A 72,089-nucleotide genomic window follows, 5' to 3' on the forward strand; every position below is an offset into this window, starting at 1 on the left:
GCATATACTTGTTTATTTGGGGGATGATAAAGCAGCTTAAATTTTACCTACCATTCACCCCCCCCACCCCCTCCCTACCCCCCATGCAGAGACTTTTTCTGTCTTCTGTTCACACACAATTTGCTCTATTTAAACCCATGATTCTGCCTCGATGCAGGGTCATGATCACTCCATTGTGTTCTCCAGTTGTTCAGAGACAGGTGCAACAATGAGACTAGTGCAGCTGGAAATTGACAAGGTTCTGTGTATATTAGCAAATAATACTTTATAAGGACCGTGGGTGCACACAGAGTGAGTGAATGGAAGAACACCGCATTCACTGTAAGGAGTAAGGCCACGTTCACACGTTGAGTATTTGGTGAGTTTTTTACATCAATATATGTAAGCCAAAACCAGGAGTGGAACAATCAGAGGAAAAGTTTAATAGAAACACGTCACCACTTCTGTATTTATCACCCACTCCTTGTTTTGGCTTACAAATACTGAGGTAAAACACCCACCAAATACTCAACGTGTGCACGTGGCCTAAGTCAGAGTTCCCCAGCTCCAGTCCTCAAGGCCCACTAACAGGCTTTGTTTTCAAGATTTCCTTAGTATTGCTCAGGTGATAACTGCATCACCTGCACAGGCTATAATTCCATCATCTGTGCAATAGTACGGAAATCCTGAAAACATGACCTGTTGGTGGGCCTTGAGGACTGGAGTTGGGAAACCCTGGCCTAAGGTACACAATTATTTTTTCTGGCTGTGGTCAATGCATGATTTGTACACTCTGGGACTACTAATTAGCAATGGAGGTAGAGAGCTAAATAAACTGAGTACTGAGGCAAAACTGTGTAATATGGTATATTATGAAGACACCAATCTGTAATTGTAGAGTTTTATTATGAAAAAACAATTACTGGTGCCCCTCTAAATACCAGATTATAAATAACTAGCTATTGAACCCGTTCTACGCCTGGGTGGTGAGCATTTTTATTGGTATATGGTCTCCCATCCTGTTATTTGAGCTGCCCCCATCCTGGTATTTGAGCTGCCCCTATCCTGGTATTTGTGTTGCCCCCATCCTATTCCCCTATCCTGTTATGTGCTGCCCCCATCCTATCCTGGTATGCATGGAGCCCCTCATCCTGGTATGCATGGCTCCCTCATACCCAATCCTGGTATGCATGGCTCCTCAACCCCATCCTAGTATGCATGGCACTCCTCATCCCTATCCTGGTATGCAAGGAACCCCATCCCTCATCCCTATCCTGGTATGCATGGTACCCCTCATCCCTATCCTGGTATACATGGTACCCCTCATCCCTATCCTTATATTCATGGCCCCTCATCTGAATCCTGGTATGCATGGCCCCTCCACATCCCTATCCTGGTATGCATGACACCCCTCATCCCCAATCCTGGTATGCATGGCACCCCTCATCCCAATCATGGCATGCATGGTGCCCCTCATCCCTCATCCTGGTATGCATGGCTCCCTCATACCCAATCCTGGTATGCATGGCCCCCTCAGCCTTATCCTGGTATGCATGGGCCGCTCACCCCCATGCTGGTATGCATGGCACCCCTCATCCCTATCCTGGTATGCATGGTACCCCATCCCTCATCCCTATCCTGGTATGCATGGTACCCCTCATCCCTATCCTGGTATACATGGTACCCCTCATCCCTATCCTTATATGCATGGCCCCTCATCTGAATCCTGGTATGCATGGCACCCCTCATCTCCAATCCTGGTATGCATGGCACCCCTCATCCCCATTCATGGTATGCATGGCACCCCTCATCCCCAATCGTGGTACGTATGGCACCCCTCATCCCCAATCCTGGTATGCATGGCACCCCTCATCTCCAATCCTTGTATGCATGCCACCCCTCATCCCCAATCCTGGTATGCATGGCACCCCTCATCCCCAATCGTGGTACGTATGGCACCCCTCATCCCCAATCCTGGTATGCATGGCAACCCTCATCCCCAATCCTGGTATGCATGGCACCCCTCATCCCCAATCCTGGTATGCATGGCACCCCTAATCTCCAATCCTGGTATGCATGGCACCCCTCATCCCCAATCCTGGTATGCATGGCTCCCCTCACCCCCAATTGTGGTATGCATGCCACCCCTCATTCCCAATCGTGGTACGCATGCCACCCCTCATCCCCAATCCTGGTACGTATGGCAACCCTTATCCCCAATCCTGGTATGCATGGCACCCCTCATCCCCAATCCTGGTACGCATGCCACCCCTCATTCCCTATCCTGGTACGCATGGCACCTCTCATCCCCAATCCTGGTACGCATGCCACCCCTTATCCCAATCCTGGTATGCATGGCACCCCATCCCTCATCCTGATATGCATGGCCCCCTCATCCTCATTCCTAGTATGCATGGCACCCCTCATCCTCATTCCTGGTATGCATGGCACCCCTCATCCCCAATTCTGGTATACATAGCACCCCCCATCCCCAATCCTGGTATGCATGACACCCCTCATTCCAAATCTGGTATGCATGGCACCCCCCATCCCAATCCTGGTATGCATGGCACCCCATCTCTCATCCTGGTATGCACGGCCCCCTCATCTCAAATTTGGTATACATGGCACCCCTCATCCTAATCCTGGTATGTATGGTACCCAGTCCCTCATCCTGGTATGCATGGCTTCCTCCTCCCCAATCCTGGTATGCATGGCACTCCATCCCTCATCCTGGTATGTATGGTACCCCTCATCCCTATCCTGGTATGTATGGTACCCCTCATCCTGGTATGCATGGCACCCCTTACCCCCAATCCTGGTATGCATGGCACCCCTCACCCCCAATCCTGGTATGCATGGCACAACTTACCCCCAATCCTGGTATGCATGGCTCCCTCATACCCAATCCTGGTATGCATGGCCCCCTCAGCCTTATCCTGGTATGCATGGGCCGCTCACCCCCATGCTGGTATGCATGGCACTCCTCATCCCTATCCTGGTATGCATGGTACCCCATCCCTCATCCTTATCCTGGTATGCATGGTACCCCTCATCCCTATCCTGGTAGACATGGCACCACATCCCTCATCCTGGTATGCATTGTACCCCTCATCCCTACCCTGGTATACATGGTACCCCTCATCCCTATCCTTATATGAATGGCCCCTCATCCGAATCCTGGTATGCATGGCACCCCTCATCCTCAATCGTGGTATGCATGGCACCCCTCATCCCCAATCCTGGTATGCCTGGCACCCCTCATCCCCAATCGTGGTACGCATGGCACCCCTCATCCCCAATCCTGGTATGCATGGCACCCCTCATCCCCAATGAAGACATGCATGGCACCCCTCATGGCCAATCCTGGTATGCATGGCACCCCTTACCCCCAATCCTGGTATGCATGGCACCCCTCACCCCCAATCCTGGTATGCATGGCACAACTTACCCCCAATCCTGGTATGCATGGCTCCCTCATACCCAATCCTGGTATGCATGGCCCCCTCAGCCTTATCCTGGTATGCATGGGCCGCTCACCCCCATGCTGGTATGCATGGCACTCCTCATCCCTATCCTGGTATGCATGGTACCCCATCCCTCATCCTTATCCTGGTATGCATGGTACCCCTCATCCCTATCCTGGTAGACATGGCACCACATCCCTCATCCTGGTATGCATTGTACCCCTCATCCCTACCCTGGTATACATGGTACCCCTCATCCCTATCCTTATATGAATGGCCCCTCATCCGAATCCTGGTATGCATGGCACCCCTCATCCTCAATCGTGGTATGCATGGCACCCCTCATCCCCAATCCTGGTATGCCTGGCACCCCTCATCCCCAATCGTGGTACGCATGGCACCCCTCATCCCCAATCCTGGTATGCATGGCACCCCTCATCCCCAATGAAGACATGCATGGCACCCCTCATGGCCAATCCTGGTATGCATGGCACCCTCATCCCCAATCCTGGTATGCATAGCACCCCTCATTCCAAATCTGGTATACATGCCACCCCTCATCCCAATCCTGGTATGCATGGCACCCCATCTCTCATCCTGGTATGCATGGCCCCCTCATCCCAAATTTGGTATACATGGCACCCCTCATCCCAATCCTGGTATGTATGGTACCCAATCCCTCATCCTGGTATGCAAGGCATCCTCATCCCCAATCCTGGTATGCATGGCACTCCATCCCTCATCCTGGTATGTATGGTACCCCTCATCCCTATCCTGGTATGTATGGTACCCCTCATCCTTGTATTTATGGCACCCCATCCCTCATCCTGGTATGCATGGTACCCCGCATCCCTATTCTGGTATGTATGGTACTCCTCATCCTGGTATACATGGCACCCCTCATCCCAATTCTGGTATGTATGGCATCCCTCATCCCCCAATCCTGGTATGTATGGCCTCCTTATCCCCCAATCCTGGTATGCATGGCACCCAATCCCTCATTCTGGTATGCATGGCTCCCTCATCACCAATCCTGGTATGTATGGCCCCCTCATCCCTATCCTGGTATGCATGGCACTCCTCATCCCCCAATCCTGGTATGCATGGCACCCCATCCCATATCCTGGTATGCATGGCACCCCATCCCTTATCCTGGTATGCATGGTCCCCTCACCCCCCCAATTCTGGTATGCATGGTCCCCCCCACACCCCCAATCCTGGTATGCATGGTACCCCTCATCCCTATCCTAGTATGCATGGTCCACTCACCCTCCAATCCTGGTATGTATGGCACCCCTCACCCCCCCCAATCCTGGTATGCATGGTCCACTCACCACCCAATCCTGGTATGCATGGTACCCCATCATCCCTATCCTGGTATTCATGGTCCCCTCACCCCCCAATCCTGGTATGCATGGCCCCCTCATCCCCCAATCCTGGTATGCATGGTACCCACTCATCCCTATCCTGGTATGTATGGCACCCCTCACCCCCCAATCCTGATATGCATGGGCCCCTCACCCCCCAATCCTGGTATGTATGGCATCCCTCACCCCCCAATCCTGGTATGCATGATCCCCTCACCCCCCAATCTTGGTATGTATGGCACCCCTCATCCCTATCACGCTGCACTCATACAAAAAAATAAACACTTATATTCACCTTTCTTCCCTGTGCTCCAGCGCTGTGTCCCGTTCTGCCAGAGGCCGGGGGAGAAGTGTGGCGCTGGCGTACGCGCGTGCCTATGCCGCACTGTCCAGCGCTATTTTGCTGAAGACACACTGCAAATGTGTCTTCAGCAAAGTGGAGCCGGATAGCGCTATGCGCATGCACTAATTCCGATGCCTCACTCCTGTCCCGGTCTCCGGCGAGAAGAGAGGCACCACGGCAAAGTTCCTCTGGGTCAGGTAAGTATGTATGTATGGTGCCGGAGATCGCGGTATGCATTCAGTGTCTACGCATACCGCGATCTCCGGTGCCATACACTCCTCTTACCTGTAACGGCTCCATGAGTTCTTCTGTCTGGAGCCAGAGGCGTGTGGCGCTTGCGCAGTCTATAAAGGTTTCAGACAGAGGGACGCATCTCCGGTTATATTGTAGATACGACCATCAAAGTTAATTATTGGCTTACATTGAATTTATTTATTGGATAAATCTGCCACAAGCGTCGTATGTAAGCCCCTACTCCCAATCCTTGTTCCAGAAACCTGTATTTCATAGTCTATGTTTCCCTGCAGAATGTCTCTTCTCTAAATAAAAGACACTTACGGGTATTTTTATTTTGGAAATCCCAACCTAAATTAAGAACAAGCACGCACACTAGAACACAAACTTCCTGTCCTAATTACTGTAAGACTTGAACATTCCTTATTTATGTTTATTCAGATATTTTCCTTACATCCTACTGAGCCAAAAGTACAACAATATGACATGAGAGATTAAAGTAGAAGCACCCCATGCATTTTGGAAATGTTTTCTTTGAAATCTCTGTTTAATCACTAGCTGGATGCCAAAAATGTGATTCAGAGAGACTTGGCAAGCAATGAGACTCATCAGCTTAAATACTGAAGGTCCTGCTCCTCTGCTCACTCTGGAAGGAAACTTTAAACTGCAAGCATCAAGAGCCACCGACATCTTAAAGGGAAACAACAGAGATGGCCATATTTTGGAAGATTTGTGTTGTGGTCACATTGGCTGTATGCTCACAAGGCTTTGCACAAAATAAGAAAATGGCCCTTGCAGGTGGTTGGAGAGATATTAATGAAAATGATGAACATGGACAAGAGGCATTGCAGTATGCCAAAGAAGAATACAACAAGGACAACAAAGACGGATACATCACCAGAATCAGCAAAATTATCCGACTAAGGAGACAGGTTAGTGAGAAGTGCCATATCGATGATAATGATCCTGATCTCTCATATAATGCGCAGAAAGGGTTTCCCAGCAAGAGTATTGATGGGTGATCTACACATTACCCAGACTGGGAGAAGGAGTCACTGGAGATCACACATGGTTCAATTTTTTTCATGGACACTAAAGAAGTGTTCTATTTTCATGGACAGTCCAGGAATGTCCAATTGGTTAACAACCCTGATAAGTTAGTTCTTCCCACACTAGTAGTATATAATGCTACTGTTGTAATAGCAGACCCAGCCCATGGACAACAGTGGCACTGTTTCTAGAAAAAAAGTTCATTCCTATTTTTTATTCTTCATGTATGTGACCCAGACAACATTTAAAAACAGAAACCACAGTGAAGATCAGATAAATATGACATCACTATATGTAACTGAAGACGCATCCAATCAATAAACTACCAACAAAAGAACAGAATGATGCATATAGGTCTCATAAAACTTAACTTTTATTGAAATAAATATTTATGCAATAAAATCAATATTTAAGGCTATGTGCCCACGTTGCATTTATGAAGCAGAAAATTTCTGCTGCATAAATGCAAGTCCTCTCCCGGAAAAACGCATGCGGAATTCCGCACGCGTTTATCGCGCTTTTTTCGCGCGTTTATCACGCGTTTTCCACATGCGGAATTGCCTTGCGTTTTTTATGCATTGAACAAAGGCAATTCTGCTTGCGGAAACGCAAAATTAAATGACATGCTGCGGATTTTTGAACGCAGCATAAACGCTGCGGAAAAATCCGCAGCATGTGCATAGAACTTGCGGAATCCCATTGGGGACCATGGGGTGCGTGTTACCAAGCGTTTTTCAAGCGTTTACGCTGCGGAAATTCCGCATCAAAAACGCTTGAAAAATGCTACGTGGGCACACAGCCTTAAACTATTAAAGTATTAGTGTATGTGGTCCTCCTTTTGGGTACTCTATAGCTTAAAATATTTATTTTGTTGCATAAATATTTATTTCAATAAAAGTTATGTATTATAAGACCTATATGCATCATTCTGTTCTTTTGTTGGTAGCACATGTATTATTATTAATAATAATAATAATAATAATAATAATGCGAGGTCACAATTCCCCACAAATTCTAAAATGAATATCAAATATCTGACTGTTTAATTGATAAATGTATTTGAGATAATTTTGCACTTGTTTCATAGTCATAGACAGTCCATTAATAAATGACCTGTCCCCCAACCATTGAGTAGGAAGGACACATTATGAGGCTGGATTCACACGTAGTTTATCATGCAGTTTATTTGAAACAAAACTACGAGTAGATCCACATGTATTGTAGGCTGTTTCTAATGCATGTTTTTGTTACAAAGTCATGTTTATCTAGATAGAGAAAAACTGAAAGAATTGACATGCTGCAGTTTTTAAAAAGTTCACCAGATATCAAAAAACGCAAAAGAAGAAAATAGATTGTGTGAATGAGATTTTAGAGATCTCATACATTTTGCAGTAATATGCTGGATTTTTTTCCATATAGAAAAAATATGCATCAAAAATACTACTTGTGAACAACCACCAAAGGAAATTATATAACTGGATATGCTGCAAAAAAATCCAAAAACCCAGCTCGTACTGCAGAATTTTTTAACATGGAAATTAAAATGCTGTGTAATTTTCTTTGCATAAGTAAGTAGGATGATTTTTTTCAGATTTTTCCTTCTGTGTGCAGTCTGTATGCAATCCGTTTTTTACAGCAGAAGCTATTAATCATTTTTAAGACCATTCCCAGTTTCCTATGCTACAGAATTGCAATTTATCCATAAACATTGGATGCTATACTGATGGCCCGTATGGCATCTGACGTTTTTGGTGCACCCATAGACTTGAATGGGTGAGTCTCATCTGATTTATAGAAGAAACTAATGCATGCTGCTATTTTTTCACACACAGATTCAGCCAGTGAAAAAAAAATTGTACTGCCCTATTGAATAACATTGGTCCAAGTGCAGTCTGTTTTTTTTCTTGAATAGCACTGTGACCCAAAATACGGTCATGTGAATAAACCTTTACTCTAATGAATCAAAAACCTGAATTTAGGATTTCATTATGCCATGTTAAAGCAAATATTAAATATGCCTGTAGTTGTAACTTTTTCTATGATGTTTTTTAAATTATAGAGAATTCTTCAAGGTATCATTGCAGATATATTGTATCATTGCAGATATATTTAAAAGTCTATAAAGAAAATGCCTACAACTTCAGCAAGCTGCGTTTTGTTAGAACATTGATTCCAAAACCACCAGTAAAATGGCACAAACCTAAACACTATGGGGGGAGAATTTATCAAACTGGCACTTTCTACTCCAAATAAATTAAGAGGTACATGCCTCTCTTTAAATTTGGAAGATTTTTGGGCTGTCTGCGCACTTGAATATGTAACATACATTGGTTAAATTTCTGCTGTAATGTATGACAGCTTTCTGGCATCCATTATAATAAATTTATTGCAGGGTGGTCGACCACGACCCTTTTGCTAAGCCACACACCTATTTTGAACAAGAGGAGGGCCAATGCAAATATTTAAAGAATTTTGCACAAAATACAATTTGCAACAAAATTAGCAATTTTTCTTGCCTTTCTTTGTTGTAGAGGGAATAATAACTTTCACCCTGTGTATATAGAAATGTACATATTTTAAATAGCCAGTTTACCAACATCTAGTCATACAAACACTGCACAAAATGTCACAAAACTCTGTGTTTCTCTGTTCTAAAGTCTCATTCAAACAAACTGTATATTTTTCTATGTTTTTAACCCCTTTCCAACTAATGACATACAGTCCTTTGATGCGGACTCGCAAACCGAGCCCACATCTTTCCCAGCAGATGATAGCTGAATTAATCAGCCATCATCTGCCTCTAACAGCCGCAGTTGCCGTAGCTGGCATTCAAAGGAAAACGTGATTATAGCTATACATAGCAGTGCAGACCATTGATTTACTGTAAAATCCATGTCATTCATACTTTCTTTGCATTAGGTGGTTGCTGGTATGAAATATTCCATAGAAGTTGAAGCACTTGTCAGTCGCTGCTCTGAAAATGAATTTACTGCAGAAGAATGCCAAAATCAGAAAACCACAAAACAGGTAAAATCTTTCTGAAAAACAAGACTTTATTTTTTTTACAAAAGCCAAAAAAACCCAGAAGCAGGACCGCTACCTCCACCTTTGTGCCAGAGGAGTAGTGCCAGAGCTCTGCAAAATGACCTCCAGCCGGCCACAAATGTGCATGTGTCTCCACAAATGGTTAGAAACCGACTCCATGAGGGTGGTATGAGGGCCCGACCCCCACAGATGGGGGTTGTGCTCACAGCCCAACACCGTGAAGGATGCTTGGCATTTGCCACAGAACACCAAGATTGGCAAAGTTGCCACTGGCGCCCTGTGCTCTTCACAGATGAAAGCAGGTTCACACTGAGCACATGTGACAGACGTGACAGAGTCTGGAGACGCCGTGGAGAGCGATCTACTGCCTGCAACATCCTTCAGCATGACCGGTTTGGCAGTGGGTCAGTAATGGTGTGGGGTGGCATTTCTTCGGAGGGAAGCACAGCCCTCAATGTGCTCGTCAGAGGTAGCCTGACTGCCATTAGGTACTGAGATGAGATCCTCAGACCCCTTGTGAGACCATATGCTGGTGTGGTTGGCTCTGGGTTCCTCCTAATGCAGGACAATGCCAGACCTCATGTGGCTGGAATGTGTCAGCAGTTCCTGTAAGATGAAGGCATTGAAGCTATGGACTGGCCCTCCCGTTCCCCATACCTGATTCCGATTGAGCACATCTGGGACATCATGTCTCGTTCCATCCACCAATGTCACATTGCACCACAGACTGTCCAGGAGTTGGCGGATGCTTTAGTCCGGGTCTGGGAGGAGATCAGACAGGATACCATCCTCATCCTCATTAGGAGCATGCCCAGTTGTTGTAGGGAGGTCATACAGGCACATGGAGGCCACACACAATACTGAGCCTCATTTTGACGTGTTTTAAGGACATTACATCAAAGTTGGATCAGCCTGTAGTGTGGTTTTCCACTTTAATTTTGGGGGTGACTCCAAATCCAGGCCTCCATTGGTTAATACATTTGATTTCCATTGATGATTTTTGTGTGATTTTGTTGTCAGCACATTCATCTTTGTACAGAACAAAGTATTCAATGAGAATATTTCATTCATTCAGATCTAGGATGTGTTATTTGAGTGTTCCCTTTATTTTTTTTGAGCAGTGTATATAAATATTTATCATTGGCTGCAACACAGCCCCAAAGCATGATTGATCTACCCCTATGCTTAATAGTTGGTGAGATGTTCTTTTCCTGAAATTCTGTGCCTTTTTTTCTCCACACATACCTTTGATCATTGTGGCCAAAGAGTTCTATTGTCCATAGAACTTGTTTCCAAAATGCATCAGGCTTGTTTAGACGTCATTTTGCATACTTCTGATGCTGAATTTTAAGGCTAGGACGCAGGAGAGGTTTTCTTCTCATGACCCTTCCATGAAGGCCATATTTGTGCAGCTGTCTCTGTACAATGTACCACAACTCCATAAACTGCTAAATCTTTCTGAAGGAAATGTGAGGAATGTGTAAGAAATAGACATTCCTCACATGTAATAAAACTGTCAAACAGTTACAAATCATGCACACGGGAGCGATTCAACCATATCACCGAGCAGCTGTAACTACTCGGAGCTCGGCCCGAGCATACTCGGCGAAAGGGTTAATAGAACATACTCGCTCAACACTACAGCTGAGGGCTGATGTTCTTAGTCTGGGAGGGGGCCAATATCCATGGCCCCTTCCTAGGCTATTAATATCGGCCCATAGCTGTCTGCCTGGCCTTTGCTGGTTATTAATTGTAGGAGGCCCAACGTCATTTTTTTTGGCAGGGTCACCGCTTGTTAATAGCCGAAAAGGCTAAGTAGACAGCTGTGAGCTGATGTTAATTGCCTGGGAAGCTCCATGGTTATTACCCCCTTCCCAGACTAAAAACATTAGCCCCAGCTGTCGGTTTTCCCTCAACTGGTTAAGAAATATTTCAGGGACCCCACGCCATTTTTTTTCTTTTAGTTATTTAATTATTAGCTGCATACATGTACAGTAAGCTACACACACACTGCACTGATATCTCAATGACATCTATGTATATCTGTATCTAAGATAGTTTTATTAGTTAGTAAACTAGCTTGAAATGCCAGAGAATTACTGTGTGTAAAAGCTGATGTTAAAAACACATTGGATATAGATTGCATATGCATCTCATATCGATGTCATAAAGATGCTAGGTAAGAAAAATTGCATAGTCTCGCATGACACTCGTCCTACTTTTCAGGAATAACATTGGACCAATTTTATTTACGCTGATGAGTGTGAGCCCTAATACAAATACTGAAAATTATACTCAGTATACAGAACTGAAGTGATACTGTGCAATGAATATACAGAATAATTGTAGATAGTGAGAGTTATAAGTAAGCAGCATACTCAGCTCCATAATACAGTATATGCTACAATTATTTACACACAACTTCTTGAATAAATACTCAAGACTTCTTTGTGTGTGTGTGTGTGTTTGTCATGTAAGATGACCTCTGAAGCATGAAAAACAAACAAGAGTATGTTCAGTGTCCAACCTTCAAGAGGCCATATATTATGATTGTTATTCAGAGTCAGGGCTCATTCAGACATCCGAATTTTACACAAATGAGAAATACCGACTGATCATTCTGATCCGAGTCTGATCAGAGTTTGATTAGAAAGTGGTCCCAGTGTCATCCAATTTTCTCGTATGTGGAAAAATGAAAAAAAAAATTCTCCACCTTCTCCTTTCTGACAGTCCATAAAAATCTGACTGTACTTTGGATGTCAATTGAGTGCAGTCCGATTTTTTTTCATGGATCCATTTACTTGCATTGTTAATTTTGATCCCACCCTTGTATCAAAATCAGACATGTCTCCATGATTTTCCCCAAACCTTTCATTCCTTGAAAAACTACGGACATGTGAATGGCTCCATAGACTATCACAAGTATGACTGCTCTCCGTGAAAATCACAGATCGCACTCGTGCGCAAAAATCAGACGTCTGAATGACCCCCTCAGGAGGAGCTAGAGTTCAAATATCTGTTGTGCGACAATTGAGATGATCCAGAGTGACTATCAACCAGTCACTCAGCCTCTGCGCCGACACTGCTGCTTCTTGTGAGTGACTTGGCTTGCAGACGGCAAGCGCAGGAAGAAGAGCGTGCTTATCAATCTTTGGCAGAAGATGAAGCTCCACCTCAGAGTGGTGCCTATCCTGCCTCTTCCTTCTTAGTCTGGTTTTGTTTGCACTGCGCATATCAGTCTTTATAACATGTGCAATACAAACTTCACGCCCCTCTCAAAAAAAAAAATAATCACAGACGGTTCTTTTATTGCTGGGACTGCTGGGCTAATAAGTGATATGGAATGAAGAGTAATTTTACCAAGTGTCCTCCTTTTGTGACTCTCTGACATGGATCTGTCAATTAGGGTTAGTCTGTGTTGTCACAAAATGGCTACAGTGCTTCCAAGGCAACCAGATACACACTGCTGTTGTGCAATCTCAGACACTCTTGTGCTTTTGGATGGCCATTCCAAGAACAGGAGGACTGTGTTTGACTACTGATGCATAGTGTAAATTTGGTGGTTTCTTACAAAATTACCTCAGAACTTCTCAAAGAGAGGACCCTGAAACAGTAGAGAGGCACAAACAGCATTAAAATATATATCGGTTCTATCGTGGCACCATAGTAAAGGCATTGGCACTCAGAAAGCAAAGCAGTATAGAAAAGGATATTAACCCCTTTACAACCCAAGGTGGTTTGCACGTTATTGACCAGGCCAATTTTTACAATTCTGACCACTGTCACTTTATGAGGTAATTACTCTGGAACGCTTCAACGGATCCCCCTGATTCTGAGATTGTTTTTTCGTGACATATTGTACTTCATGATTGTGGTAAAATTTCTTCGATATCACTTGCGTTTATTTGTGAAAAAAACAGAAATTTGGCGAAAATTTAGAAAATTTAGCAATTTTCAAAATTTGAATTTTTATGCCCTTAAATCAGAGCGATATGTCACACAAAAGAGTTAATAAATAACATTTCCCACATGTCTACTTTACATCAGCACAATTTTGAAACCAAATTTTTTTTTTATTAGGGAGCTATAAGGGTTAAAAGTTGACCAGCGATTTCTCATTTTTACAACAAAATTTACAAAACCATTTTTTTAGGGACCACATCACATTTGAAGTCACTTTGAGGGGTCTATAAGACATAAAATAGCAAAAAATTACACCATTCTAAAAACTGCACCCCTCAAGGTGCTCAAAACCACATTCAAGAACTTTACTAACCCTTCAGGTGCTTCACACCAATTAATTGAACGTGAAAGGAAAAAATGAACATTTAACTTTTTTTCACTAACATTTTATTTTAGACCCCAATTTTTTTATTTTCACAAGGGTACCAGGAGGAATTGGACCCCAAAAGTTGTTGTGCAATTTCTACTGAGTACGCCGATATCTCATATGTGGGGGTAAAGCATTGTTTGGTGCACAGCAGGGTTCGGAAGGGAAGGAGCGCCAATTGACGTTTTCAATGTAAAACTTGCTGGAATTGACAGCGGACCCCATGTCACGTTTGGAGAGCCCCTGATGCGCCTAAATAGTGGAAACCCCCCACAAGTGACCCCATTTTGGAAACTAGACCCCTTAAGGAACTTATTTAGATGTGTGGTGAGCACTTTGAACCCCCAAGTGTTTTGCAAAGGTTTATGACGTAGAGCCGTGAAAAAAAACAAACATTTTTTTTCCACAAAAACGATCTTTTAGCCGCAATATTTTCATTTTCACGAGGGTACTAGGAGAAATTGGACAACAAAAGTTGTTGTGAAATTTCTCCTGAGTACGCAGATACCCCATGTGTTGGAGAAAACTACTGTTTGGGCGCATGCCAGGGCTCGGAAGGGAAGGAGTGACGCTTTTGAACGCAGACTTTTATGGAATGGTCTGCAGGCGTCATGTCACGTTCTCAGAACCCCTGATGTGCCTAAACAGTGGAGATGCCCAACAAGTGCCCACTTTTTGGAAACTAGATCCCCAATGAGTTTATCTAGATGTCTGGTGAGCCCATTTAACCCCCAGGTGCTTCACAGAAAATTATAATGTTGACTTGTGAAAATAAAAAAAAAACATTTTTTCCACAAAAATGAAAAAAAAAAAAAATTTTCACAAGGGTACCAGGAGAAATTGCAGTGGAGATGCCCAACAAGTGCCCCCTTTTTGGTAGTGGTAGTTGATTTTTGAATGTTATAATGTAGTGTTATACGTCAGTTGTGTAGGACAACCTGACGAACACTACACAACTGACGTATGACAACCTGACAAACACTACGTCAGCTGTGTAGTGTTCGTCAGGTTGTCATACGTCAGAAATCTATTTAACAGTCCATCGAAGTATGGTACCTTTTGAAGCAGTCTTTCATACACAGGCCAGGTTTGTCAGGGCAGGTGTCACATTGATAAATGGTGTCCTTGTGTATTCCCCTTTTATAACACACTCGGCACCTCTTTTGTGACTTTCCTTTTTTTTCGCTGTGAGGAATCTGCCCTGGGAAATGCTGGTCTGGTACAATTCTCGGTCCTTCAATTCCGGAAGTACTGGGGCCTGCTCCGTCACCGCTGCCAAATATCAGGGCCTTGATAACTGTCTCCTGGAAGTGAAGATATGACTTAGAAGTCTGGCCTGCACATTGTGACAGAAGGAAAGCATTGTGCATTGCCATCTGTACAATGTGCACGGCCAGCTTCTTATACCATACCTTGGCCTTTCTCAAAGCACTGTACGGCTGGAGGACTTGATCAGAGAGATCCACTCCCCCCATGTACTTGTTGTACCCCACTACACAGTCTGGTTTGGCGACCTGTGTAGTGGAACCTCGTACAGTGCTGAAGGTGCTGCCATCACCATGTATGGTGGTCAAGAAAAGGACATCCCTTTTGTCCTTGTACTTGACCATCAGCAGGTGGTCGCTACATTGGGCTCTGCTCTCACCCCTTCTGAGCAGCTGCCCAATTAGCGTCTTTGGGAGGCCTTTCTGATTTTTGCGGACAGTACAGCAGGCTGCGGTACGTCGTGCAGAGAGGGACTTGAAGAGCGGGATACTTGTATAAAAGTTATCCATGTAGAGGTGATAACCTTTATCTAGCAGTGGGTGCACCATGTCCCACACAATTTTCCCACTCACTCCCAGAACAGGGGGGCATTCAGGGGGTTCAATCCGGGAGTCCTTCCCTTCATAAACTCTAAACTTGTGAGTGTACCCTGAGGTACTCTCACAAAGTTTATACAGCTTGATCCCGTACCTGGACCTCTTACTGGGCAGGTACTGCCGGAATCCAAGCCGCCCCTTAAAAGCGATTAAGGACTCATCCACGCAGATGTCCCTTTGGGGCACGTACACTTCAGCAAACTTGTTGTTGAAGTGTTCGATGACCGGCCAAACTTTGAAAAGATGATCAAAGTTCGGGTCATCGCGTGCAGGACACCTTGCATTATCTTGGTAATGCAAGAACTTGTGGATGGCCTGAAAGCGTCTCCGGATCATGACCATTTGGAACACTGGAGTGTTATACAAAATGTCAACACTCCAGTATTGCCGAAGCTCGGGCTTCTTCAGGAACCCATAAGAAGGACCAGACCCCAAAACTTCATCATTTCTACTGCGTCTACAGGAGACCAGTTAGAAAATGATGAAGAGGGGTTTTGTTCCAAAAATTGATGAGCGTATAAATTAGTTTGGCCCACCATGAGGTTTACAAAATCCTCAGAGAAAAAGACTTTGAAAAAGTCTATTTCTGTGAGGCCGGTGGTGTCAAACTTGATTCCTGATTCCGCCACGAAATCAGGAATCAGTGACTCATAATTTTCGGGGGGCGAGGTCCATATGGGATCAGTAGTGGGGAGCGCTGGATCATCGTCTTTCCTGCGACGACGGCGGGGCGGTCCAGCAGAACCTGAGGAAGAAGAGGAAGAGGAGGAAGAAGAGGAGGAGGAAGACGACGAGGAGTCGGAAAAACAAAGAAATGTGGGATCCTCGCCCTCTCTGTCAGTGTTGGAGGCAAGAATAGCGTATGACTCCTCCGCTGAATAGCGAGTTTGGGATGAGCGGGACATTGTTTGTTATGTATGTGGTGCGTGTGTGTCAATACTTTATTTAGAGTGTGTGTGTGTCAGTACTTTATTTAGAGTGTGTGGAAAAAGGAAATACTGTATGTGGTGCAAACAGCGAGCACGAGTGTGGATTGGTGAACTATGTCACCGATCAATACTCGGCGGCTGCTGGATGTGCGCACGGATGTGTGGGGAGTGAGAAGAGAGGAATTGGGGTGGATGAGGGGAGATCAGAGATGACTTACCAAAGTCCTCTCTGTTCTTCTTTCAGGACCGGGAGCCCGGCGCTGGTGACCGGGAGCCCGGTGCTGGTGACCGGGAGCCCGGAGCAGGAGCCCAGCGCTGGTGACCGGGAGCCCGGCGCTGGTGACCGGGAGCCCGGACCGGGAGCCCGGTGCTGGTGACCGGGAACCCGGCGCTGGTGACCGGGAGCCTGGAGCAGGAGACCGGGAGCCCGACGCTGGAGACCGGGAGCCCATAGCAGGAGACCGGTACTGGAGCTGGAGAACAGAACCGAGAGAATTAACAGGGACACTGAAGTGAGGGGGATTGGGGTGGGAAGGGGGGTAAAAAGATGGGGGAGTGGGGAGAGGGGGATTGGGGTGGATGAGGGGAGATCAGAGATGGACTTACCAAGGGGTCAGCAGGATCAGCAGCAGGACCGGAACAGGAGACGGAGCCCGGAGCGAGAGCCCGGCGCTTGTGATCCAGAGCCCGGAGCGAGAGCCCGGCACTGGTGACCGGGAGCCTGGAGCGAGAGCCCGGTGCTGGTGACCGGGAGCCCGGAGCGAGAGCCCGGCGCTGGTGACCGGGAGCCCGGAGCGAGAGCCCGGCGCTGGTGACTGGGAGCGGAGCTGGAGACTCGAACCGGAGCTGGAGACCGGGACCGGAGCTGGAGACCGCAGAAAAAAAAATGGTGGTAAGGGGGGGTAAAAAGAGGGGGGAGGGGGGATTGGGGTGGATGAGGGGAGAACAGACTTACCAAAGTCTTCTCTGCAGGATCAGCAGCAGGATCAGAAGCATGCTCTGGAGCAGGAACCACAGCAGGTCAGGAGCAGAAGATCCAGGACGCTGGAGCAGAAGATCCAGGACGCTGGAGCAGAAGATCCAGGAGCAGCAGCAGCAGCAGTGACTGGAACAGGTGAGAAGATGGTCTTGTGGTGTCACAGAATATTCTGTGGCACTACAAGGCCCAGCACAGACACATCAAATGTGACCGCTCTGTAGAAATCCTCACCAAGTGTGAGGGTCTGCAGGGCGGTCACAGGGTGATGATAGGGTGGTGACAGGTGGAGGTCACCTCCCAGTCAGGTAATCTGATTGGAGCAATTATTGATGACATTGATTGCTCCAATCAGAGTACCTGAATACAGGTGACCGGGCGGTCACAGGGAGGTGTCACCTCTCTGTGACCCCCTGTGGTGCATGCTGTGCCCCAGCCATCTGATTGGTGACATTGATTGCACCAATCAGACATGGCTGGAGCAGAGCATGCACCACAGGGGGTCACAGAGAGGTGACACCTCCCTGTGACCGCCCGGTCACCTGTATTCAGGAACTCTGATGTCATCATCGATCGCTCCAATCACAGCAGTCTGGGGGCTTCGATTACATTACAGGGGGTCATGGGGCGGTGACAGGCAGGTCACAAGCCATTCACCGTCCCATGACCGCCCTGTCACCCCGCGGTTGCGCTACGATCTGTGCGATCGATGTGATCAGCGATCGCACCGATCATAGCAGTCTGGGGCCAGGGCTGGGGTGTCCTAGCAACAGCCTAGGATCGGTGCTCTTAGGAGCACCGATCCTAGGCTGCAGATCAGATCACTGTTTACGGCAATCACATTGCCGGAAACAGTGAGAAATGCTGTGATTGGCTGTTCATATTTGAACAGCCAATCACAGCGATCGCTGGTGTGGGGGGGCGGCGACACCCCCCGGGATGACGGCGCCATCTACCCAGACTTAAGTCCCGGTGCCGCATTAAAGATATGACATACTAATACGGGTCAGGCTCTTAAGTCCCAGGGCACAGACGCGTATTAGTACGTCATGGGCTTTAAAGGGGTTAAAGGGAATTTGTCAGCAGTTTTTTTCTATGCAATCTGAAGACAGCACGAGGTAGGGATAAAACTCAGATTTCAGTGATGCCTCTCTTATCAAGCGCCAAGGTTTTGTTTGCTTACAACAATTTTTAGCACCAGGAATTTATCATTGTTCTGACCAGCTAGTCCTGTGAGCCTTGGTCCAACACACCCCCTCCATTACTAACCTGGGCTTGATGTCAGCTGGCATTATAATCTGACATCAACCCCAGCCCTATTAACCCACTGCCACCGCTACAGGGCAGTGGGAAGAGCGAGGCTAAGTGCCAGAATTGGCGCATTCTATGGATGCGCCATTTCTGGGATGGCTGACGGCTGGTGTTTCTAGCCTGGGAGGGGGCCAATATTCATGGCACCCTTTCTGGGCTATTAATATCAGCCCCCAGCTGTCTGCCTAGCCTTTGCTAGCTATTAAAATAGGGGGGACCCCACGTCATTTTTTGGGGGGGTTCCCCATTTTAATAGCTGGTAAAGGCTAGGTATTCAGCTGGGGGCTGATATTAGTAGCCTGGGAAGCTCCGTGGGTAGTACCCCCTTCCCTGGCTTTAAACATCTGCCCCAGCCGTCTGCTTAACCTCCGCTAAAGACTAAAATTACGGGGAACCCCACGCCAATTTTTTTTTAATAAATCCTTTATTTTAACACTAAATGACAAGTACAGTAATCAACACTATCACTGTACTTATTATATATGTGACTGACATGTTTCTATCTATCTAATCTATGTGTGATGCTCTATTCTTTCTGTTCTAAATTGTCGGGTACCGGTGTATGCTGCTGATGAATTGCCGGCCGGCTTTTTTAAAGAGACAAAAACACTATTATTTTTTTAATAAATCCTTTATTTTAACACTAAATAACAAGTACAGTAACCAACACTGTCACTGTACTTATTATATATGTGACTGACATGTTTCTATCTATCTAATCTATGTGTGATGCTCTATTCTTTCTGTTCTAAATTGTCGGGTACCGGTGTATGACGCTGATGAATTGCAGGCTGGCTTTTTTAAAGAGACGGGTGCATGAAAATTGGAGGGCACTAGTGTGTTCCAAGTGCCCTGCTATGTTTTTCATGCACCCTCCTATATACCCTGCCTGCCTGTCTGCCTATATATTCAGCCTGCCTGGCGTTTAATTGAGCACCGTTCCCATCGATTTGGGCAATTTTTGACCTTCTGCAGACCTCCGGGGGGGGGGGGGGACCACCAGAAAAATGCTCGAGTTTCCCATAGACTTACATTGGGCTCGTTGCTCGGGTCGAGCACCTGAGTATTCCAATGTGCTCGACCCGAGCTTCGAGCACCCGAGCATTTTAGTGCTCGCTCATCACTAATCGTAATGTCACAGGAGCCTCAGAGATCCAGTGCCAGTATCACTGGAACAATGCCAGCAGTGAGTATAGGCTGTTTTTATTTTACACAGGGGAATATAGCAATTGAAAAGGATTTGTCTGAGTAGTGGACAACCCCTTTAAGTTTCACTGAAACTGCAGACCTTTTGCCATGGTTTGGCACAACCACTGTGTATTTTTCTTACGTTTTAGTTTGAATCACAGCAAAAGTACCACAAATCCTGCACAAGTAAATACTGTATATCCTTACCTAAACTTCCCACTGTAAAAGTAAGACCAATAGAAGAGAGCAGCTATGGAAGACATACTGTATCTTCTGTTAGCTTATTGATGGTTTTCTCATCTCACATTGTTCTGCTGACAATCTTTTGAAAGCCTCCTTTACACAAACTTTTTTTCTTTTATATTTTATGTTTGAAGAATTGAGTATTTTCTGCATTTGATCTTGAGTTTTTTTTGTAGTGAAAACATTTTTGAGCTAAAGAAAAAAAAGTGCAAGTAAAGCTGCAATGATCACCATAGAAAATACAGTTAAACTGTTTTTCAAAGGGGTTATCCAGTCCAGATCGATAAGTCTGCAGTCACTCTGGGTGACGGCAAACTTACGAATCCCCCCAGTGCATGCACTGTGCGCCACGAGTATTCACTGGTTTCTGAGCTGCGACCGGAGGCTATGTATGCGTTATACATACTCCCAGCCAGAGGCCGTCAAGTGGGCGCTGCCTCGCTTCACACACTTGCATTAAGCGAGGCTGCACCACAACTAGTGACGCGCGCTGGAGGGATTCAAAAGTCTTAACGATTTTGGACCGGACAACCCCTTTAAGCTGGCCATGTGTAACGTAAAGTGGTTGTCTGGCAGTTCTAAAAATGGCAACTGTGGACAGGCTTAGCGAAAACCAATCCGTTTACCAAATCCCAGGGGTCCTGACATTCACCCTTTCACCCATGCATAGGGATCTAGACTTACACAGGGGCCTCTGAGCTAGGGCCACAGAGTCAGCTGCTGGCCAATAATGCAGGCTGGCATGAGTGATCAGGTGGCTAGGTCAATACCAGGAGGGCAGTAAAGGTTAGAGATGAGCGTTGTTCTACTCGAACTGTTCGCCAATCTCAAATTCGAGCTGTTTTGGGCGGTGTTCGAGCCGGTCGGCGAACACGAACAATTTGAGAAAAATTCGGCTGTTCGAGGTTATGTTCGATAACTGTTCGTGCACCAAAATCATAACTGGATTTTTTCTCAGTAATGATGAAAATTAATGTTAATACGCAGTTTGAGTGTACAGCGGGGCGGGGGGAGGGGCAGGGGATGGATCTCTGCAGGAACAATGAAGATCTCCATTTTTTTTTCTCTTTCCCGCATTTGCAGTGGGGAGGTGCAATCTGTCAGCCTATCAGCAGCGCACACACGGAGCGAAGTGCTTTTTTTCACACAAGCAAGGGCATGTGTGATTGGCAGTGTATGTCACATGTCCTTGCCCTATAAGACCAAGCCATTTTCCCCGTCGCCACCATTTTCTCACTGCTGCAGCTGCGTGTTAGACGGCACCGCTGTTGCTGTGTGCGCTATACCTTGTTAATTTCAAGCCAATTTTCGCACAAATATACAGATAGCTTGGGAGTAGGGAATAGTTGTGATTGCAGTCCTTTTAAGGACTAGGTTACAGCATTTCCTATGACTTTTATCAAGCAGGTCTGTGCTCTTAAATAGATAGATTGTGGGAGTAAAGACTAATTGTAATTGGAGTCCTTTTCAGGACTAAGTTACATCAGTTCCTATCAGTTTTTGCCAGGCAGGTCTGTGCCAGTGCTGTGCAAGTTTTTTTCACAGCATTTGGCTGAATCTAGCAAAGCTAATCCTTTTTGGCCTATTGCAGAGTGTGTTAGTCAGTGGAGTAGCCTATCTGTGTTGCAAGATATACCACCTGTGTATAGAATACCAATTTTTTTACTGCACCTAGTGAAGTAAAATCTTTTGGGCATAGCATCATTCTATTAGTCCATCTATACTGACCTCCATCAGGTTGCAAATTAAAAATAATTTTTTTCTGCATCTAGCTCTGAAAAAATATTTGGGCTTCTAGCAGTGTGTGGGACTTGGTCTATTAGTCCATCTATACTGACCTCCATCAGGTTGCAAATTAAAAATAATTTTTTTCTTCATTTATCTCTGAAAAAATATTTGGGCTTCTAGCAGCGTGTGGGACTTGTTCTATTAGTCCATCTATACTGACTTCCATCAGGTTGCAAATTAAAAATAATTTTTTTCTGCATCTAGCTCTGAAAAAATATTTGGGCTTCTAGCAGTGTGTGGGACTTGGTCTATTAGTCCATCTATACTGACCTCCATCAGGTTGCAAATTAAAAATAATTTTTTTCTGCATCTAGCTCTGAAAAAATATTTGGGCTTCTAGCAGTGTGTGGGACTTGGTCTATTAGTCCATCTATACTGACCTCCATCAGGTTGCAAATTGAATAAAAAAATTTTCTGCATCTAGCTCTGAAAAAATATTTGGGCTTCTAGCGGTGTGTGGGACTTGGTCTATTAGTCCATCTATACTGACCTCCATCAGGTTGCAAATTAAAAATAATTTTTTTCTGCATCTAGCTCTGAAAAAATATTTGGGCTTCTAGCAGTGTGTGGGACTTGGTCTATTAGTCCATCTATACTGACCTCCATCAGGTTGCAAATTAAAAATAATTTTTTTCTTCATTTATCTCTGAAAAAATATTTGGGCTTCTAGCAGCGTGTGGGACTTGTTCTATTAGTCCATCTATACTGACCTCCATCAGGTTGCAAATTAAAAATAATTTTTTTCTGCATCTAGCTCTGAAAAAATATTTGGGCTTCTAGCAGTGTGTGGGACTTGGTCTATTAGTCCATCTATACTGACCTCCATCAGGTTGCAAATTAAAAATAATTTTTTTCTTCATTTATCTCTGAAAAAATATTTGGGCTTCTAGCAGCGTGTGGGACTTGTTCTATTAGTCCATCTATACTGACCTCCATCAGGTTGCAAATTAAAAATATTTTTTTTCTGCATCTAGCTCTGAAAAAATATTTGGGCTTCTAGCAGTGTGTGGGACTTGGTCTATTAGTCCATCTATACTGACCTCCATCAGGTTGCAAATTAAAAATAATTTTTTTCTTCATTTAGCTCTGAAAAAATATTTGGGCTTCTAGCAGTGTGTGGGACTTGTTCTATTAGTCCTTCTATACTGACCTCCAGCAGGTTGCAAATTGAATATAATTTTTTTCTGCATCTAGCTCTGAAAAAATATTTGGGCTTCTAGCGGTGTGTGGGACTTGGTCTATTAGTCCATCTATACTGACCTCCATCAGGTTGCAAATTAAAAATAATTTTTTTCTGCATCTAGCTCTGAAAAAATATTTGGGCTTCTAGCAGTGTGTGGGACTTGTTCTATTAGTCCTTCTATACTGACCTCCAGCAGGTTGCAAATTGAATATAATTTTTTTCTGCATCTAGCTCTGAAAAAATATTTGGGCTTCTAGCGGTGTGTGGGACTTGGTCTATTAGTCCATCTATACTGACCTCCATCAGGTTGCAAATTAAAAATAATTTTTTTCTGCATCTAACCCAGCCAATAGTTTTGGCCTAATACCACAGTTTGGCCACTCAGCTCTGCTCGGTTACCATCCATTGTTTTTTTGTGCAAACAACTCCAGAGTTGTGAATTAGTTAACCACCAAAATGAGTGGAAAAAGGCCTGCTGCTGGTGGAAAGGGGAATAGGCGTGTTGGGAAGGGGAAAAAAGGTTGTGTCCGTGGGGTAGGTGCAGAAGAAAGACCATCTTCCAGCCAAACTAAAATGTCTACTTCTTTTAGCGGACAATGTGATAAGATCCCTTTCTTACGGCCACGCCAATCGCTACAAATTCCAGATGAGGCACAAAAACAGCAGGTGCTTCAACGGATATCAAGTGCTCCTTTAAGTGGGCTCTCCTCCACATCAACTTCAACATCACAAATACTCCAGTCCTCAAAGGTGTCACCCAAATCGCACTTGCTTCCTCACAGCTCCCAAATCTCCAGCTGCCCGTCTGAGTATGAGGTAGAACAGATGGTTGAGTCTGCAGAGCTGTTTACTCATACTATAGCCTGGGAATCAGAGGTCGACTCCAGCGCTTCTGTGAATCCAGACGAGGAAATGATCTGCACTGATGCCCAGAATCTTTATGAGTCGGATCCAGGACCAGACGCAGAAGGTTCTGACCATAATGTAGACCCTCATTCCCAAACTGTAACTCCTGTTGGTGGAGACAATGAGGAAGACGATGATAAGACTCAAATACCTGATTGGAGCGACAACTTTAGTTTTTTGTCAGGGCAGGAACAGGTTGGCTCTGAAGACGACGGGTGTGATAACGCACAGGGTGATGATGATGAGGTCGGAGATCCCACTTACTGTCAACCCACAGTCAGCCAAGAGATGAGGTCAGCAGAGGAGGTGGAGGAAGATGCTAGTGACGACGAGGTCAGGTTGGGCCTTCCTGGACAGAGACGTAGTACTGGAAGCACGTCAACAACTGCATCCTCAAACACAACTCTGCCTCTCACCACAAGTCGTGGTGGCTCTTCAGGTCGCATGGGTGCTAAGCCTTGCATAGCCTGGGCATTTTTTCAGATCGATAAAGATGACCCAACTCGTGTTATCTGTAACATTTGTCAGCAAAAGCTAAGTAGAGGCCAAAAAATACATAGTTTGAGTACTTCATGCATGAACCGGCACATGGACATGAAGCATAAGTTGCAGTGGGAAGCTCAGTGTGCTACAATGCGGCCTAGCCGGCCGGGCCAACCACCGTCTGCCATATCTTGTGCATCCGCGGCCTCTTCATCCTCTGTGACTGGGGGGACAGCAGTCACACCTGTTTTGGGGCGCAGACCTGCCACCTCTTTACCCGCAACAGCCAGCGTGATTGGCAGGTCATCATTTTCTTTGGAGGTGGTAACACCAGCTGGTCTTGAGCGCTGTCCGACATCGATAGCACCACCTTTGGATCAAGGCAACCTAACATGTCCGCCTGCATCTGACGCGCCCCTGGGCCTGTGTCGCGCTGCGTTGCGCACGCGGGAGCTTACCCGGAGCCGGATCTGTTGAGGGTTGTAGTCTCGTGGCGGTGACCCGGTCCGTGCCCAGGGAGTCAAACTGAGCGGCGATGTATCAGCGGTAGATGTTGGACGACTACGCCACCCGTTGAGTACAGCTAAGGAGCTGCTGCTGCAGGGCAGACCGCTGAGGCCGGTGGTAGGATTGTGCAGCGTGATAGTATAACCCCCAACGGGAGGGGTATGGCCTCAGGGCAGCCGACGTGGATGATGGGGGTAGCAGGAACCACTCGGAGACGGTACGGTGTAGTTCAGGGTCTTTACTGGTGACAAAGATAGACCCTCCCCGAGTACTGGCTAGCGATTGGGGCCTGGTCAGTCCTTGAGCAGATGGGATCTCCCCTGGCCAGGCGGAGTTGTAGGCCTCTCAAACTAACTGTACTCTTCTGGCTACCTTGCTAGAGGTGGGTATAAGTAGCCCACGTCCCTCAGTGTACTGTGTGGTGCTCACCCGTATGGCCGGTGACTCGGGGCCTTCTAGTAGCTTCCGCTCCACGACGGCGGTGCTGGTCCCATGCGTGTGACCGTGCCTCCGGGTTTCTTGGCCAGAGGACCTGGAATCCCCTGCCTGACGGATTCTGCTGCTGGGTAGGAGTTAGTCCCCACAGCCTCGGACTCCGGGTCCGGTAAGAAATCTTCTCAGTCAGGGCGAGCTCTGCAGCTGCCAGCCCCTGACTCCTTGTAACACTGCTCCCACAGAGCTCCTGATCTTCTGTTCCTATATTTGCTTCTTTTCTCTGTCTCTACTTCTTCTCTACTCACTAACCCTGCCTCAGCCCTAGGTTTATATAGGGGAAGTTCTTCCCCTCCCAGGACTGGGCAGGAGGTGTGGCATGCATAGGATCCCTGACCAAGAGACCTCCCACCTGCTCTCAGACGTAATATCTCTATCACTGTGGCAACCAGACCCCTGGGGTGTCACATTCCCCCCTAGTGAACTTTAGTACTCCGGGACTAAACATATTTTTAGAAAAAACATAACAAGGTATAAACAATAATAATACAATAAGAAAAACACATAAAGATGGTTACGGCGTGTCCGCAACCGGGTGCAGTTTTGAAGAAAACAAAGGTGTCCATTTCACCAAAACAGGGAGACGTAACCAGGTAGGGGTCTGTCCTGCCCCGAGTCCTTATCAGTCTTTTAGTCCATCCTGGGTTACGCTCCAACTAATTGTACAAGGATTCCCGGTAAATCCACCAAGGACTCCTAAAAATAACTAGAAACACATAATTATTTACAAGCAACAAGAAAAACAGGTAACCATAAATAAAACAACTTATACACTTCAAATCCTCCATCGTGCGGGTAACTGGCCTCTAGTGGCCCTAGTGGACCTACGGAGCTGACTGTCTAGCCCCGAACTACAGGGTGTAGGAACTGTCAAGGGTAAACTGGGCAGCTGTCCACGGGCCCTTTGGCTCACTAGAGGCATGGCAGGTTCACTATAAGCAGAGGGTTGATCCTCCTGGTCTGCTGGTGTGGGGTCTTCTGCCTCCTGGACCGGCTGTTCTTCCAGCTTTAGCTGTTGCTCCGTAGGTGCTTGGGATGCTGGTTGGAGGAAGGTGAGTACGGGTACCACAACTGCGCCATTGACTTGAGTCCAAGACCGAGGGAAGTCTCCGAGCACAGTACTAACCATATCTTCCCTTTCCTCTACGGGTCGAGGGTCTTCTTGTTCCTCTTCAGGGTTCCATAGCTGTTCGGGACACTTCTTCAGGTGATCCCGGGATACAATGGTTGTGGTTTCCCCTCCGTCTTTACTGATGGTACAGACCTTTGGGTTGTCATGGCTTGAGGGCAGTACGATGTACGGGTCCTTCTCCCACTGGTCGTCCAACTTGTGGAGCCGCCTTTTCCTCTTCAAGACCTGCTCTCCGGGTACCAGGGGAACAGCGGGAGCACACTGGTTGTAAGTTTTCTCTTGTCTTTCCCTAGCTTGACAGAGACTTCGCTCCACGCTCTCCTGTACTTTCCGGTACTGCTGCTGCCTCTCTGTGTCCCAGTCTGCTTCTGGTGAAGTGTCCTCGGGTGTCAGGACTCCCATCTCCAGGTCAACAGGTAGCTTCCCAGGTCTTGCCCTCATCAGGTAAGCCGGGGTACAGTTGGTGGAACCTACCGGGATGTGGTTGTATAGGTCCACTAGGTCGGGCAGCCTCTCAGGCCACAGACTGCGTTCTTCCAGGGGCAATGTTTTCAGAAGATCTATCACCACCTGGTTTATTTTCTCACAAAGTCCATTAGTTTGCGGATGATAGGGTGTCGTCCTTATCTTCCGGCAGCCATACAGAGTGCAGAATTCTTGGAAGACCTCCGCTTCAAAGGCAGGTCCCTGGTCTGTCAACACTTGGTCCGGGTACCCGTGTGGATGGCAGAAATGCTGCTGGAAGGCTCTAGCTGCTGTTCGAGCTGTTAAGTCCTTGACGGGGACGACAACCAAGAACCGGGAGTAGTGATCCACGATGGTTAGTGCGTAGACGAAGCCACTTCTGCTTGGGGTCAGTTTTACATGATCCAAGGCTACCAGTTCCAACGGCTGCCGGGTGACGATGGACTGCAGGGGAGTCTTCTGGCTGGCACGGTCCTTCCTCCTCAGGTTGCACGGGCCACAGTCTCTGCACCACCTCTCGATGGTTCCCCTCATGCCTACCCAATGGAACCGCCCGCGCAGCAGGAACTCCAGCTTCTTCCATCCGAAATGCCCAGCTCCATCGTGGTATGCCTCCATCACCATGGCTGCATCTCGTCGTGGCACCACTACTTGCCAGATTAGTTCATGCGTCCGGGAGTTAACCATCCTGCGGCACAACTTCCCCTTGTAAAGGAACAGTCTACTCTTTTCTGCCCACAGTTGCTTGGCTTCCTCCGGAGCGTCTGGGTCAAGGCGAGCCTCTGGCCGAGTCAGCATCTCCTTCACCAGCCGGACGGCAGGGTCACTGTCTTGCATTTCCGCCCAGTTGTAGTGAGGTAAGGGGTTAAGCGTAGCGCCTTGCTTACTCCTTACCCGATGGGAATACTGGATAGTCCCATGACGGTGAAACGCGGGGAGTTCGACTTCTTCCAGTCCCTCTGGATCTTCTCCTACGTCCGGTAGGTTTGGCATCCTGGACAGGGCGTCCGCGTTGGTATTGGAGCGTCCTGCCCGGTATTTGATGGTGAACTCGTAGTTGGACAGGCGGGCCATCCATCTCTGCTCTAGGGCACCGAGTCTTGCCGTGTCCAGGTGTGTCAACGGGTTGTTATCCGTGTACACGACGAACCGGGAAGAAGCGAGGTAGTGCTTAAAGCGTTCGGTGACTGCCCACACCACTGCCAGGAACTCTAGCTTAAATGAGCTGTAATTCTCAGGGTTTCTTTCGGTGGGTCGCAGTTTTCGGCTGGCGTAAGCGATTACTCGCTCTTTCCCCTGCTGGATCTGGGACAGCACGGCTCCTAGCCCGATGTTACTTGCGTCGGTGTAGAGGATAAAGGGCTGGCTGTAATCCGGGTACGCCAGGATTTCATCCCCCGTGAGGGCCATCTTCAGCTGGCGGAAGGACTCTTCTTCCAACTTCTCCCATCTGAAGGGCGGCTTCTAGTTCTTGGCCTTCCGGGACTGGCCTATCAGGAGGTCCTGCATAGGAGCTGCCTTTTTGGTGAAACCGGGGATGAACCTGCGGTAGTAGCCTACCAACCCGAGGAACTGCCGCACTTCCTTTACACTGGAGGGACTTGGCCATTCCTTAATTGCGGTGATCTTATCAGGGTCGGGAGCCACTCCGTCAGCGCTCACCACGTGTCCCAGGTACTGCACCTTTGGTTTCAGGAGGTGACACTTGGAGGGTTTCACCTTTAGGCCGTAGCTTGCCAGAGCTTCGAACACTTCCGCCAGGTGTTTCAGGTGGTCCTCATAAGTCTTAGAATATACGATGACATCGTCCAGGTACAACAGGACCGTCTCGAAGTTTCTGTGGCCCAGACAGCACTCCATTAATCGTTGGAAGGTTCCTGGTGCGTTGCAGAGTCCGAACGGCATACAGGTAAACTCGCTAAGTCCCATCGGGGTGGTGAATGCGGTCTTCTCCCGGTCCGCCTCTGCTACAGGAACCTGCCAGTACCCACTAGTGAGATCCAAGGTAGAGAAGAAGTTAGCAGATCTTAAAGCAGCCAAAGACTCCTCTATCCTTGGTAAGGGGTACGCATCCTTGTGTGTGATACGGTTGATTTTCCGGTAATCTACACACATCCTCATGGTGTTGTCTTTCTTTTTGACTAAGACTAGTGGAGCTGCCCAGGGGCTACAGCTATCCCTGATCACCCCAGCCTCCTTCATGTCTCTAAGCATCCCCTTGGCGTGTTGGTAGTGTGCAGGGGGTACGGGTCGATACCTCTCTTTTATGGGAGGATGGTCTCCCGTGGGGATGTGGTGTTCTACCCCCTTGACTCGCCCGAAGTCTAATGGGTGTTTACTAAACACTCTCTCGTACTCTTGAACCACCCGATAGACTCCCTGTTTCTGGTGTGAGGGAGTGGAGTCAGTACCCAAATGTAGTTGCTGACACCAGTCCTCCATTGTTTTCTTAGAGCCGTTACCTTCCTCCGGGTGAGATGGAGGCAAGGGTTCCACAGATTGTATAGCATTTTGGTTAATGGTATATAATTTGGCTAGCGTGGCATACCGGGGCAGGTACACTTCCCTCTTCCCGATATTGATTATGCGAACGGGCACCCTCCCATGGCGTACATTAACCACCCCCCGTGCTGTCAAGATGGTGGGCCTACTGTCTGAGTAAACTGGTTCTACCATTGCCTGGTAATCTCTACCTCTCAGACCAATAGCTGCCCGGCACCAAATCATCATTTCACTTTTTGGGGGCATGGCAATAGGGAAAGGGTCACACATTCTCACGCTACCAATCTCACCGCCGGAGAGTTCCACCTGTTGCCGTCGCATCAGTGCCCGGATCTCTTTTTGGAGCACTCGCTGCTCGCCGGAGCTGGCGTTCTTGGCAACCTGCTGTAAAAGGAAAATCACCTATGCAAGACAATTTTCAATTACATTAGTTCCTAGAGTTATCTTTGGGTGACTCTCGTGTTTGTCAATGTCTACAATGATCAGTCCCTGTGCTGCCAGTTCGACTCTACCGATTTTAATGGTCACCTCTTTAAATCCAATCTGTGGCACGGGCTGACCATTGCTGGCGATGATACTCAAGTCGTCGTCAGGGTAGCGGGTGATATCCGAGTCATTCCAGTACTGCTTGAAGAGCACGTACGGGATGGTGGTGACCTGTGACCCGGTGTCCAGTAGGGCACTCATAGGAATGCCATCCAGCACCACGGGTAAGACTGGACGTCCTCCCACATATTTGTAGCGCCAGTTCAATGGGCCTGGTGATCTTTTTCCTGGGGGTTGGCCCTCTACCCCAGGTTGTGCCAGTTTAAAGGACAGTACCTTGCCATATGTCCGGGTTGATTGCAGCGGCGGCAGATGGGTCGTCCGTCCTCGTTGTATCGGTCGCTGGGTCTCCCTCTGGCCGGTGGGGTCCTCCTTGGTCGACGCCACGGGATGTCCTCCGGTCCGGATGCCAGCTGGATCTTCCCTGGAGTGGAAACCTGTAAAGACTGCACAGTTCGGGTTAGCGCAGCAACGCTTTTAGCTAGCTCTTGGACCTGATGGTGCAGGTCTGGAGCCGGGTCATTGTTCAAAGCCTGCGCATCAGCTCCCACAGGCCCTGCCGACAAGGGTGCCGCCTCCTGGTGGTAAGTGGTAGTGGGGCGTCTGTGGGTCACAACGCCACCTGGTGCCGGTTCTCGGAGCACCCGGATGGCTCTGTCCTTGAACTGTGCAAATCCCAGATGAGGGTCCTGTAAGGCCATTGCCCGCAACTGGGTTCGGTGGGCATTGCAATATAAACCCTCTATAAATTGTTCAGTCAACAGCCTGTCCTCGTCTCCCACGCCGTCAGGGTCGGTCTGCTTAATGGCTCTCAGGGCCTCTTGTAGGTTCAGGGCATAGTCCCTTATACTCTCGTATGCTCGCTGCTTGCACCCGTAGAATCTAAGCTTGATCTCGGCTGAGGTGCGGGTATCAAAGGTGTCCCTCAGCCGGGTTAGTATCCCTGCGACAGTCCTCCCCCCAGGTGGCCAGGACTTTACCTCCCTTCGGGCTGCCCCAGTTAATTGGGCCACCAGGATGCTCACTTTTTGCTCTTCTGTGAGGGGGTACACCTGGAAGAGGCTATCCAGCTTTTCTCTAAAGTCATGCAGGGTATGTGACTCCCCTGAGTACTGGGGTAGCCAGGCCGCTTCCGGGATATAGGGCATGGTGAAAGGCATGACTGCAGCAGCGGTGGCGCTGGCGGGGGTTGAGGCAGTGAAGCTCTCCTCCGTATCCGACATCCTCCTCCCCCCTAGTGGACCGTGGCCTACCTTGCGATGATCCTCTTCCATAGGCCGCGGCTCCGCAGTAGATCGTCAGGGTTGAGGACCTTCCGTCGCGCTCCTGTGACGTCGGCGTCTGCTGGGCTCCTTCCAGGACCTTACGCGACGTCCGGACGTGAAGCGGGGCTTCAGTTCTCGCGCGCTTTCGGAGTCCACGCCCCTCTTCTTCCCGCGCGACGTCTTCAAGATGGCGTCCAACGGCGGGAAAACTCCACGGAAGGCGGGAAGAAGGCTGAAAATGGCGCCGGATGGCGGGAATCTTCACCGATGGCGGGAAGAAGGCTGAAGATGGCGCCGGATGGCGGGAATCTTCACCACAGGTAAGTTTGAACAGTCTTTTTCAGGCACGCAGTACCCGGTGGTTGCGGGCACAAAATCCTGCCGACTACGCCAAAAGTTGACGCGCCCCTGGGCCTGTGTCGCGCTGCGTTGCGCACGCGGGAGCTTACCCGGAGCCGGATCTGTTGAGGGTTGTAGTCTCGTGGCGGTGACCCGGTCCGTGCCCAGGGAGTCAAACTGAGCGGCGATGTATCAGCGGTAGATGTTGGACGACTACGCCACCCGTTGAGTACAGCTAAGGAGCTGCTGCTGCAGGGCAGACCGCTGAGGCCGGTGGTAGGATTGTGCAGCGTGATAGTATAAACCCCAACGGGAGGGGTATGGCCTCAGGGCAGCCGACGTGGATGATGGGGGTAGCAGGAACCACTCGGAGACGGTACGGTGTAGTTCAGGGTCTTTACTGGTGACAAAGATAGACCCTCCCCGAGTACTGGCTAGCGATTGGGGCCTGGTCAGTCCTTGAGCAGATGGGATCTCCCCTGGCCAGGCGGAGTTGTAGGCCTCTCAAACTAACTGTACTCTTCTGGCTACCTTGCTAGAGGCGGGTATAAGTAGCCCACGTCCCTCAGTGTACCGTGTGGTGCTCACCCGTATGGCCGGTGACTCGGGGCCTTCTAGTAGCTTCCGCTCCACGACGGCGGTGCTGGTCCCATGCGTGTGACCGTGCCTTCGGGTTTCTTGGCCAGAGGACCTGGAATCCCCTGCCTGACGGATTCTGCTGCTGGGTAGGAGTTAGTCCCCACAGCCTCGGACTCCGGGTCCGGTAAGAAATCTTCTCAGTCAGGGCGAGCTCTGCAGCTGCCAGCCCCTGACTCCTTGTAACACTGCTCCCACAGAGCTCCTGATGTTCTGTTCCTATATTTGCTTCTTTTCTCTGTCTCTACTTCTTCTCTACTCACTAACCCTGCCTCAGCCCTAGGTTTATATAGGGGAAGTTCTTCCCCTCCCAGGACTGGGCAGGAGGTGTGGCATGCATAGGATCCCTGACCAAGAGACCTCCCACCTGCTCTCAGACGTAATATCTCTATCACTGTGGCAACCAGACCCCTGGGGTGTCACACATCTTCCTCACAGACCGGCAGTTTGCCGGGGACACCCTTATCAACCCCGTCTAAGCACAATAGCCAGCCCTCGGTCCCTCAGATGTGGACAAGTAAAAGACCATTTCCTCCTAGCCATGAGAAAGCTAAGAGGTTGAATTTCACCATCTGCAAGCTCTTGGCTACAGAAATGCTGCCTTTCCGCCTGGTGGACACAGAGGATTTTCAAGACCTTATGTCCGTCGCAGTGCCCCAGTACCAGATGCCCAGTCGGCACTACTTCTCAAAGAAAGGTGTGCCTGCGCTCCACCAGCATGTCGCACACAACATCACCGCTTCTTTGAGAAACTCTGTGTGTGACAGGGTGCATTTCACCACAGACACTTGGACGAGTAGGCATGGACAGGGGCGTTACATGTCGCTGACTGGGCACTGGGTAACTATGGTGACAGCAGGACAAGGGGCTGCTGTCCAAGTCTTGCCGTCCCCACGAGTTGTGCGTCAATCCTCTTTATGTCAAAGTTCCTCCACTGCTTCTGCCTCCTCAACCTCCTCTCGGTCTTCCACCTGCACCCAAAGCCTGTCTGGTCATGCCACAAGCTTTCTAACTGCGCAGAAGGGATCCTGCACACCTCCTTACTATGCTGGCAGTAGGGCTCAACGTCATCAGGCGGTTTTTACATTGAAATGTCTGGGAAATGTGAGTCACACAGCTGAGGAGTTGTGGTCAGCTCTGGAGAACCAATTTCATGAATGGTTGTCTCCACTGGACCTGAAACCAGGGAAGGCCGTGTGCGACAATGCTGCAAACCTGGGTGCGGCCCTTCGCCGGGGCAATGTCACACACGTGCCTTGTATGGCTCACGTGTTGAACCTGGTTGTCCAGCAATTTTTAGCCCACTATCCCAGACTAGATGGCCTTCTGCAGAGGGCACGGTCGCTGTGTGCTCACTTCCGCTGTTCGCATCCCGCAGCTCAGCGACTTACATCTCTACAGAAGTCGTTGGGCCTGCCACTTCACCGGCTAAAATGCGATGTGCCTACCCGGTGGAATTCAACTCTGCACATGTTGCAGCGACTGTGGCAGCACCGACAAGCCCTGGTGCAATACGTTCTGACGTATAGCCTGGGCCAACGAGATTCAGAGGTGGGGCAAATCACGCTGGAGGAGTGGTCTCAGATCAGGGACCTATGCACCCTTCTGCACAGTTTTGAAATGGCGACGAAGATGTTTAGTGCTGACGATGCCATTATCAGCATGACTATTCCGGTGATTTACATGCTGGAGCACATGTTAAACAGAATTCGGAGTCAGGTGGTGGCACAAGAGGAGGTGGAGGAAGTAGAGGAGGAGGAGTTGTATGCGGAAGGGCTAACATCTGCAAGGTCCAGACGGTCGGCAGCACCAAGGCGGCAGGCATGTGAGGGTGGGGGAGATGATTTTACCAGGGCGCATGGTAGCAGCCAAACTAGTGAGGAAGGTGCAGGAGCCCAGGAAGAAGTGGAGGACGAACTGATGGAAGACTCATCAGATGAGGGAGACCTTGATCACATTTCTGTTGTGCGAGGTTGGGGGGAGAGGACAGAGGAAGGAAGCATGATTGCTACCTCGCCACCAACACAACAGGGACTTGGTGCTCCTGGATGCGCAACACACATGAGTGCCTTCTTGCTGCACTGCCTGCAACATGACCCTCGAATTGTGAGAATTAGAAATAATCCTGACTACTGGGTTGCCACACTGTTAGATCCCCGGTACAAAAGTAAATTTGCAGAAATTATTCCTGCCATAGAAAGGGATGCACGCATGCAGGAGTATCAGCAGAGACTGTTGCAGAATCTTACATGTGCTTTTCCACAAAATACCAGTGGTGCACGTAGTGAATCTCACAGTTCCAACTTGCCAACCGTGGGACCGTCAAGTGTTCAGCACTCAAACCGTAACAGAACCACAGTATCTGCTGGTAACATCAATTTTGCGGAATCATTTCACCACTTTTTTAGCCCATCCTTTGCAAGGCCACAGGAGACAAGAAGTCTGACACATAGTCAACGCCTAGAGACGATGGTACAGGAGTATCTCCAAGTAAACATTGAAGCCACGACTGTGTCACTGGACCCTTGCTCTTTTTGGGCTTCCAATCTGGATAAATGGCCGGAGCTAGCCACTTACGCCTTGGAGATCTTGTCATGCCCCGCAGCCAGCGTTCTGTCTGAACGTGTGTTCAGCGCTGCTGGTGGTGTGCTGACAGATAAGCGCACGCGGCTCTCCACTGATAATGTAGACAGACTCACGTTCATAAAGATGAACAAATCATGGATCCGAAACGACTTTTCTACCCCTGTGTCATCCTGGGGAGAGTAAAAGCTTGATGATTGGTTAAAATCACCCTACCAACCGTTTTAAGCTTTCAAATTACTAATCATGTTTATCTGTATCTTGACTGGAAAATAATTTGGGCTTTGTAGCAGTGTGCAGCACTGATCCTATTAGGCCATCTATAATAAGCTTCACCAGATTTAAAATTAAAAATAATTTTTAGCTGCATCTAGCCCGGAAAATAATTTTGGGGCTCCGAGATGCGCAAGACACATAAGTGCCTTCTTGCTGCACTACCTGCAGCATGACCCTCATATTGTCAGAATTCGAAGTAATCATGACTACTGGGTTGCCACACTCTTAGATCCCCCAAACTTTTCGATCAACCTTTTCATTTTAATAAAGACCAAAAAAATGGTCATTTTTGAAATTATAAGCATTAGCAGGTTGTTAGAAACTGAAATCAAACAGTTTTCAACTCAAAACTTTATTCTAGGTGATGTTACATTTTCACATAGGACCCCTTGTTCGAAAGGAGCTTCTGAACTCTCTCGTCCATTGAATTTGTCAGGTTTTGGATGGTTTCTGCTTCAATTGTTTTGCATGAGGACAGAATACCCTCCCAGAGCTGTTGCTTAGATGTGAACTGCCTCCCGCCATCATAGACACTCCTTTTAATGATGCTCCAAAGGTTCTGAATGGGGTAGAGGTCAGGGGAGCATGGGGGTCACACCATAAGTTTGTCCCCTTTTATGCCCATATCAGCCAGAGATGCAGATGTTTTATGTGCAGCATGAGATGGTGCATTATCATGCAGAAAAATGATCTTGCTGTGAAATACACGGTTCTTCTTCTTGAACCATGGCAGGAAGTGCTGTTTGAGAAAATCCACATACATTATGGAGTTCATCTTTAGCGCCTTCAGGGATCCTAAAGGGGCCGACAATCTCTCTCCCCATGATTCCAGCCCAAAACATTACTCCACCTCCTCCTTGTTGGCGCTGTAGCTGTGTTTGCGTGGGGTGTCCATCAACCAGCCATCCTCCACTCCATTCATCTGGACCATCGAGCGCTGCACGGCACTCATCCGTGAACAAAACAGTTTTGAAATCAGTCTTCATGTAATGTTTGGCCCACTGGAGCCGTTTCTGCTTGTGTGAAGTGGATAGAGGAGGTCGACAGGATGGCGTATGCACAGCTGCAAACCTCTGAAGGACCCTGCATCTTGTTGTTCGGGGGACGTTGGAGGCACAAGCAGCTTCAAAAACTTGTCTGCTGCTATGACAAGGCTTTTTTGCCGCTGCTCTTTCAACCTGACGTAATTGCCTGTAGGAAAGAGTCCTCAATTTGCCCTTATCAGCACGCACACGTGTGTACTGTGAATCAGCTACATACTTCTTGATTGCCCAGACACTTCATCCTGATCATCGCACAATGTTGATTGTAGTCATGCCTTGACCTAAACACTCCACAATTTGTTGCTTCTCAGCAGCCGACACATCCTTTTTCTTTCCCATTTTGGCAGAAAATGTAGGCTGCTTAATAATGTGAGAGAGCCTTCTTAAGTAGTCTTGCCTTTCATTGGACACACCTGCCAAACTAATTAGCACAGGTGTCTGCAATTGCTTACAGTGATATAAAGAGCCCTGACACACATCACCATCAATGAGTTTAACTGACAAACAAACAAATTCTTCCCTTATCACTCCTAAACACTTTTTGCATAATAATTTGGAACGCGGTGTACATGTGCTTTTCCACAAAACACCAGTGGTTCACGTAGTGAATCTTACAGTTCTAACTTGCCAACCGTGGTCTGTATGGAATTGTTCAATAAAGGGCCCAAAATTAAGATAACATAGATGGGAGAGGTCTCTATGAATAGGAATTCCTAAGTATTTGATACCCTGTGAGGGCCAGGCAAAGGGAAAGTTGGACTGGATGGAATCCTATATGGATTTAGGGAGGGAGACATCGAGGGCCTCAGACTTCGCTGCATTGATTTTAAAATTTTACCATGTAACAAAGTGATCTATTTCAGCCATAACAGCAGGGATGGATATATGTGATTGAGTGATATATACTAGGACATCATCAGCAAATAGAGAGCACTTGTACTCGGTGCCTCCCACCTCAATCCACCTAATATTGGGGTTATGGCGAATTGATGAGAGCAGGTGCTCCGTCACTAGGATGTATAAGAGAGGGGACAGAGGACATCCCTGCCTTGTCCCATTGGTGATTGTGAAAGGTGATGAAAATGTTCTGACGCACCCCCTGGGCCTTGGGACACCCGGAGCCGGACCCTTTTTGGTGGATGCTGGTGGTTGTAGTCTTCGTGGCGGCGATCCGGTTCCGTGGCTCAGGGCGGTCAAACCAGTGGCGGAACTATTTATGTGGTTTTGATGTTTAAATGTCCGACTACGCCACCCGTGGATTGCGGTCAGAGTGAACCGCCGCTACAGGGCAGACCGCTAAGGCTGGTGTTGTGGGTGCAGCAGAGCGTAGCATAACTCCCCACGGGAGGAGTATAGCCTCAGGGCAGTGTATGCGGAGGATGGGGGTGATGGTGCAGGGCAGCAGCAGTAACAACACGGAGTCAGTGATGCAGTTCAGGGCCTTTACTCACAGTTCTTATTATCCAGACCACGTCTGCAGGTAACGGCTGCCCACGTCGTACTGTGCTCACCAGGTGAGGGGCTCAGACAACTCCCAGATAACTTTGGAGCGCTTCACAGGACCCACTTTGTGTGTCCTTTGTCTGGCCTTTCTTACCAACACTTCTGTCCGGCTGCCTCGGGCCTCCTCTTGGTAAACTTGGCGCCAGTTTCCCTGACCCTATGTGGTGCCTTCCTAGCGGGTGGAGCAAGGGGCTGCGCCACATAAAATGTCAGAGCCTCCGGTTTCTAGCTGAGGGTCGTTTCCTGCCTCCACTAGTTCGGGGACCGGTCTCCCCCTTTGGCCTGACCCCTCCACGCAGGTGGATTCGGGCGTGCGGTGGCGACTCGCCCGTCCGCACCCCTGGGATCCCTTCATTCCTCGTTCCTGGAGCCTTCTCCGCTCCTCTTCCTTCCTTCTCCCTCTTGCAGGCCTGGGCCTCTGTTACTAGGCCCGCCTCCGGAGCAGAGCTCATGCAGAGCCCCTGCTCCCTGCCACTTCTGCTCAGACTTCTCTGCACTGAACTAAGATGGTGCCCACCTTTTATACTCCCTTCTCAATGCACCCAGGAACTGCTTCCTCCCTGCTCCTGCACTGCAGGGTTCCCCTTCCTCAGTGTTCCCTCCCCCCACTCCAGCCAGGGACAGGGACTGTCGTGCCCATCTCAGGGGCATATTGGTCGCCCTGCCCCACGGCAATGTGGTGTAATGCATGCAGGTGTCGGGTCCTGATCCACACTCCATCCTTATCTGAGAGTGAGATATCACACCTCTGGGTGAGGTGCAATACGTCTGTAGCAACCGAGCCCTCGGTGCTACAGTTCCATTTATCTTCAGCCTAGGTGACGTATTGTGATACAGGGCCGTGATTTTGGCTATAAAAGGGTCCCCTAGACCCCTACCCCAAGCTTTTTAAGAGAATCATATATGGCGTGCCAGGAGACTCTATGGAATGATTTCTCAGCATCCAACGAGAGTATCTACTTACAAATTTTTAACTGCATCTAGCCCAGGAAATACTTTGTGCCTAGTAGCAGTGTCTGCTAGTCAGCGGATTATCCCGGCTGTTAAGCAAGCTACACCACCTGTAGTTTGGACACTTAATTTTTTCAAAGGAAATGCTTCGGGACCACGGGATACTCAGTGAAGAGCATCAGGAGGCACCCCAAGGCATAGGGGCTGGGACTGGCAGTAGGATGCCTTGCGGTGGACAGCCGAGCTCGATCCTTATAAAAGCTTTTTAACTGCAGCAGCTTTAGTGGACGCTACTGGAGCTGGAATTACGCGGCTGCTGGCATGAGACTTGCCCTCCAATAGATCCTTGTAAATGGATTTAAAGTGTATTCATTCAAATTAGAGGGACAATTTAAATTAAAAAGCTTAGAGCTGTCTCCACCACAGGGGGGCTCTCTCGACCCACCAGCGGACAGGCACCAGTATTGGGAGAGGGGGGCTGGCCGTCAGGGTTCACCGCGGCTCTGGCACAAACCCGGCGACACGGAGGTGGCACGGGCAGGAGCGGACTGGCCGTCTCGGCTTCTCACTTTTTGGATTTTAGAAGGGCATGACATGCCTATATCTGTGTCTCCCCCTCCTTTTACTCCTCCACCTCTTTTCTTTTCGCATGACTATATGTACTTGTCACTTTTCCATGTGTTAGTTGTGTCTTCTGAGCAGTTTGTCAGCTTTTGGACACCTTTGAAGGTGTTTTCTATGTGTTTCTATGTGTTTTTGTTTGCCTGCCATTGGTTTTAACGGTGTTCGAAGGTGTTCGACGAACAGTTCGACGAACAGTTCGGCGAACACACGGGTGTTCGACGAACCGAACCGAACTCGAACACTACGGGGGTGGCTCAACACTAGTAAAGGTACAAAATCAGAAGACACAAGAGTAGTCAGAAAACGAGGCATGGTCAAACCAGAAAACAAATATACAGGACATCTGTTGGCCCAGGTCAAAATAGGTTATTGGGTATGTTACAGATTGTATTGCCTTGCACCAATTTTCAAATGGTATATTAAGATGCTAAAAATGTTAATTTTAATTGGTGCAATGTTTTTAACTTTTCCTTTTATTTTATTTTTTTAACAGAGATGCTTTTTTGAAGTTGTTGTTGTTCCATGGATGAATCAAAGGGAGCTGAGAAAAGGTTATTGCAGCAAGAACTAATAGCAAGATCTTTCCTGCTAATTCCATCTTATAATTTTTTTGGAAAAATTACAAATAATTTCAATAATATTGCATGCCGAAGCCCTTGTAGAGTGTTCTCTCTATTAAAAATGTAATATGTTCTTTTGTGTTGTAATCTACCTGAATTGATTCCAAGAAATTATGTTAGTAATGTGTGGGTCTCCAGATATTGTGGTAAAAAAACAAGTCCCATCATTTCTTGTTCTTGAAAGTCCTGACCGCCCTCATATAGCCAAAACCAGAAGTGAATTCTAAAATGATGATAAATATATTTAAGCTTTCCCCAGTTTCAAACTATGGCTCAATGATGACATGCCTTTGTCCATAAGTCACAGGGAAAAGTGGTATAGTTCCTGTAACTATTAGCCTGCATTCACACATCAGTTTTTTATTGTCCATACTCATACAGCAATATTCTACCTAAAGCCAATGTCACACGTTCAGTATTTGGTCAGTATTTCGCATTAGTATTTGTAAGCCAAAATCAGAAGTGTAACAATCAGAGGAAAAGTATAATAAAACACGTCACCACTTCTGTATTTATCACCCACTCTTGGTTTTGGCTTACAAATACTGATGTCAAATACTGACCAAATACTGGCCATGGCCTTACTGAGGGTCTCCCTTTATCTCTAGATATGGACCGTGAAATATTGATGTGTGAATACAGGCTTAGATACAGCAGTAGAAGAAAAGAGTGCTCTAGCAAGCTCCAAAACAGGGATTTTATTCACCCATATGTTCCAGGATCCATTAAGTCCCTGTTTTTAGAGCCTACTAGAGCTCAGCTTTCTCCTTCTGCTCTCTCTACTGGTTGCTGAAGTTTGGAGTCAGTCTACCTCTTGGAAGCCTTGCATTCCCCTTCATAGAACTATTCTTTTTACTGGACCGTTCCTTTTTTCTAAGCTTCTGCAACTATGTTCACCTTAAAAAAAACAAGTAAGAAAACCTACAATTTTACAGCAAGCTTCCACTCTGGCACTGAAAAATGACTACCCATTGGTTATATATAGTCACCGTATGAGCCCTTTTTTGACTCCCACTGCTTCCTCCTCCAAGACCGAAGCCTGGTCTTTCTGCTTCCAAGATTTCTACCACAGTGGCATAAAGAGCAGTGGTAAATCTGTCATAGCAACGCATCGGTGCCACGCATAGGATGGTCACATAGAATGACATGCCTCAATGCCACCGCACTGTTAATGCAACTGTTAGAGGCAGGTCCTGGCTGTTACACACAGCCATTATCTGCCGGTAACATGTTGAGTTCACCTTGTGAGCCTGCTCCATACTCTGGCTACCAACTTGCGCAGTACATAAATGGCGGATGCCGGTAAGGGGTTAAAGGTGTTCAAAACTAAGTGAATTTCATACCATATGTCTATCTAATCTAATTTAATAATCCAAACACTTTTCTAACATACATAAATTCAAAATTCCCTACCCTCTATTTTAACTTACTGTCTGCATCATTTTTTCTTACTTCGGATGACCTGCAGTGTGTAAGCTTTTATGGTCAGTGGGGTCTACTCTCTCCTGTAGAGTGTAAAGTCTACTTTTGTTCCTGGCTTAGTACAGTAAATAATTATCCAATTTAACAGTTTTACACAACTGTTACATTGTGTTAATTGTGTGTTTTACACACAATTATACCATTTTACACAACAGTTCATTGTAGGAAGGAAATCCACTCTAGATGTTGTGACTGAATGCATGCACATTGTGCCAAAACTACTAGCACCATTAGCAATTCACACAATTGTTGTAGCTCTGTTATCAGGACTGGCATCAGGTCGTTCTGACAAATAATGTAGTTGAAGAGCATTGATAAATTTACAGAAGTGAATCTCTTGCTCCACACTTCATGAATGCTGGAATGAAACAGATACTATAGTAATAAAGGTGGATTAGCTGCAACAAATGCAAAGTCATAAAGCAATAAGAAGCAAAGTTCACCATCATGGCCTAACTTTCATTCTGGAAGGATAGGAAAAGGGGTTGCAGTAGCGATGGGCACAAAGGCCAGAGGAACCCAGTTTGGGGTATGGATTGGATTTTTATTAATTTTGGGTTATGATCTGGTATATAAATTTGTTTTAGAATCTTGCTTGAGATAGTATTTTAGCTTAATTTGAAGGGCTGGGCTAGGGTCTTGATTTGTTAGGGGTCTGGAATGGGGTCTGATTAAAGATGAGTGAATCAATTCAAAGCAATTAAATTTTCTTCAAATTTCACAAACAAATTGGATTAAATTTTTTTTTTGTGATTCAATTCACTGGGATCAAGCAAAATGGCGCATTGCTGAGCAACATTTTGCTTAATTTTTTTAAACAAAAAAATAAACAAAAAAAATCGTTATGCTCAATCAGTCCTCATCCGTGCCACAGCTCATCATTTAGTCCACTGCTGGCCCACTACTTCCCTCTTGCTCCATTTTTTTTATTCGTCTTCACACTTAGCCACTGCTGGGGCTGAATAGACTGAGGAAATATCATGAGATTGAGAGAAGCCTAGTGAGTGCCGTAGGTGCTGAAAGTGAAGAAGACTAAAGGCTAATGAGAAGTCTGGAGGCGATTGGAGGAATTCGAGACAGAAGACTATCAGGTGGGAAGGGGGGAAAGTAGCGGTGTCAGGGCAGATTAGGGGCAACATCAGTATCCTTTCCAAGCATTAACTAATAGCTATGAAAAATAAAATTTTTAGACTTTTAGATTTTTTTTACCTCATAAATAAGTAAAAATTGATTGCATTAAAAATATAATTATAAATATATAATTTTATAATAACATATAAAAATGTGATAATAAAACACTGAACAAAATAAAACCAATAATTACTTTGCAAAAATGTATGCAAAATTCAGAATAGGACATTTATAATACCACATCGCCATCTTGTGTTCAAAAGAAATATCTCTCTGTCTGTTTAGGAATTTTTAGGGCTGGGAATTTATTGGCCTTGACTAAAAAGTCATGTAACAGTCTAGTGGAAATCGGGACAATGGCTGCAAGCTTCCTTGTGATTTACAAAACTTTCCTGTAACCCCAGCCTTAGGACTCGTGTGCTCTGATGTATCTAATACTAATCTTTGTGTAGCTAAAAGTTTTACAATTTACCAATCTACTCTTCTACATAAATTTCTCAGTTTTCCAAATCTCTGGTTGCAGTCATCTATAGCAGCATCAATGTGGGAAACATTTACAGATCAGCACGTCATTGAAAGTAGTGGCTTCTAGAGTGGTGTGTGCCCCAAGATTTATTATTACCTGCGACACCTCTCTCCTGAGTGATTGAGGGCTGCCATACATTCAGATTCAAGGGTGCAATCATTTACTGCTTACAGGGCCAGTGGATGACGGAGAGATTGCCCGACTCATAAAAAGAGTGGACCCCTATATCGAGTCCATTGTATTCTTTCAGAACTGCCTAACCAATTGTACCATACTTTTGGTGCATGTTGGACTTACAGTATAAACTCGTTAATATGTTTCCACCATATTTCCTAGGGCATCATATTATGGAGACAGATCCACATTAATATTCTCAGAAATTCCTCCCTTAAATCCCTTCATGCATATGGACAGAACTGTACGTTCTGTGCTGGGATATCTGCAAATGGAGGGGAATGGCAGATGTCGGCTATATTAAGTACCTGGCATCTTTCTCTAACAGTCGCAGCCGGAGTTGTGCTAACAACAGCATTGATAGGGAACCTGTCACCATGAAAATTCAGTCTAATCATTAAATTCTCTGCTATTTCTGGGACTTTAGGTCCAGTGGGCATTCCTATCAGTAATTGACACCTATCTCTGTATGCACACTTATAAAAAAATGCTGTAAGTCACTGATAGGATCGTAAAAACAAATTAGGGGGCACCTCCAAAATACAAGGGGATCAACTTAAAGCATACCAGTAGGAGCAAGTAACAATGGGAGAAAAGAAGTGTGCAAAAACAGAGATCACCCATAAAATGACAATGTTTTTAACTGTAAGGCAGCGTAGTTTCCACCAGTGTATTTAGCGAGACAGTGACCCAGGCAAGTTGAATAACACATCTTTTATTGTCAAAATATTGCACACATGAAAACTGCTCACCTCCGGATCGCAGCCGGGAACAAGTAAATAAAGTCCAGTGCCGCTAGCACTTGCATCCCCGTAAGGTTCTCGGGTGCTAACGTATTTGCCCATGTCTCTGGCTCTGGTATGTGTTAGTTTCACACAGCCAAGCCTACATCCACAGCACCTTCATCTCTGCTACAGATGAAAATCCAAACACAAACTGACACACCCAAACCTTAATTGCAGGTTTAAATGAAAACCGTGGCCATGAGCCACTTGTAAGACCCGGACTGAAGGGAGAGATCCGTTCCACTACCATCCTATAGATCTCTCCAAAAATAAAAGCCCAAGAGAGGTTTTCCTAAACTGACTTGATCAAATAACGTGACACACTTACTTTAATTTTGCATGGTGATCACCTCCTTGGCTGTGATTACAATGCACTCCAGCGGTTCAGTATGCTTCTAAGCACATTCTGGGGGATACATAATGACCCACGCATATGATTCCCCTAACTGTCTCACATAACATAAAAGCCAAAGCAAACATTAAAAACAGTTAAAAAGCCAAAAGGCTGTAAATGATGAATCAAACAAACTGTTAATAGAGCTTGAACCTGTCCTATTTAAAAATAGAATCAACAGAAACCCATAGCAGACAATGCAACTTCTGAAATATAATTTATGCCGGGCACTGGTCCCAAAAAAAAAATTATCAGTCTCAAAGCAATATCACACAGAATAGATAAATAAGTATGAATAGTCAGATAATGAATCATATACTGTATATATAAAAATATATAAATTGCACTGAATATATTGCACACCACAGTTGTAACAAATGTGTCTATGACTCAAGAGAGTACACACGTGGTCAAAATTGTTGGTACCCCTCGTTTAATGAAAGAAAAACCCACAATGGTCACAGAAATAACTTGAATCTGACAAAAGTAAAAATAAATTAAAAATCTATGAAAATGAACAAATGAAAGTCAGACATTGCTTTTCAACCCTGCTTCCACAGAAATTAAAAAAAAATTAAACTCACGAAATAGGCCTGGACAGAAATGATGGTACCCCTGAAAATAATGTGACAAAGGGGACATGTTAAATCAAGTTGTGTCCACTAATTAGCATCACAGGTGTCTACAATCTTGTAATCAGTCAGTGGGCCTGTATATAGGGCTACAGATACTCACTGTGCTGTTTGGTGACATGGTGTGTACCACACCCAACATGGTCCTGAGGAAGCAAAGGAAAGAGTTGTCTCAGGAGATTAGAAAGAAAATTATAGACAAGCATGTTAAAGGTAAAGGTTATAAGACCATCTCCAAGCAGCTTGATGTTCCTGTGGTTACAGTTGCACATATTATTCAGAAATTTAAGATCCATGGAACTGAAGCCAACCTCCCTGGACGTGGCCGCAGGAGGAAAATTGATGACAAATCAAAGAGATGGATAATATGAATGGTAACAAAAGAGTCCAGGATAACTTCTAAAGCCAATTTATGCGCTAAGATTTCTCATTTATTTCTATATTCTACAGCAGTAATGCTATTCATATTTCATACTTCATATTTACATGCGCTAAAATTTCTCATTTATTTCTATTTTCTACAGCAGTACTGCAATTCATATTTCATACTTCATATTTACATACTCAGCGTTACAGAGTGCTACTTTGTTTGTTCATTGTACATGGAGGTAGCTCCTCTTAGTAAGCACCTGTTGACACCTATTTCTTGTAGTGGAAGTGCCGTCATTTTCTTTGTTACTAGATTTAAGCTTTGACTGAGCACTCCACCCCCATGCCGCAGGTAGTTTTAATTGCATCAGGATCTTACTTTCCCACACATAAGTAGACGGATGTCCCTTAGAGAGGTATTCACATTGTTAGGTCCTGACATTGAGAAACGTCTTGTCGCGGCTGTCAGGTACACATGAATTGGCCAATTTATGCGCTAAGATTTCTCATTTATTTCTATATTCTACAGCAGTAATGCTATTGATATTTCATACTTCATATTTACATGCGCTAAAATTTCTCATTTATTTCTATTTTCTACAGCAGTACTGCTATTCATATTTCATACTTCATATTTACATACTCAGCGTTACAGAGTGCTACTTTGTTTGTTCATTGTACATGGAGGTAGCTCCTCTTAGTAAGTACCTGCTCACACCAATTTCTTGTAGCGGAAGTGCCGTCATTTTCTTTGTTACTATATCAAGGGATTCTAGACTGAAATGTGCTGCCCAGTGTCAGAAAGGTTGGTCTCAGTCACAGGTCATGGGTCTTACAACAGGATAATGACCCAAAACACAGATAAAAACACCCAAGAATGGCTAAGAGGAAAACATTGGACTATTCTGAAGTAGCCTTCTATGAGCCCTGACCTAAATCCTATTGAGCATCTTTGGAAAGAGCTGAAACATGCCATCTGGAAAAGGCAACCTTCAAACACGAGACAACTGGAGCAGTTTGCTCATGAGGAGTGGGTCAAAATACCTGTCGAGAGGTGCAGAAGTCTCATTGACAGTTACAGGAATCATTTGATTGCAGTGATTGCCTCAAAAGGTTGTTCAACAAAATATTAAGTTAAGAATACCATCATTTCTGTCCAGGCCTATTTAATGAGTTTCATTTTTTAAAACATTCTGTGGAAGCAGGGTTGAAAAGCAATGTCTGACTTTCATTTGTTCATTTTCATAGATTTTTAATTTATTATTACTTTTGTCAGATTGAAGTTATTTCTGTGACCATTGTGGGTTTTTCTTTCATTAAACGAGGGGTACCAACAATTTTAACCACATGCGTACATAATCCAAATCCAATAATATCCAAGGAAGTGGGATAACAGCATACATGAATGTACAAACAATATTAGACACTTATTCACTTAAAGGACCGCCCACTGGACACAAAATCCCCAATAGAGTTGAGCCACCCCCGTAGTGTTCGAGTTCGGTTCGGTTCGTCGAACACCCATATGTTCGCCGAACTGTTCGTCAAACTGTTCGTTGAACACCGTCGAACGCCGTTAAAACCAATGGCAGGCAAACAAAAACACATAGAAACACATAGAACACACCTTCAAAGGTGTCCAAAACCTGACAAACTGCTCAGAAGACACAACTAACACATGGAAAAGTGACAAGTACATATAGTCATGCGAAAAGAAAAGAGGTGGAGGAGTAAAAGGAGGGGGAGACACAGATATAGGCATGTCATGCCCTTCTAAAACCCAAAAAAGTGCGAAGCTGACATGGCCAGTCCGTTCCTGCCCGTGCGACCTCCGTGTCGCCGGGTTTGTGCCAGAGCTGCGGTGGACCCTGACGGCCAGCCCCCCTCTCCCAATACTGGTGCGTGTCCGCTGGTGGGTCGAGCGAGCCCCCCTGTGGTGGAGGCAGGTCTAAGCTTTTTAGTTTAAATTGTCTCTGTAATTTGAATGAGTACACTTTAAATCCTTTTACAAGGATCTATTGGAGGGCAAGTCTGATGCCATCAGCCGCGGGAATTCCATCTCCAGTAGCGTCCACTAAAGCTGCTGCAGTTAAAAAGCTTTTATAAGGATCGAGCTTGGTGGTCCACCGCAAGGCGTCCTACCGCCAGTCCCAGCCCCTGTGCCTTGGGGTGCCTCCCCGATGCTCTTCACTGAGTGTCCTGGGGGCCCGAAGCATTTCCTTTGAAAAAAATAAGTGTCCAAACTACAGGTGGTGTAGCTTGCTTAACAGGTGGGATAATCCGCTGACTAGCAGACACTGCTACTAGGTCCAAAGTATTTCCTGGGCTAGATGCAGTTAAAAATTTGTAATTAGATCTACAGGCGGTGGCTATTCCGCTGACTAGCAGACACTGCTACTAGGCCCAAAGTATTACCTGGGCTAGATGCAGCTAAAAATTTGTAATTAGATACTCTCGTTGGATGCTGAGAAAGCATTCCATAGAGTCTCCTGGCACGCCATATATTATTCTCTTAAAAAGCTTGGGGTAGGGGTCTAGGGGACCCTTTTATAGCCAAAATCATGGCCTGTATCGCAATCCGTCAGCTAGGCTGAAGATAAATGGAACATTTTCATCACCTTTCATAATCAACAATGGGACAAGGCAGGGATGTCTTACTTCTTGGACGGTGAAGGATTTTTCCTGGTTCAGCAGAATAAGCATACTAAAAATGAACGTCCTACCTAAACTCTTATACCTCTTCCAAACCATTCCCGTGGTAATTCCCTCAAATTTTTGGAAAAGACTACGCAGTAGCTTTTAGTCTCCCCAGGATGCCACAGGTGGGGCAGATGGTGGTTGTCCTGGCCCGCTAGGCCGCATTGTAGCACAGTGAGCTTCGCACTGCAACTTATGCTTCATATCCATGTGACGGTTCATGCATGAAGTACTCACACTATGGATTTTTTGGCCTCTAATTAGCTTTTGGTGACAAATGTTATAGATAACACGAGTTGGGTCATCCTTAGCGATCTGAAAAAATGCACAGGCTATGCAAGGTTTAGAGCTTATGCGACACTGCTACTAGCAATACTATCAAATGATTGGCTGGGTTAGATGCAGAGCGTCTGGGTTTGGTTGGGGGTCTCCACAGTCTGCCTAGGCTAGATGCAGTTAAAAATTCTCATTAGATACACAGGCGGTGCAGCTTGCTTCGCAGCTGGGCAAATACGCCCAAAGTATTGGTAGACTCTATACTAAATAAGGAAGGATTCACTGACTGTGGTGGCCCCTCTGTGGGCCGTGGCGATTGGTGGAGATTTGGTGGATGATTATAGGAGAAAGCTCCTTAATAGAGAAAGTTGGTGGATTTATACTTTAAATACACGTGTACCAGAGGGTTTAAACATCAGACATGATTTGATGTATCATTATGAGTGATCATTTATAGATTATTATTATATATATGTTCCTTTTCTCTTCTTTTCTTTTTCTTTTGGATTATTTACATTTATATGCATTGTTTCTATGCTATACGATTTTAACATGGTATGTGCGTTTAAATTTCTGATTAACTCAGCCTTGAACAGGTGCATAGCAGGACATGACATATAAATACCACTTCCTTGCTGTTTTTTTGTTATGCAATGATTAAGAACTCGTATATATATTGTGCAGAAAGAAGGGTGAAAGTCCGCCCAGGCGGGAGGAAATTAGATTTTCATAACACATATTTGAACTGGAGAGGTATTAGAGGCCTGCAATGGCCACAGGTACTTATGGAGGTAATCAAGGTAGGGAGAGAGGCAAGAGGTCCGGTCATCTTAGTTATACAGGCCGGGGGAAACGACATAGCTTATCACAAGAGCGCATAACTAATGGCAATAATGAAACTAGACACTGAGCGCTTCAGAGAATTTTTCACAAAACTAACTATAGTATGGTCAGAGATTGTGCCGAGAACGGTATGGCAAGGTGCGTGAGACATCACGGCCACCGAACGGACAAGGCAGGTAATAAATATTCTGATGGCAAAATTTATAAGTGACAGAGGCTGTGTAGTGATACGACACCGACAGCTGGAAGGAGATAAAGCAGGCCTCATACGGCCCGACGGTGTTCACTTAATGGATATTGGACTGGACATATTCCTGTCAGGACTCCAGGACGGAGTGGAACAAGCGTTAAGAGTGATGGATGGGGGTCGGAGTCCTGCATACGAGTAAGCAGGATCCTCCTTGGCCTGGAAATAGAAAGGACATGTTGGAGAGTTACACTTGTTGGCCAACTTGCCATTGTGGAGAATGGAGACACAGGGCATGCTGCAACAAGCTGAATTATTTTAGAAATAAAATGCATTTCTAATGGAATGAGTATAAACAGTTAATAAAGCTGTGACCGATCCTCACCCATCCAGTTGTAAGAGTTACATGATTGTATTGTCAATGAAAGGGGGGCGTTAGGGGGCTGAGCGTCTGGGTTTGGTTAGGGGTCCCCACAGTCTGCCTAGGCTAGATGCATTTAAAAATCATTATTAGATACACAGGCGGTGCAGCATGCTTCGCAGCTGGGTTACTACGCTGACTAGCAGACACTGAAGCTTTGGAGCAGACCTCTGAGTAAACAGCTCGTCAGACTCAACCATCTGTGTTACCCCAAGCCATAGTGTATGTATTTTCTTACGGTTAAAAGGGGGGGGGAGACCCAACCCACCTCTAATTGACGATGGCAACGTCACGTAAAACAAAGCAAGGGGACTCCAAAAAGAGTCTCCATTTTTTCCCAAAATTTGTGGCACAGACACCACTTAAGTGGCATCAATTGCCCCAGAGTTGCTTAAAATTGTTGGTTAGAATAAGTATCACACACTGCTACTATGCCCAAAATTATTTTCCAGACAAGATCTAGCTAAAAATTATTAGTAATTTGCAAGCTGGTGGAGCTTAGTATAGATGGCATAATAGAATGAGTACCGCACACTGCTACAGGCCCAAAATTATTTTCCAGACAAGATGCAGCTAAAAATTATTAGTAATTTGAAAGCTGGTGGAGATTAGTATAGATGGCCTAATAGAATGATGCTATGCCCAAAAGGTTTTACTTGGCTAGGTGCAGTAAAAAAATTGTATTCTATACACAGGTGGTGTAGCTTGCAACACAGATACGCTACTCCACTGACTAACACACACTGCAAGAGGCCAAAAAGGATTTGCTTAGCTAGATTTAGCCAAATGCTGTGAAAAACACTTGCACAGCACTGGCACAGACCTGCCTGGCAAAAAGTCCTAGGAAATGCTGTAACCTAGTCCTCAAAAGGACTGCAATTACAACTAGTCCCTACTCCCAAGCTGTCTATTTAAGAGCACAGACCTGCCTGCTAAAAGTCATAGGAAATGCTGTAACCTAGCCCTCAAAAGGACTGCAATTACAAGTAGACCCTACTCCCAACCTATCTATTTAAGAGCACAGACCTGCCTGCTAAAAGTCGTAGGAAATGCTGTAACCTAGTCCTCAAAAGGACTGCAATCACAACTATTCCCTACTCCCAAGCTATCTGTATATTTCTGAGAAAATTGGCTTGAAATTAACACTGAAAGTATAGCGCACAGAGCAACAGGGGTGCCGTCTAACACGCAGCTGCAGCAGTGAGAAAATGGTGGCGACAGGGAAAATGGCTGGGTCTTATAGGGCAAGGACATGTGACATACACAGCCAATGACACATGCCCTTGCTTGTGTGAAAAAAAGCAGTTCGCTCCGTGTGTGCGCTGCTGATAGGCTGACAGATTGCTCCTCCCCACTGTAAATGCGGGAAAGAGAAAAAAAAATGGAGATCTTCATTATTTATGCAGAGATCCATCCCCTGCCCCTCCCCCCGCCCCGCTGTACACTCAAACTGCGTATTAACATTGATTATCAGCATTACTGTGAAAAAATCCAGTTATGATTTTGGTGCACGAACAGTTATCGAACATATCCTCGAACAGCTGGATTTTTTTCAAATCGTTCGTGTTCGCCGAACGGCTCGAACACCGCTCAAAACAGCTCGAATTTGAGATTGGCGAACAGTTCGAGTCGAACACCGCTCATCTCTAATCCCCAATAGAGCAGAGGATTAAATCAAGGATTATACTGAATCTTTTATCACAAAACTATATATCAATCTACTCAGCTCCCACTGCTCCAAAACATGCTGCTTGCAGATTGGACAGCATTTTCATGGTGACAAGTTCCCTTTAAATTATGTAATGTACCAACTGCCATCAACACCCCTGTGATGAGATCATGAGCTGCCAATGGAATATATTACATATTACATAATTCAAAGGAGACGGGGATTTAGGCCACGTTCACATGAGCAAATATTCTCTCGTGCCAGAGAGTCGGGCCGATTATACTAATGACACTCGGATAAAACTCTCACAGTTTGATCCGAGTGTCACCTTTGTGTGATCCAATTCTCTTGCATGAGAGAATTACAGCACAGGTGCGGAGAAGATGGAGAACAAAATTTCTCCATCTTCTCCATTGACTCTGTGCGAGTACATCGGACTACACTCGGATGACCGAGTGCAGCCCAATTTTTCACTCGCATCCATAGACTTGAATGGGCGAGTACAATATGATCCTCAGATGCACTCGCAGCATTCTGTGATTGTTTTCTCATGCTGAATCGGCATAAGAAAAAAAATCACAGATCCGCAGTGCCCCATAGTATATATATATACAGTTGTGCTCAAAAGTTTACATACCCCAGCAGAATTTTTCCTTTCTTGGCCTTGTTTCAGAGAATATGAATGATAACAAAAAAACTTAAGTGATATAGAAACCTTACAAATACAAATTTAATCAATGTGCAAGGAAAGACAATATATACATGAAAATAACCCATTTTGTAAGAATAAAGTACAACGCAACAACATAAATAATTAATCTAACTTGCGAATAATATAAATATAATATTTTTTGATAAATGTACAAAAGGTACATTTTCACCTTTCAGGTGACAGAGACCTAAACAACTAATGTACAAGAAAAAAAATCGTATATACAACAAAAAATAAATATATATATATTTAGTAAGAATGAAGCACATTGCAACAAAATTATAAAAAAACTAAAAAAAAAAAGTAAATTACAAAAATTGCAAATATGAGAATTTCTTAATAAATGTGTAAAAAGTAATTTCAATAATTTAGACCTAAAGGTATTCTTGTTGCTAATCACAAAATATGTATAGCCACACGAAAGGAATTGTGTTTTTTTTTCTATATTATTATTATGCTTGGCCATACATACTTTTAGTTTACGGGTGGAGCCCAGTACTTGACATGGCATAGGCTATGTTCATTCACATGCAGCTTTTTTTTCTGCATTTTTTTTCTGGAGAAAAGAATCTGCATTTTACAGTACAAGCAAAAGCTATTAGATTTCAGAAATCTCATGCACATGCTGGTTTTTCTTTTCCTGAGCGAATTTGAGCACTTTTGCCATTTTTTAAATCTGTAGCATGTCAATTATTTCAGTGTTTTTGCAGCATTTTTTTCACATATTGAAAGCAATGAGAAAGCACAAAACTGCTGCAGAAAAGGCAGCAGACAAATTTTGCTGCATTTTTTGTTGGGTTTTTTTATGAATAAAACTAACTTTATTAAACATGTGCTGTACACAAATCACACATGAAATTCAAACAAAAAATGCAGTAAAAATGCACAAAAAAAGGAGCAAAATACACAAAAACCTGGGTTTTGAATGCATTGTTTTTAATGTCCAGAAATCAGGTTTTGGCTGCAGAAAAAAGCGCTGCACAAACACTACGTGTGAACATAGCCATATTATACAACAGATCCCGAATACAAAGTAGTGACTGTCGCAATTTATAAAGCTCTGAATTAGAAAGAGTTCTTTTTTGCTACTGGTATAGAAATCAGTCTTATATGCACTCATCTTACATCGGGCACCTCCACATCTAAAAACTCCATATTTTCCCGCTGCTTCATATTCTGTCGAATATTTTATATGAAGTTGTGCATCTGGTACTCCCCAAAGGTCATAGCTTAGATGTTAGACTTTCTCTGAGTCTTTTTCTTAAAAAAAAAAAAAAAAAGCCCAGGGAAAACATCACAAAAATATTTCTTTTTCTGATTTGGATATGCCTGGTGTAACATGTACGCTTGTGCATGTAAGACTGCCAGCTCTTGTGTAGAGAATTCTGCAGATTGAGAATGTGGTGAAATGTATTCCCTGTTTACTTGTATCTTTTTATTTCTAGGTTTAGTGTTCCTTCAAAATCTTCAAAAGTATTTCTACTGTTTCTTGTTTGTCTTTTTCTCATTATTAGTGCTGATAAATAACAGATAAATCAGGATAGGTCCTGGATGTGTATGCGTACCCTATGACTTTGCCTGTTTATATTGCTGTGTTTAAAATAGAACAGAATGAGCGCCCAAATGGAACGTTCAGCTGAAGATGGCAGTATTACTCTATACTCCACGCAAGTTTAAATGACACAAACAATATAACCATGGTACAGAATTACTATCTTAAGCATGTAATATACCTCTTTACGTCATTTTTATGTCAAAATTATTTTTTCCAATACCTAGTGTAGCCTGGAAAATTCGGTATTTCTTACTTTCTTTGTTTAATACCAATGTGCCCTTCCTATTGCATTGTCTCATTGTTCGTATTTCCTTTCTGTTTGTACATTGTTTTATCATGTCATAGTAAGGCTACATTCACACATCAGTTTTTTTTTTTTGGATAATATAACCCACAGAGTTTCTTTTGTCGCAGAGTGCATCTTCTTATAGTCACCACTGTACTTACGAGAGCTTCAATCAGCAAGATACCTTGAGTAAACAGTATTTACTTCATACTGGTTAAACATGAGATACAATTCAGTGTCACACAGTCCGTGTGCTGCTGACATAACACATTCAAGAAAAAAACCCCACAGGAAGTAAGAAACAACAAACAATTGAGAGCTTCCCTCCCCACATTACAGCAAGCATATAACTTTACACACTATCGCCATCTGCTGTCTGGTTAGTATAAAGTCCTCCTTTCACTTATAATAAATCCTAATCTGTTGCATATGCCAACACCCTTTCTCAACAGTAATGACTTATTCAATCAAACCCAACTTTTTTATTAGTCTCTGGTGTTTATCAGCATTCAACGCCTTCGTGAAGATGTCTGCTGTTATTTCTTCAGTAGCACAATACTCTAACTTCAAGACTCCTTGTTCCTGATGATCTCTCAAGAAATGATATTTTATATCAATATGCTTGGTTCTTGGATTGACTCTTTCCATTTGAGCAAGAACAAGACATCCTTGATTGTCCTCTTTCAGTTTTGTTGGCTCCAACTGTGGTTGTCCTAATTCTGTCAACAATTGTCTTAACCACAGTACTTCTTGACTCGCATGTGCTGCGGCAACATATTCCGCTTCTGTTGAAGAACAGTGTCACAATTGACTGTTTCTTACTTGTCCAACTTATTGGTCCACCTGAGAGAAAAAAAATATGTCCACTGGTAGATCTTCTGTCAGTTGGATCTCCAGCCCAATCTGCATCAACATATCCTGTTAAAATGCAATTATCACTTGTGGGTAATTTCAGCTTAACATTGCTAGTTCCTTTCAAATAATGCATTACTCTCTTCACGGCATTCTAATCAGCTTTATTTGGTTTTGATACCTTTCTACTCAGGATTCCTACTGCTGCTGCGATGTCTGGTCTTGTAACGGTCGCTAGATACAGTAGTTTTCCTATTGCTGTTCTGTATTCTTCATTATTTGGTAGTATATTTTTTTCACTGTTCATCTCTTTGAGATAATTAGTTTCCATTTGAGACTTTACTGTTTTTGCATCCTTTAATCCAAATTTTTCTGTTATGTCTTGAATCATGTGATTTTGATTCAGTAGGAAACTTCCATCTTCTTCTCTTTCTATCTGTATTCCTAGGTACTCACATTTCCCAGGTCTTTGATTTCGAAATGTTGCTTCAGGATTTTTAGAATGTTTTCTTTATCCCTTTCTTGTTTAAAACAAATCAAAATGTCGTCTACATATATGAGTACATAAATCCATCTATTAATCAATCTTTTTCTGTAGCATGGATCAGCTTTGCTTCTTTGAAATTATTCATTTGTAAGTACTTCTGTGATTTTGTCATTCCACGCTTTAGCTGCTTGCTTTAAACCATATATGCTTTTCTGTAGTTTGCAAACTTTGTTTGGATTTCTTTCATCTTTGAATCCTGGAGGTTGTTCCATGTAAATGTTTTCTGTTAAATCTCCATTCAAAAAGGCTGTCTTTACATCCAGATGTCTCAGTTCCATCTGTTTCATTGCTGCAACTGTAAGTAAAGTTCTTATTGTAGTGTGCTTAACAACTGAAGCAAATGTCTCATCATAGTCTTCTCCATATTTTTGAGAATACCCTTTAGCTACGAGTCTTGCTCGATATCATTCAGCTGTGCCATCTGTTTGGTATTTTACTTTAAAAATCCATTTACATCCTATGGCTTTTCTTCCTTCTGGCAAATCTGTTAGTGTCCATGTATTTGAATCATGCATGGATTTAATTTCTGTTTCTGTTGCTTCTATCTATTAGCTTCCTCTTCAGGAAGTTTAGATATGTCTTCCCAAGAGGTAGGCTCATAGATTTTTCTTATGCTTGTCTTGTATGAGAGACGTTTTGGTGGTTTTCCTTTGTTCTCTCTCATTGAACGTCTTGGTTATGTGTCTGTTTGTAGTTGTGATTCTTCATTTTCAGTATTTTGTTCTTCATTAATTTCTACTTCTTTCTCATCAGATATTTCTTCAGTTATGTCACTATTGTTTTTCTCATTTTTTGTTTCAACTGAAATCATAATGTCTTAATTTAAATCTTCAATGAATGTCACACTGTTACTCACTTTAACTCTGCCTGTTTTGGGATCTAGGATTCTATATCCTTTGCAATTTTCACTATATCCTATGAATATTCCTTCCATGGATCTGTTTTGAAGTTTGGAACGTTTTTCTGTTGGAATGAATATAAAAACTTTACATCCAAAAACTTTTAAATAATTGACACTTGGTTTCATACCTTGCCACAGTTCATATGGAGTTTTCGTCAGTTTTCTGGAAAAAAGTCTGTTCTGTAGATATGTAGCTGTCGTTGCTGCCTCAACCCAATATTTCTCTGGTAGTTTGGAATCCGTCAGCATACATCTTATCATTTCTGTTAGAATTCTGTTTTTCCTTTCTGCTACTCCATTTTGTTCAGGTGTGTATGGAACAGTTTTCTGGTGTTCTATTCCATTTTGTCTTAAGTAGTCTTCTATTCTGTGACCTGTAAATTCACCTCCATTATCACTTCTGATGACAATTGGCTTCCTTTGAAATTTGTTACTTGATCTTGTTACATAGTCTACAAGTTTATCAAAAACTTCACTTTTGTTCTTAATTAAGTATGTGACTGTGTATCTTGAGTAGTCGTCTATAAAAGTCAACATGTATCTATTGCCTCCTGATGTAGTCACTTTCATGGGTCCACATACGTCAGTATGCACCAAATCAAGTGGTCTTTCGCTTTTCATCTCACTTTCTTTTGGAATAGATATCCTTGTGGCTCTGGATTTTATACAACATTCACATCTTACGGTAATTGAGCAATCTGATATCTTTAAATCTTTTGTCAATTCTTTTCTCGGTAGTTCCCTTATACTGTCAGGGTGTCTATGTCCTAGACGTCTATTCCACATGTGAATACAGTTTTTGTGATCATGTGTACATACCTTCATCTGTTCCTTTGGTGTGTCAAAATGATATAATTGTTCATCTGCCTTGACTTTGGTTATCACCTTGTTTCCTGCAATAATTGCACAATCATTGTCTTTGAATTTTACTCTAAGTCCTTTTGCTGTTAAACGTTTCACAGATAATTATCCACCTTCCAATTTTGGAACATACAACACATCCTGTACAAGTATCTTTAAATCTTGTCCGAACTTGTTTGAACAATTTAGCATACCTTGTCCGATACCTTCTGCGGTAATTTTGCTTCAATCTGCAAGATAAATGGCTTCTTTCTTATCTAAATCAAGATCAGTAAAGAAATTCTTGTCACTTGTCATATGACTCGTTGCTCCTGAATCAATAAACCAACCAAGTGATGTTGTTACTTTAAATGTGCGATTCCAATTATTCTCACATGAATCGGAAATAGTATTTTTTTACTTTCTGTGTATGGTTTTTATGCTGTAATTTTTGTTGTTCTGCTTTCCATATGGTACAGTCTTTCTTTAAATGACCTTTTTTCTTACATCTGAAGCATTCTCTTGTCTCTTTATTATAGCGTTTTTTAAATTCTGTAGCTTTAAGAGCGTTTTCACTGTCCTTTTCAGTAGAAGAATCATTTCTTTGTTCTTTTCTTCTCTGATATTCATCTATTAGTCTTGTTTTCACAAAATCAAATGAAATGTCAGTTTCTGGTCTCGTCTCAAGGGCATTTATCAAGGCTGTATAAGAATCTGGTAAACTGCACAATAATATAGCTGCTACATGACTTTCCTTAATGTCTTCACCAATAGATCTTAGCTGTGATATCACTTCCATCATTGAGAATATGTGTTTCTGCATGTCGTCATTTGCACTGAATCTCATACTGTAAAGCTTTCTTAATAAAAATAACTTGTGATTCAAGCTAGGTCATTCATACAGTTTTCTTAATGCTTCCCACATTCCTTTCGCTATTTCTTCATTTCTTATATCTATTAATTGAGCATCATCCACTAATAAGCTAATGGTGGCTCTCGCTTGTCTATTCTTCTTATCCCATGTCTGATTATCTTGATCTGGTCTTTCTGTAACAATTACTTCCCATAAATCATCCTTAGATAACAACATCTCTACTTTGAATTTCCATAACTGATAATTTTCACTATTCAGTTTAGCTACTGTGAATTTTAGTTCTGTGCTACTCATCATCTTTATATAGTCTTACTTGTTTAGAGAGTTGTACTGAAGATATTCTCCTGTTTTTTTCTTGCTGATAGTTCCTGTATGTCCTGCCTGTGTTGAATTCTCTGTAATTATATCAAGCTGCTGGGAACATGAATTCCTTTGTCACTCTGTATCTGGATTTATTTCCTTCTGTTTACAGAGCTTATCTGTGTGCTCCGTTATCTGGGGTTATAAACCGGGATCCTGCTGCCTGGGCTTGTAGTGCGGGCCTGTAGTGTCTGGGCCCATAACCTGTCGCAGAGTGCATCTTCTTATAGTCACCACTGTACTTACGAGAGCTTCAATCAGCAAGATATCTTGAGTAAACAGTATTTACTTCATACTGGTTAAACATGAGATACAATTCAGTATCACACAGTCCGTGTGCTGCTGACATAACACTTTCAAGAAAAAAAACCCACAGAAAGTAAGAAACAACCAACAATTGAGAGCTTCCCTCCCCACATTACAGCAAGCATATAACTTTACACACTATCGCCATCTGCTGTCTGGTTAGTATAAAGTCCTCCTTTCACTTATAAGTCCTAATCTGTTGCATATGCCAACATCTTTGACTCATATACACATTAGTTTTAAAAATGGATTTGTGTCTCTAGTCCTTAAGACTCAGAGCATGTCCTATTCTCATCTGTTTTGCAGATCAGACTCCCACCAGTAAAGTCATTGTGGGCACACACCCTACAAAAGGAAAAGAACACCAGAATGAGAGGAGTTCAAGAATTTTTACTAGGTATTAAACTCAAACTGATATTTTTACTGATGTCTTTTTAGGGTAAATATGATGTTTCACGGCCCCCAACAAATCATGTTTTCAGGATTTCCTTAGTAATGCACAGGTAAGGGAACCTATGGGAATGTCTGATGCCTTGCTAATAATCCCATCACCTGTGCAATACTAGGAAAATTCTAAAACATGATGGGTTGGGGACCGTGAGGACTGGAGTTTGGGAAACACTGGCGTATACTAATTGTCTTGGACAGTTTGTTCTCTATCCAGTAGATATGAACTTCTTTCGGTAGCTGATTGCATAACTAAATGTTAAATTCAATTTCATATCTATGGTAACAAAGAGAAAGAAAGAAAGAGAGAGATGTTCATATTTCCAGACACGACATATTTACTGTAAAAAAAATAGAAAAATGTACAAAAAGACACTTCTTCAAGGTATTCTAGAACTCTGTTAACTAACATCCATATTGCAATGGAGGATAGAATTTCAGTGTACCCTAGCAAATATCAAATGTGTCTGTTTTGTTCCTCTTATTCTCTTAGCACAGTTTTTCGGGAGAAAAACCCTCATACCCTTAGACCCAATATTACATATTATGTGCAATTGTGTTGTCTCTCTCTTTAAATATGTACAAAATAAGATCGTTAGTATAAGTGTAATGTGTAGGTGCACATGTACATTGTTGCCATTAACAGACAAATATGACATAGACTAAAAACAATGCATACAAATACTGCAAGAAGGAAATAGTAACATATGTGATGCGCCCCCAGAGCCGTGGGGTACTCGGCAGCCGGGCCTATGGATGCTGGTGGGGGATATCACGGTGGCTGGCCCGGTCCGTGGCCCAGGGCGGTCAACAAGAAGGGGAATTATTTATAGGGGATTTGTAAAGTTTGTGATGCCACCTGTGGAATGCGGCTAAAGGGAGCCGCCGCTGCGGAGCAGTCCTCTGAGGCAGATGTTAGGGCAGCTTATGATGGAACGGCTCCCCACAGGTGGAGCGGGCCTCAGGGCAGCGTGGGGAAATGGATGGTGGTACGGGTGAAAGACGGCCAGGACGGTTCAGGGAGAAATGACAGACACTCACACGTGGGTTCGCTTCGGTACCTTTACTGGTGTTGTTGCAGGTATGGTCCAGGGTACTTGGTACGAAGGGTGCACTTCTGGACTCTCCCCAGTGAGCTGGTATAGGGCCTCCTGATCCGTTGCTTTCACTTGCTAAGCTTCTGACCTGCCTGGAGCTAGGCCTGGCTTGATTATTGTCTCTCTCTCTTGCACCTGCTGACCTGGTGGTAGGGCCTTCTCTTGGAGATCACTCTCCCTGGACGCTGGGGCCTCTGTGACTCCTAGCCCTGGTACGGTAGTCAGCGTTGGTCGACCTGGGACTTGTAGTCCTCCATGTATCCGGTGGTCCCTACTGGGTATAAAGGGACCAGGTAGGCGCGGACCCGGGGTCCGGTGTATAGTTCGGGGTGAGCCTGGTATGCTCCTCTGCCCCCTTGTTACTTCTCCTCTCCTCTCGCCTTCGGCCACACTCAGGGCCCTCACTAAGCTTCAACTCGTGCTGTAAGCCTGGGCTCGCCTAAGCACAGCAGCCAGCGTGCTGCCTCTTCACTGGTCTAAGTGCCAGCACACTCTCTCCAGCTTAACTCACTGAGAGACTGACTAAAAACTGACTGCCTAACTCCACCCTCCAGTATATACATCCCTATCAGGGCTCCCTCTGGTGGTCTGAGGTGGTAGGGTGGAGGTGTGTGAATGTGTGAGGGCCTCTTGTGGAGAAGTCCATCCATGCACCCTACTGGGTTCTGTGGCACCTGTGCGTAGAAGGGCGCCACATTCCCCCCTAGTACAATTCAGTACTCCTGGACTGAAGCATTTTGTAACAGGTTACAACAATAATAACAATAATTATAATAACATTAATAAAGATGCAGTAAGTTCCGTAACCTGGTGTCCATTTCACCGATGAAAGAACATGAGGGACCCGCCTGAAAACCCTCAACGTAGGCCCTGGGCGTGGCTACAGGGCATAAGTGATCCAGGTACTGGAAGACGTCTTCGGCCACGCCAAACGGGTTTTTGCTCTGTGGTCACTTAAGGGGCACTCCAGGGAGTGCAACTATGTATAAGAACAGTTTTTGGGCTGCTCACAGTCCTCAGCCTACGAGTGTTTGTACACTGACGGGTAACTAAAGGCACACATAAATTTCAGTTTATACAATAAACATTAGGCAGTACCCAACTGGGTAACTATTTACACTGCAGGCATTTCTAACTTATTCCTTAAACCTGGCAGGGATCTGGCCTTTTGTACTGCGTGTTGACCTACGTAGTACTGGGGTGTTGTTGATATCTGTGTTTGCACTGTCTGCTACCCTGTCAGATCTTCGTGTGGGCAAATTGTAGAACTGTCTTAACCTCTCGATGGGACTGGCAAGTACACTGTTTACTGGGCCTTCTGGCTCTTCTTCTACCGGTGATCCTCCTTCCGGGGATTCTTCCTGAGCAGGCTCTTCTGGGGCACTTACAGATCTTACTTGCAGTGGAGGGTCTTTTGGCTGTTGGTAGAAGTGTATCACAGGTATTATTACAGCTCCATCCAGTTGAGGCCAATCTGCCGGGAAATTTCCTAAGACAGTATGGAGTACATCTTCTTTGGGTTCTTCAGGCACTATAAGAGGTACTTCTTCCTGTGGCTTCAATAGACCTGGGCACAACTTCAAGTTGTCTCTTGAGACTGTTACAGTTGTCTTACCTCCATCTTTACTGATTAGACAGGTTTTTCTATTGTCGAACATGGAATCCAACACAGTGTAAGGCTCTCTTTCCCACTGGTCGTCAAGCTTGTGGTTTCTTCTCTTTCGCTTCAGCACAACTTCTCCAGGTGTTAAGGGTTCTGCTGGTGCACTCTTGTTGTACTGTGCTTCCTGCATATCTCTCACCCTATTTAGACTGTCTTCGACACAGGCCTGTACTCTCTTGTACTGCTCCTGTCGAGTTGTATCCCAGTCTTCAGTGGACATATCTGCTTCTGGCTCTACCACTCCAAGCTCCAGGTCCATGGGCAACTTTCCGGGTCTTGCTCGCATGAGGTACGCTGGAGTACAATTGGTGGAACTCACAGGCATGTGATTGTACAGATCTACCAGGTCAGGTAGTTTGTCTGGCCACTGATTCCTTTCTTCTAGAGGTAAGATCTTCAGCAGGTCTATGACGATATTGTTCATCTTTTCACATAGACCATTGGTTTGAGGGTAGTACGGCGTAGTCCGAATCTTCTTACACCCGTACAGATGGCAAAACTCTTTGAACAGCTCGGCTTCAAAGGCAGGGCAATGATCCGTCAGCACCTTATCCGGGTATCCATGGGGCCTGCAGAAGTATGCTTGAAACGTCCTTGCTGCAGTTTCTGCCGTCAGATCCTTGACGGGGGCTACCACCAGGAACCGGGAGTAGTGATCCACCATGGACTGGGCATAGGAGTAGCCTGACCTGCTGGGTGACAGCTTGACGTGATCCAGAGCGACGATCTCCAGGGGCTGGGTTGTCTTGATGGACTGCAAGGGTGCTTTCTGACTGCTGTAGTCTTTTCTTCTGAGGCTACAAGGTCCACAATCCCGGCACCACCTCTCTATGGAACTCTGCATTCCTACCCAATAAAACCGACTCTTCAGGAGGGTTTCCAGCTTCTTCCAACCAAAGTGCCCTGCTTGATTGTGGTAGGCCTCCAACACCATCTGGATGTCTGTCCTGGGCACTACGATCTGCCATACCATCTCATGGATCCTAGGGTTGACGTACCTTCGGCACAGCTTCTCTCTATAGATGAACAGCCGGCTTCTCTCATTCCACAGTTGCTTGGCTTGTGGAGGAGCATCCTTCTCCAGGGAGGAACCTTCCTGGGTTATCAGTTCTTTGATACGGCTGACAACCGGGTCGCTGTCCTGGGTCTCCTTCCAACTGTGATGAGGTAAAGGGTTTAGTGTCTTACCACGATACCTCCTGGAGGTGCGCTGCTCATGGACCATCCCATTTCTGTGGAAGGCAGGTAGCTCAATCTCCTCCAGGTCATCCACTTCTTCTTCAGTGTCCGACTAGTGAGGCATTCTGGATAGGGCATCGGCGTTGGCGTTCTTGTGGCCTGCCCGGTACTTGATGGTGAGCTGATAGTTTGACAGTCGGGCCATCCAACGCTGTTCCATGGCTCCCAATTTGGCTGTCGCTAGATGTGTCAAGGGGTTGTTGTCAGTATAGGCCGTGAACTTAGTGGAGGCTAGGTAGTGCTTGAATCGTTCAGTGATGGCCCAGACCAAGGCCAGGAACTCCAACTTGAAGGAGCTATAGTTTTCTGGATTCCTCTCGGTAGGACGAAGCTTCCTGCTGGCATAGGCAATCACCTTCTCTTTGCCATACTGCTTCTGACTCAACACAGCTCCTAGTCCCTCGTTGCTGGCATCAGTGTACAGCAGGAAAGGTTGGCTGTAGTCAGGGTAGGCCAGGATTTCTTCGCCAGTCAGGATCTCTTTCATCACTGCAAAGGACTCAGCCTGTTCTTTACCCCACTGGAAGGGGGGGTGGGGGGTTGCCTCTGTTGGACTGTCCTACCAGGAGATTTTGCAAAGGCGCTGCCTTCTTGGTGTAGTCCTTTACAAATCTCCGGTAATACCTGACCAGTCCCAGGAACTGACAGACCTCCTTGAGACTCTTCGGTTCTGGCCATTTCTGGATGGCAGTGACCTTCTCCGGGTCTGGTGCTACTCCTTCTGGACTGACGATGTGCCCCAGGTATTGAACCTTCTGTTTGAGCAGGTGGCACTTGGAAGGCTTCAATTTCATCCCATATCGGGACAACGACTGAAATACCTCTGCCAGGTGCTTCAAATGGTCCTAATACGTCTTGGAGTACACTATCACGTCATCCAGGTATAGCAGCACGGTCTCGAAGTTACGGTGTCCCAAACAGCACTCCATCAATCTCTGGAACATTCCAGGGGCATTGCAGAGTCCAAATGGCATACTGTTGAACTCGCAGAGTCCCATCGGGGTAGTGAAGGCCGTCTTCTCTTGGTCCTCTTCAGCAACTGCTACTTGCCAGTACTCACTAGTGAGGTCAAGGGAAGAGAAGTAATTTGCAGACCTTAGTGCTGCCAGGGATTCCTCTATGTGGGGCAAAGGGTATGCATCTTTATGTGTTATGTAATTTACCTGTCTGTAATCTACACACATCCTCATACTTCCATCCTTTTTCCTGACCAGGACCAGGGGAGCTGCCCAGGGACTACAGCTATCTCTTATTACCCCTGCTTTCTTCACGTCATGCAACATTTCCTTCGCTTTCTGGTAGTGTGCTGGTGGTATGGGCCTGTAACGTTCTTTGATGGGTGGATGGTCATCTGTGGATATATGGTGTTGTACTCCTTTAATCCTCCCAAAATCAATTGGGTGTTTGCTGAACACCTGTTCGTATTCCTGCACCACCCGTGGGTCCCAACATGGAGCTGTTGACACCAATCCCCCACCTGGGTTTCTGAGTAATTACCCTCCACTGTGTCTGATGAGGTTAAGGACTCTACTGTGTGCATGGCGTCATCATTCACAGTATACAATCTGGCAACAGTGGCATACCTTGGCAATTTGACCTCCTCCTCCCCACAATTTAGGAGACGTATGGGTACCCTCCCATTGCGTACATCCACTACCCCTCTAGCAGTTAGGAGTGTAGGTCTGTGCTTTGAGCTAATGGGTTCCACTACCGCCTTGTAGTTCTGTCCCTTGAGACCTATTGCTGCCCTACAACAAATCAGCATCTCACTCATTGGGGGAATCACAATGGGTATTGGGTCTGTCACCCGTACATTACCAATTTCACCACCTGATAGCTTTACCTGTTGCTGGTACAGGAGGGCTCGAATCTCCCTCTGGAGCACCTTCCTCTGCCCTGGTTTGGCAGTGTCAGCAATCTGTTGGAGCAAAAATAACACTTTTCCCAAACAGTTACCAACAATATTTGTAGCAAGTATCATGTACAAGTCTGTATCACCAGGGTTAGATTCCACTACAATCAGTCCTTGGTCCTTTAGTTCCGCTCTCCTCATCTTCACTGTCACGTCCTTAACCCCTACTAGGTTAAGAGGAAGGCTGTTAGAGGCATACACAGAGAGGTTCGGGGCTGGCGGCTGGAGTTCATCTACGGACCAGTACCTTTTGTAGAGGACATCAGGTATGATGGTTACCTGTGAGCCGGTGTCCAGTAATGCAGGTGTGACTATACCGTCCAGCACGATGGACAGGAAAGGCCTTCCTCCTACGAACCGGTGGTACCAACTTGATGGGCCTTGTTGATTTACTCCTGGGTGTCGGCCCTCGGCCCCAGGGTTTGCTCGTTTAAAGGACAGTTCCGCGCAGTGTGGCCTGCCTTGTGGCAGCGGTAGCAGACGAAGTCTCCTGGAGGGCAACGTTGGTCGTTGGTCCTCCCACGGGGTGGCGTTGTCCTCCTACGGGGTGGCGTTGTCTTCCTTCTTCTCCTCATCCAAGGGACATCCTCAGGGCTATCGGCGAAGAGGATCCTTCCTTCCTGCTCGGGCTCCGTCTGTAGCTGCAGGGTGCTCAGGACAGTGGCCAGGGTTTTACTTAGCTGGCGCACTTTAGATCGCAGGCTGTCCAGCTCACTAGGGGGCACTGTTTGCGTCTTTGTTTCAGCCGTTAATGAAGGAGCAGTGGGTGCTGCGGTGGCCCCACCCTGGGAACGCTGGATAGCAGTCCCTGATGTTTCCAGGGGCTGTAGACCCTTAATAGCCATGTCCTTGAGGGTGTCAAAGGTGGCGTCTGGATGATCTAAAGCCCACCACCGTACAGTTCTGCTCTCCTCCCGGGACCTTAACCCCCGGATGAATTGTTCCGTCAGCATTTTATACTCATCTTGTATGCTGGCTGGGCTAACCTGTTTCAGGGCCCGCAGGGCTTCCTGCAAGTGCCAGGTGTAGTCCCGGATAATGTCCTCAGGTTTCTGGACAGAATGGTAGAACCTCATCCGGAGATCTGTCTCAGTGTGGTTTTCAAAGACAGTTTGCAGTCTCTTAAAGATAATGGATACTGATTCCTGGTCTGCGGCTGGCCAGGTTTCGACTTCCCGCGGCACCAGTCAATTGTCCCAGCACAACAGCGGCTCTCTGTTTACCAGTCATTGAATACATATCCAGTACACCGCATATTTTACTTTTGAATCCAGACAGGGTGTCTGGTTTGCCATCATACTGGGGAAGCCATTTTGCTCCAGGGATATACAACAGGGCCATGGGTATTAACGGAGTCATGACCCCTGCTGGTGGGGCGGCCGCTCTGGCCTGTGCAGCGCCGGGCGCAAGTTGGGCATCAGGAGCGTTAACCGGTGCTCCGGCGGCTTGCTGGTCATCGGCCATGGTTGTGCCCCCCTAGTAAACCGTAGCCTATCTTCTTCACTTTTTCTATCAGGTAGGCCGCAGCTCCGCAGGCGACGGTCTTCTTCCAGGACCTTGCGTTGCTCGCATCTGACGTCAGAGCGTCCACTGGACTCCTTCCAGGACCTCACGCTTCCTGGTTCGACGTCAAGGGAGGGGCGTGTCTTGGGCTTCACGCGCTTTCACAGTCAAGCCTCTTCTTCCCGCGCGGCGACAGGAAAATGGCGGATAATGGCGGGAAACCTCGGAAATGGTGGGAAATCTTCACCTCAGTAAGTGTTACAGTCTTTTAAGGCGCACAGTACCCGGTGGCAACGGGCACGGAATCCTGTTCGCGACGCCAGAAGATGACGCACCCCCAGAGCCGTGGGGTACTCGGCAGCCGGGCCTATGGATGCTGGTGGGGGATATCACGGTGTCTGGCCTGGTCCGTGTCCCAGGGCGGTCAACAAAAAGGGGAATTATTTATAGGGGATTTGTAAAGTTCGTGACGCCACCTGTGGAATGCGGCTAAAGGGTGCCGCCACTGCGGAGCAGTCCTCTGAGGCAGATGTTAGGGCAGCTTATGATGGAACGGCTCCCCACAGGTGGAGTGGGCCTCAGGGCAGCATGGGGAAATGGATGGTGGTACAGGTGAGAGACGGCCAGGACGGTTCAGGGAGAAATGACAGACACTCACATGGGGGTTCGCTTCGGTACCTTTACTGGTGTTGTTGCAGGTATGGTCCAGGATACTTGGTACGAAGGGTGCACTTCTGGACTCTCCCCAGTGAGCAGGTATAGGGCCTCCTGATCCATTGCTTTCACTTGCTAAGCTTCTGACCTGCCTGGAGCTAGGCCTGGCTTGATTATTGTCTCTCTCTCTTGCACCTGCTGACCTGGTGGTAGGACCTTCTCTTGGAGATCACTCTCCCTGGACGCTGGGGCCTCCATGACTCCTAGCCCTGGTACGGTAGTCAGCGTTGGTCGACCTGGGACTTGTAGTCCTCCAGGTGTCCGGAGGTCCCTACTGGGTATAAAGGGACCCGGTAGGCATGGACCTGGTGTCCGGTGTATAGTTCGGGGTGAGTCTGGTACACTCCTCTGCCCCCTTGTTACTTCTCCTCTCCTCTCCTCTCGCCTTCGGCCACACTCAGGGCCCTCACTAAGCTTCAACTCGTGCTGTAGGCCTGGGCTCGCCTAAGCACAGCAGCCAGCGTGCTGCCTCTTCACTGGTCTAAGTGCCAGCACACTCTCTCCAGCTTAACTCACTGAGAGACTGACTAAAAACTGACTGCCTAACTCCACCCTCCAGTATATACATCCCTATCCGGGCTCCCTTTGGTGGTCTGAGGTGGTAGGGTGGAGGTGTGTGAATTTGTGAGGCGCTCTTGTGGAGAAGTCCATCCATGCACCCTACTGGGTTCTGTGGCACCTGTGCGGAGCTGGGCGCCACATATGTAATAGTTTATTTTTATCAATTAACAAGATGAAAAGTGAATGAGCAAAATCTTAATCAAATCAATTTATGGCGTGACCAACGTAATCCTTCAAAACAGCATCAATTCTATGTACACATACACAAAGTCATGGATTTTGTAGGTTTATAGTCATGTCTATTAGAAACCAATTATATCAAACAGGTGGTAATGATAATCATTTTCATATGTAGGTTGGAACACAGTAATTAATTGAAACAGAGAGAGTGCATAAGAGGCTAAAAGTTGGGTTAGGAACAGCCAAAATCTCCTGTAATGGTGAGGTTGTGAAAGACAATTTCATGTAACAGGTCCTACTCCTTGACAAGGCTGACAGCAACAAGACACCAGGTAATTATACTGCATCAGCAAGGTCTCCAGCAAGCAAGGATTTCAAAGCAGACTGCCATTTCAAGATGTGCTGTTAAAGTTTTTTTTAAGAAACTCCAAAAAATGAGCAAGGTTGAAAACTGTTGACGCAGTGAATGATCAAGGAAACTTAGTACAGCCGATGAAAGACACGTCATGCTTACTTACCTTTGAAATCTGAAGATCAGCTCATGACTGGCAGCAACCCGTGGGACACAGCTATGCCATATACTGTTTGGAGAAGTCTCGCCAAAAGTTATTTTTATGAAATAGGACATGGGGTGCAGAAAGATGCCAACAAGTTCTCTGGATTGATAGTAAAAAATGTAAATTTTGGCTTTAACAGGAGGCAGTTTACTGAAGGGCTAGAGAGTAATACAATAATGAGTGTCTGCAGGCAACAGTGAAGCATGCTCCAAATTCCTTGCAAGTTTGAGGCTGCATTTCAGTAAATTAAGTTTAGGATTAGGTCAGAATTAATGTTGTCCTCAATGCTGAGAAATACAAGCACATACTTTCCCAACATGCAATACCATGAGGGAGCCATCTGATTGACTTTGGCATGACTGATTACTGATCTCATCATCTTTGACCTTATCTTGGATCAAATGAAAAGACAGAATGATTTTGTTTAAGCCTATATCCACAGAAGATCTGTGGTAATTTCTCGAAGATGTTTGGAACAACCTCTCTGCAGCGTTCTTTCAAAAACTGTGTGCAAATGTACCTAGAAGAAGTGATTGATTTATGTTTCTCTTTTGTTCATTCACTTTACATTTAGTTAACAGATTAAAGTAAACTATTAACACTACTATTTCTATTTATACTTTTGCACAGTACTTTACATATGTGGGCTCAAAGAAGCAAATAAATAGCAATTAGGTTTAATAAGCATATCAAATCTACTGTATATTATAATATACACTGCTCAAAAAAATAAAGGGAACACTCAAATAACACATCCTAGATCTGAATGAATGAAATATTCTCATTGAATACTTTGTTCTGTACAAAGTTGAATGTGCTGACAACAAAATCACACAAAAATCATCAATGGAAATCAAATTTATTAACCAATGGAGGCCTGGATTTGGAGTCACCCACAAAATTAAAGTGGAAAAACACACTACAGGCTGATCCAACTTTGATGTAATGTCCTTAAAACAAGTCAAAATGAGGCTCAGTATTGTGTGTGGCCTCCACGTGTCTGTATGGCCTCCCTACAATGCCTGGGCATGCTGTTGATGAAGTTGCAGATGGTCTCCTGTGGGATCTCCTCCCAGACCTGGACTAAAGCATCCGCCAACTCCTGGACAGTCTGTGGTGCAACGTGACGTTGGTGGATGGAGCGAGACATGATGTCCCAGATGTGCTCAACCGGATTCAGGTCTGGGGAACGGGCGGGTCAGTCCATAGCTTCAATGCCTTTATCTTGCAGGAACTGCTGACACACTCCAGGCACATGAGGTCTGGCATTGTCCTGCATTAGGAGGAACCCAGGGCCAACCGCACCAGCATATGGTCTCACAAGGGGTCTGAGGATCTCATATCGGTACCTAATGGCAGTCAGGCTACCTCTGGCAAACACATGGAGGGCTGTGTGGCCCTCCAAAGAAATGCCACCCCACAACATTACTGACCCACTGCCAAACCGGTCATGCTGAAGGATGTTGCAGGCAGCAGATCACTCTCCATGGCGTCTCCAGACTCTGTCACATCTGTCACATGTGCTCAGTGTGAACCTGCTTTCATCTGTGAAGAGCACAGGGTGCCAGTGGCGACTTTGCCAATCCTGGTATTCTTTGGAAAATGCCAAGCGTCCTGCACGGCGTTGGGCTGTGAGCACAACCCCCATCTGTGGATGTCAGGCCCTCATACCACCCTCATGGAGTCGGTTTCTAACTGTTTGTGCAGACACATGCACATCTGTGGCCTGCTGGAGGTCATTTTGCAGGGCTCTTGCAGTGCTCCTCCTGTTCCTCCTTGCACAAAGGCGGACGTAGCGGTCCTGCTGCTGGGTTGTTGCCCTCCTACGGCCCCCTCCTGGTAGCGCCTCCAGCCTCTGGACGCTATGCTGACAGACACAGCAAACCTTCTTACCACAGCTCGCATTGATGTGCCATCCTGGATCAGCTGCACTACCTGAGCAACTTCTGTGGGTTGTAGAGTCCGTCTCATGCTACCACGAGTGTGAAAGCACAACCAACATTCAAAAGTGACCAAAACATCAGCCAGATAGCATTGATACTGAGATGTGGTCAGTGGTCCCCACCTGCAGAACCACTCCTTTATTGAGTGTGTCTTGATAATTGCCAATAATTTCCATCTATTGTCTATTCCATTTGCACAACAGCATGTGAAATTGATTGTCAATCAGTGTTGCTTCCTAAGTGGACAGTTTGATTTCACAGAAGTTTGATTTACTTGGAGTGATATTCTGTTGTTTAAGTGTCCCCTTTATTTTTTTAGCAGTGTATATATATTATATATTTATAGTGCCTTTACTTACAGAATCAAAGTTAAATAACTGCTGCAATAGTAAAGTTCTAAAGTGGTTGTCTCATATATACACTTAACTTACATATATCCTGTTAGGGCATATCAATGACATTGTTAAGGTTCTTCTGCTCCAGATTTTATTACATGACTAGTGATTCATTTGAATGGCAGACATGTAATATTGCAGGAAGAAATGTTTGTCAAACAACAACTTCATTCTAGTGATAAAAGATTTCCGTAAATGATTCTAAAGTTGGACCTGTGACTAGCTTTAATTAAAAAGTTTTAGTCAGTGATCTCAAACTTTACACTGCTGTCTAACATTCAGAAGTTAGTAATTCTGTACAATGATTCAAACTGATATATCACCAACGTTATGTCAGACATTTCAACACAGGGTGAAAAAATATTCATTGTATATGTAAGCATATTATTGGTACGTCTTGCACTGGTTTTATGACAGACTACATAGCTGGTGGGATGCATTTTGTGTCCTGAATACATTCACTTTGATTTTGACACAACTCTAGAAAGTTTGTTTCTGCTTCCATTACCACACACAGAGTCAGCCGCAGGTCATTCTTTCAAATATCTTTTTGTGAATCAAACTTTGAATCTGAGAACTTTTCTGCGCTCCTGAAAGACTTTCATGAAGGGAATTAGTAGCAAGAATCTTGATGGTTTTCAAAAATGCGAATTCGGAGAAATTGGTTTTGTGCAGGTTTTAAACACCTCATACCTAATCAATCCTGAAGTATTTTGGGATCAACTTCTTTTTTGCTGTTTGTAGTTTAGTAATGATTGGTTAAAGGGTATATTTGTTTTAGAAATACAATTGCAAATATTCTATTAGAGAATACTGAGTTAATAAAGAGATCGTCAAGTGTTCAGGGCTTTCTTCGATTAGCCAAAGCAGAGAGCAGCTTTGTCCTCAAAC

The 72,089-nt window shown here is 45.5% G+C and overlaps 1 protein-coding gene across 1 annotated transcript; it reads left to right on the forward strand.

Moving 5' to 3' along the window:
* Positions 1-5,996: 5,996 nt before the first annotated feature.
* Positions 5,997-40,241, forward strand: LOC141257670 (cystatin-like). The gene is made up of 3 exons (XM_073672505.1): positions 5,997-6,322; positions 9,360-9,467; positions 40,042-40,241. The coding sequence occupies exons 1-3, from the start codon at positions 6,101-6,103 to the stop codon at positions 40,117-40,119; spliced, it is 408 nt and encodes a 135-aa protein (XP_073528606.1). The 5' UTR covers positions 5,997-6,100; the 3' UTR covers positions 40,120-40,241.
* The last annotated feature ends 31,848 nt before the right edge of the window (positions 40,242-72,089 follow it).

The sequence above is a fragment of the Phyllobates terribilis genome, unplaced genomic scaffold (genome assembly GCF_046119375.1).
Source record: "Phyllobates terribilis strain yellow unplaced genomic scaffold, ASM4611937v1 Scaffold_3__8_contigs__length_932513732, whole genome shotgun sequence".
NCBI lineage: Eukaryota > Metazoa > Chordata > Amphibia > Anura > Dendrobatidae > Phyllobates > Phyllobates terribilis.

Excerpts from the sequence above, each read along its gene's own strand:
- LOC141257670 (XM_073672505.1), top strand. The coding sequence starts at position 6,101 with ATGGCCATATTTTGGAAGATTTGTGTTGTGGTCACATTGGCTGTATGC. Across the intron at positions 6,323-9,359 it reads TTATCCGACTAAGGAGACAG|GTGGTTGCTGGTATGAAATA; the intron begins GTTAGTGAGAAG and ends TCTTTGCATTAG. Across the intron at positions 9,468-40,041 it reads ATCAGAAAACCACAAAACAG|AGATGCTTTTTTGAAGTTGT; the intron begins GTAAAATCTTTC and ends TTTTTTTAACAG.